We start from the raw sequence: 72,089 nt of genomic DNA, 5'->3' as shown, positions 1-72,089 counted from the left end.
ATTATGGTTCCACTCTTATTGTCTTTATGATGGTGTTTGAGTTATATCCTTTCTGACTGATATATAGTTGCATCTATTGGATTTTATGCTTGTGTTTGTATCATTCTTTGCATGTGCAGGTGTCTGCGCACGAGGATCGTGGGGATTGTGACCAGCCGGGGCAAAGGAACGGGAGCATCGACTCTTCTACAAGTACTAGCGTTGGAATCCAGGTAGGCCTTCATCATTGGTCTTTAATTTGCAATTAGGAACCTGCGTGTTAGCGTTGTTTGATTGTTGCTAGACCCTATTTGGACTAGTAGGGATCGCCTCTGTCCGCAGAGGGGATTTACCTCCACAATAGAAGGTAAGCTTTGTGATCAAGTTGTTTCTATTTTGATTGATCCTAGATTGAATTATAACTATATTAGTCCCAACTTGGTGGATCTATGTTGGTTGAGTAAAGAAGTGCATGCAAAATCTTGGTTCGTGTAGTTGGCTATAGGAACCAAGGGAAGAGTTCATCATTGGGTGAGATCTTGTGCATTTGAGCTTAAGGGTATGCCTATATCAACACATCTAAATGTGCTTCCTTTAGAGTCATATAGCATGCTTATGGGCATGTATTGGTTTTTCATTCACATGACCAAGGTAGACTACTATGACAAGGCCATTGAGTGCTTAGATGATGATAGAGAAAAAAGAATCTTGCAGGGAAAGAAGAATCATACATCAGTGAGAATGGTTACAACTATGCAGGTAAAGCACAGTCATAGGAGGGGATGTGTATTGTTTGCAATTCATACATCCAATGACAAAGGGAAGGTTGATGAGGATGATGAAATCTTGAGGAGGTATCCTATATTGCAACAGTTTTAGGATGTGTTTTCTACAGAGATTCCAGAGTTGCCTAGTCATAAAGAGGTGGAATTTTCTATTGAGTTGTTGTTGGTTACATCACCAAAATCTAAGGAACCATACAAGATGAGTACTCTAGAATTGGTGGAACTAAATTTGCATCTAAAGAAGATGCTTGATAAGGGGTACATTAGGCCAAGCATATCTCCTTAGGGTGCAACAATGTTGTTTGTAAAGAAGAAGGACGATACTCTCAGATTGTGCATTGATTACAAGAAGATGAACAAGTATCCATTGCCATAGATTGGTGACTTGTTTGATCAACTGAAGGGAGATGCAGTATTTTAAAAGATTATTCTGAGATCAAGATATCATTAGGTGCGCATAAAAGAAGAATACTTCTATAAGACTGCATTTCACATAAGGTATGGGCATTATGAGTTTGTGTTGGTTCCTTTTGGTCTTACCAATGCTCCAACCACCTTGATGCGTTTGATGAACAATGTGTTATGCCCTTACCTAGATAAGCTTGTGATAGTCTTTGTTGATGACATATTGGTATATTCAAATAATGAGGAAGAGCATGCAAAGAACGTGGAAGCAGTGTTGAAGTTTTTGAGAGAGCATAAGTTGTATTCCAAACTCAACAAGTTTAGTTTCATTCAAAATCATATTCATTACTTGGGACATGTTGTTTCCAAGGAAGGGATAGCAGTGGATTTATAAAATATTAAAGCTATCATGGACTAGCCAACTCTTAGGAATGTGGATGAGGTCAGATCATTCATGGCAAGTTATTACAGGCGATTCATCAAGAAATTCTCTAAAATTGGCTATCCTATCACATCTTTGCAGAGGAAAGGGAAGAAGATTGAACGGACTGCTGAGTGTGTAGCTATTTTTGACCAGTTGAAACATTGGCTTACAATTTCTCCAGTTTTTAAGATTGAGGATCTTGATAAGGATTTTGTGGTTTCTATCGATGCTTGCAAGGAAGGAATTGGTGGAGTCTTGATGCAGGAAGGACATGTAGTTTTCTATGAATTAAGGAAGTTGAATGAGAATGAGTAGAACTACGTGACTCATGATCTTAAGTTGGAAGTTGCCATTCATGCATTGAAGATGTGGAGACATTATCTCCTTGATAGGAGGTTTGTTTTGATGAGTGGTCATAGTGGGTTGAAGTACTTGTTTGACCAACCCAATCTAAATGTAAGGCAAGCTAGATGGTTGGCTACCCTTAGTGAGTTTGACTTTGAGATCAAATACATTAAGGGAAAGGAGAATAGAGTTGCAGATTCTCTCAGTAGGAGAGTGTAAGTGAACCATATTTTAGCTATGAGCTCTTATTGGGCAAATTTACTGGAGCGGATCTTGCATGCAAGGTAGAATGATGAGAAGTACCCGTAGTTGAAGTAGAGATTGCAACAATAGGGTGAAGGTGATATGGATGAGGAGTATCACCTCATGGCAGATGGCTTGGTTAGATTTAAGAGTAGGATCTATGTGCCTAACAATGGCGAGTTGAAGAAGCTTATCTTGAGAGAGTTTCATGTCAAGCCATATTCAGGCCACCCAGGATACCAGAAGACTTTAACCATTGTTAAGAAGTTCTACTAGTGGATGATTTGAAGAAATAGGTGGTTGAGTTTGTTGCAAGGTGCTTGGACTATTAGCATGTGAAAGGTTAATGCAAGCATCCAGGTGGTCTATTGCAACCTATTCCAATTCCAGAATGGAAATGGGAGGTCATTTCCATGGAATTCATTACAGGATTGTCATGGACATCAAGGCATCATGATTCCATCATGGTTGTGGTTGATAGGCTGAGCAAGGTAGCTCACTTCATTGTAGTGAATTTTACTAATTCAGCTAGTGTTGGGCAACGGATCCCCCGCGTAACGGTTTTGGGGCTTGAAGCCCACATTTTTTGGTATTGTATTGTAAAAGCTCTGTGAAGTGCGTAGAGTGCGAATTGTAATGGGTCAAGTCTAAGGGTAGTCCGCCCTAAAATATTATAAATTAATCTAGAATGTGTCGGCCTGCCCATGGTTCGCAGACCATGGGAATGTATAAATAAGAGCAAGGCTCTAAGTGTAAAAGGCAGCTTTTTGGTAATAGAAGTAATATGGGTGTCTGAAAGTGATAGTAGATCTGAGTCTGTAAGTGCAAGTTTGGGTTGTAATAGGAGATAGAGGCTTCACAGCTGTGTGCGCAAAGGCTTGGTAGAGTCTGCAGCTGTGTGCACAGGGTGGGAAGTGGATTGTAACCGGATAAAGGCATTAATAAAGATAAGCTGATTTTGGAATATTGTGTATCTATTCTAGATTCTGGTTTATGCATCTATTCCTGATTTACGATTACACGCATGTCTGTTTATGTTAAATAATAACTGAAAGAACTGTACTTTCATAAGTAACAAAAGATCTATAATAATACTAAGCACAGAAAAGGGTAAATCGTGTTCGCGCTTGACTAAGGTAGTTGCTCCGAAGAAGACAGTTGTGCGGAAGCAATTCTTCGCATAAGATCGCTCTGCGCCAACCTAGACCACATCAAGACATCCCTAGGGTGTGGAAACCTGGTTCCAGCACCCTCCCATACTACCTTGGGTGAGACTTCAGTCCGCGCTCCGCGGACTGTTGCCGAAAGGGCCGGTAGTGTCGGGATTTGTTTGGCTAAACATTTATGAACCTGGGTCAGGCCCCATTAAGCCAACAAATGGTTCCGTTGCTGGGACCAGGATCTGCCTAAGGGATGTCTGATGTCAGGACACTGGAACCCTACGAAGAAAGAACTTGAAGATTGGTTGGATCAGAAGCTGCAAAAGTTTGTGATATAGGAAAACAAAACTCTGCAGATATCTAAGAGAAGGTGGTTGGATCGCTTTATATATACAGAAATCCACAAGGTCTTTTTCGCGACATTCTTGTTGGAGAGGCAAATCCCCTCTACGGGTAGAGGCGATCCCTACTAGCCCAGAATGGGTCTAGCAACAATCAGTCAATGCTACTACGCAAGTTCCTAATTGCAATTAAAAGGTAGGAAGAGAACACCTACTTGGATTCCAACGCTATTGTTTGATGAAGAGATGCCACCTTCGCTCCTTCGCTCTGGCTGGTCACGATCCTCCGCGATCTTCGCGAATAGATACCTACACACATGAAGAGAAAACAAACACAAGCGTGAAATCTAATAAAAGCAACCATACATCAGTCAGAAAGGATGTAATTCACATTAACCATTACGGAGACAAATGAGAATGGAACCATAATAGTAGTCATCTATTATTAATCAATAACAGAGAAGAGTACAACCAAGTGTTCTGACGTCGATATCCTTCTCAGGAGGGGCCAGTCAGCAAGTCTCTTAAGCATTCACCTTTGGAAATGATTCTCCCAAGACAAGAAACTCTCTCTCTTACACAAGCAACACAACACAACCTTCCCTAAGCTATCAAGCACTTCCACACTTATCACACCAACTACCTATAGTAGCAGCAATCTGAGCACTATAAGCTCCACACAATCCAAGCCATTCCAAACTAGCTGCTCATGGTAATGGTAGAGGTTTATATAGGAGAAGGAGTCTCCTTGAATGGTGGAAGGATGAGCTTATCTTCAAGGGAAGTGGTTGCAAAGGGTCGAACAGACATGCCATAGAAGGGAGGCGATACTCACAAAGCCAACAACCAAGTCTGGAGTTATTTGGAAGGCTGGCTGTTGGAACAAATTCGCCTAAACTGGATCAGCGCGGGTGCATAACTGGTTTGGCGCGCTGACGTCGCAAGGCAATAACGGTCAAGCTGTTGTCAGCGCGGGTTAATACAAACAGAGGCTGCGCTGGTCATGAAATTCGATCAGCGCGGAAAAGCCGTGTTCTTCCGCGCTGGCAGCGCACGCGATCTGTTATGGAGCGCCAGTCAGCGCGGGTATTTTAGAAACAGACACGCTGATGAGGAAAACTTTAGAAAAGTGGGGTTTTGGCCAGTTCAGAAGGCATGAACTTGATTATTGTGAACTCCTGACACAGTGGGGTGACTGACAGGGAGACAGTGACAAATTACTGTGTAACAATTCTCTTCTGAACTATATGCTTGGATCGCGAGGCTAGCGGACACCCATGGGAGGTGCAAGCTTGATCAGCCGATAATGTGGACTCCGGAATTAGTGCGCAAGCTAGAGGCATCTGAAGATAAGATCACGTGGGCCGTAGATCATTGGCTGGATCGGATACTAGGAGGGTTTATCACTGAATTCGCGATAGACACGACTGTCAGCTACAACGAAGCCGAAAGATGCTTTCTCAAAGGAAGGTGAGGTAAGTACATCAAGTCTTTGAATACTTGGATTAAGATGTTGTTATGTGAAAAACAGGTGATGCACATACATTAATGAGTGGAACGACGTGAAATGAAAGGATCTTCAAAGGGATCGAAGGGTTAGGAAACAATCCTTTAATTTCACCACCACGAGCAAGTGGGGAAGAGCAAGCTTGGTTTTCTCTGAGGAATGCAGTCAGTTTGATCGGGCAACATATTTCGCAGTCATCATCTCCGCTAATGCCACCACTCCCCTCACCTTCTTCACCTCCAACCTCGCCCACTCCGCCTCCACCAAACCAGCAGTTTAGCATGGCGAGCACGATCAAGGTGCCTGTATTCAGAGGAGTAGGAAATGAAGATTCCGATCAATTTTGGTTCGTAGTAAGAGCAGTGCGGGAAGCGCATGGGGTTACAGATGATAACATTAAGAAGGCCACATTGGTAAGTGCGCTGCAGGATCTCGCATTGACTTGGTATATCAAGCACTCGAATGATCATCCGAATGTCGGAATAGCAGAAATTTAGACTGCAATGAACAAAGAATTTAGCTGACCAAAATCGAAGACACAGTCAATCATCGGATTCAAGGAGATTGCAATGCTTCCAGGTGAAACCCCCTGGGATCTAGACCAAAGGCTAAAAAATACGATCTGCGAGGCTAATATGACACTGACGGATGCACAGCACATCGTGTGGTTTGTGGCGTCTTTGACACCACACCTGAGGATGGCACTATCGCAACAGAAGCTCTCAACCCAGGCAGAGGCATTGGAAATGGCGATGAGGTTGCACGAAACACCAATACAGGATCGAAGGTTGGGAGTCCAACAAATCCACACGCAACTACAAAACCTATGGTTAGAGATGCAGAGTTTGAAGCAGGATAGGGTTCCCTAGCCAGAGGCGTGCTAAGAAGTATGGTGTATAAAATGTAAAGGCCAGGGTCACGATAAGGACCACTATCTTGTATTCGCAAACTATTTGGTAGGAGGGGTGTTACACAGTAATTTGTCGCTATCTCCCTGTCAGCCTCCCTACTGTGTCGTAAATTCCAATTAACCATGCTCCTGCTCTTTAATCTGGCCAAATGACCCACTTTGCCAAAGTTTATTTGATCAGCGCGACTGTTATTAAAATAACCGCGCTTACTGGCGGCTGATAGTGTAACTGATGCGCTGCCAGCGCGAAAGCACACGGGTTTTCCGCGCTGGTCGAATTTTATGAGCCAGCACATCCTATGCTTGTATTAAGTCGCGCTGACATAGCCTGCTCCGTTATTAAGACACGTTGTCAGCGCTCCAGTTCAGTTATACACCCGCGCTGATCCAGTTTGGGTGAATTCGTTCTAACAGCCAGCCTTCCAGATAACTCCAGACCTGGTTGTTAGCCTTGTGAGTATCGCCCTCCCTTCTATGGCATGTCTGTTCGTCATTTGGAACCACCTTCCTTGAAGATAAGCTCATCCTCCCACCATTCATGGAGACTCCTTCTCCTATTTAAACCTCTACCATTGCCATGAGCAGCTAGTTTTTAGTTTGGATTGTGTGGAGTTTATAGTGCTCAGAGTGCTGCTGCTAGTAGGTAGTTGGTGTGATAAGTGTGGATTTGCTAGATAGCTTAAGGAAGGTTGTGAAGTGTTGCTTGTGTGAGAGAGAGTTCTTGTCTTGGGAGATCTATCTCTAAGGGTGAATGCTTAAGAGACTTGCTGGCTGGACCCTCTTGAGAAGGATTCGACGTCAGAACATTTGGTTGTACTCTTCTCTGTTATTGATTAATAATAGATGACTACTATTATGGTTCCATTCTCATTTGTCTCTGTAATGGTTAATGTGAATTACGTCCTTTCTGACTGATGTATCATTGCTTTTATTAGATTTCACGCTTGTGTTTGTCTTTCTCTTCGTGTGTGCAGGTATCTATTCACGGAGATCGTGGAAGATCGTGACCGGTCAGAGCGAAGGAGCGAGAGCGACATCTCTTCATCAAACAATAGCGTTGGAATCCAAGTAGGTGTTCATTGCCTACCTTTTATTTGCAATTAGGAACTTGCATAGTAGCATTGACTGATTGTTGCTAGACCCGTTCTGGGCTAGTAGGGATCACCTCTATCCATAGAGGGGATTTACCTCTCCAACAATTTGGCGACTCCGCTGGGGAGCTGGCCCTTGTCCCTTTTTGTTCATTCTTGCTTTGAGTTTTGTTTTGGTCTCTTTTGAAGTTTTGGGGATTAATTATCAGTCTTTTGCATTTCCTGGGTTGATCTGGGAAATGCCCCTGTTTGATTGAAAGATTGGCTGTTTTGATTTGGGAGTTTTGATTTGCCTATCACTATTTTTGAGCTCCATCGCGGATTTAATTTTAACAGTCGCGCTGTCATCGCGCTCACCCTTTTGCAACATCCTGTTCATCGCGTAATTACGCCTAACAGTCGCGACGATCCTGGAAATCGGATCATCGCGGAAAAGACGTGTACAGTCGCGATGTCAGCACCACTTGCTAGCTTTTTACCCGCGCTGACCTTGGGTTGCTAGCTTAATTCCCGCGACGACTGTGTTTTTCTGCGATCAGCGCGGGTTGTCTGTGTAAAAATTGCGCTGACATCTCGGGTTGTCTGTGTAAAAATTGCGCTGACATTGTGATCATCGCGGGTTCTCAGTGTGTAACTTGCGCTGATTCCTGAAAAGTTGTTTTTATAACTTTATCTCCTGAATTCATCAATCTTTCTTATCCCCTGTTGTTTCTTGTCTCCCACTAGCTTGTTTTGATTACTTTTGGTTAGGGGCACTCTCTCTTTGATTTCATTCGAGTGAGTCTTGTGTTTTTTAGACCATGTGACCTAGCCCTTTAGAAGTTTCATCGAGAAACCATTTGCTTGGGTTACTTGTCTATTCAAGGTTCATCCACAACCCTCTTATTGATTTGCTTGAGGCTTTCTCACTGCTTGTTGCTGGTTGATTTTTAGTGTCGATTATTGAACCAATTTTTTATGTTGATTCGATTTCTTCACTACCAAGCATAGATCACAATTGTTTGGATCGATCAGTTCACACTTGCTTGTTTATCTTCTTGAATTCACGAAAAAAATTGCATTCATTTAGCATACGAAAGTGAAAGTGCATTTGCATTACGAATTTTCATGTTTGAGAAATTGAAAAGCAAAATTTAAATCTTTCATTAGTAGTATCGATGCATCGTGAGATTAGCGTATTGATGCATTGTGTTTCTTAGTGTTTGCATTCGCTTGTCTTGGTTTGAGAATGATATTTCTACCTTCCCATAGGTAGGTGTTCATCGAAGAAAAGGATACTTCATTCATTATAGCTTGCATCTAGGCAATTTTGAGAGTTTTCATACGGTAGGACCTGAAACCAGAACTTAATTCAAGATCAACCATAAAATAAACTGAATAAACCTAAAAACGCATTGGAACTTAACGCAAATATCTAGAGGTCTAGGTTAGAGACGTGTTCCGGTGTCTTTAAACATAGTCACTATTGTTTCACATTACGGTTGGGTGATTCCTCCTTCTGTGACTCGATAGTGGTCTAACACGGATTGAGCTCCCACGTACCGTCGCGTATATAGGGAGACCCCACTAGGCTTTTATCCTTGATCCATAGGAAGCCGAGTCTGCCGCCTTGCGAGCCGTAACGCACCGAACACAACATTCGGGAAGATTGACTGCAGTACGGAAAGTCCTTGGTTCTCATACGATTGCCAAGGTGTATAAGCAGTTTTACGGATTGCTTGGTAAACTGCCTAGAGTCTCCAGAGTAGTCACTTTTGATCCTTTTCGGACTCCTTAAAAGAAAAGGTGCTAGTGAGCATCTTGTCACTTCGTGCTCATTAAACATTCGAAGGAGACTAGAGTCATCTTTTCATCCTTTTCTCGACTCTTAAAACATGAAAAGGTCAAGTTTAGTTCCTGTGTCTTAAAAATTTATTTGGCCACGATTAACGTTACCTGGTTAGATCTTGTGTGCGTTAGCTTGAGTAGGTTTCTTTTTGTTTGCCATGGCAACTTTTCCAGGGTTCACCAACCCAAGTTCCCCTCCTGACGGGAATCCTGGTCATTTCCCTCCTCTCGGGAATGTTGGTGCTCCTTATATGGCAACGTTATCCCTTCCGGGGTTAACTGTCGGGTTGCCTGTTTGGTTTTTTTCAGCCTCTTTGGTCCCTGCCGTATCGGCTGCTAGTCCATCAGTCCCTCCACCTGCACAACATCATGTTGATCCTAAGGTGGATCTCTCCCCTTCGACGCCTACTTCTACGTCTTCCTCTTGTACTTCGCCTGGTGAAAGTCTCGATTCGAATAACCAGGTGGCTAAGAAGAAGAAGAAGAAGACCAAGAAGAAGAAGTCTCCTAAGGGAGAGGCTACAAGTATAACTGTTACTCCCTCGAGTACACCTGAAGTTGGGCCCCCTTCCACTCCTCCGTGAAAGGTTAAGTTTCCTTGTCGATTATGCAAGGAGGACCATCTTCTTCGCGATTGTCCTGGCATTCCCAGGGTACTAGAAGTATGGTCTCGTGATCCGGCCCACCCCTCATCGTCCTTTGAAGCTCACAACGATGCTACCTTATCAGTTGGGAATGGTAAGGGAAAAGGGAAGGTTCGAATCCCCTGTAGACTTTGTGAAGGCAATCATCCCCTTCACCTTTGTCCACTCATGGATAAAGCCTCCAGTGTCTTGGAAAGTCTCCCAGCTCCCTCGCCCCAACTCCCCGTTGGATATCAACGTCTTTCTGCAGCTGCAGATCATCCACCTCCCGACAATGAGATTGATTCAAATTCTTCTCTTTTCCAGGCCCCTCTTCCCGAACTCGGCTGTCCCCAGCCTGTTCCAAACCAACCATTGGTCGGAAAGAGTGTCGACTCAAGTTCACCACCCGTCGATCACTCTGTTTCGGATGAGCATCATGCCCATGTTCTTCTTGTCTCTTCAGATTCTCCTGAGTCCCGAAATGACTCTCCTAACCCAGCTGCTCCCGAAGGTTCTCCTTCGGTTCCTTTAGCACATGGGGGCAATCATACGATTCCCCCACCAAGTAGTCTGGTCGCTTCCTTTGATTGGAATCGCCTGATCGCCGGTCGCCTTCCATCCCATATGCCTTTCCAGATCACAGTACATGCCTGTGCTACGACAGTACCAGGCACTGTTTTGGATGACGGGGCATCTGTCAGTCTTATGCCGTACACTACTTGGCAAGCCTTAGGTTCCCCGCAGCTTGGGCCAGTCACTCAGAATCTGTTGGCCTTCAACGGAGGAGCCTGTCCATCTCTAGGAGTTCTCCCGAAGTTCCCTATTACTTTGGGAGGCAAAACCGTCTATATAGATGTCTTGGTTACCCAAGGTGTTTTAGAATTTAATCTTCTCCTTGGTCGCGACTATGTTTACGCCATGGGGGCCCTCATTTGTTCACTTTTCCGTGTGGTTTTCTTTCCACACGATGGAAGAATTGTGACTATCGATCAATTGTCGTTCGTTAGTCCCCCAATGCCTCCTGCATCGTTGTCGTCCCCTCCTAGTTTTCATCCACCAGTTGCATCTATCCCACCACAGATCAACTACGTGGCCACCTATCCCATGCCTGGATCCAGTGATGCCGCCATCGTGCATAGTGTCCTGGGGGCATTGGGCCCCGACTTCCAAGATGTTTCCCTTCCACCGGGAGTGGCAATCTTGGAAGCCCCGACTTTCTATTCATTATGATGAAGTTCGGGTGGAGCATAGTTCCTTTCCAGTGTCAAGCTCCTTAAAAAATGAAACTAGGTGTTCGAGCATAGTTCCTGATCTTGTGTCAAGCTCGTTAAAAAATGAAACAAGGGTTATGAGGATAGTTCTTTTACAGTGTCAACCTCATTAAAAAATGAAACAACTCCCTTTCCAAATCGAGTCTTTTGATTAAGATCTCGTAAAATACAAGTCGAGTCTTTCATCGATCTCGAGAGTGAACCTTCATTCCATCCACTTTGTTGAATGCAATGAAGCTTGGGGGGCATGTACCTTGATTTGCGTCATTATGTTGGGGGCATGCGGACTTATAACAAGCATAGTTTGTCGTTTCAATCTTGTGTAAACATGAAACTGAATCCAAGCAAAGTTATCCATGGTTCAAGCTTGTGTAAAAATGAACCCATACCCGATTTACATCTCGTGATTGCCATTTTTATCCGCTGAATTCTGCTAGATGAGCCTTGGTTGTTTCATTACATTGCTACCATCTATTTGGCCGATCATATGCTCTCACTTGGTTGTTTATCCTTTCCTGAGGAACCGCAGCGATGAGTGGTTTTATTAGCCAGCCTCTTGACCTGTTTTGAGCAGTTCCACCATTGCCGGAACTAGTTGCTACCCTTTATACCACTCATTCATCTAGGACGAGTCTCCTTTAAGCTCTTTTCTGACTCGTAAAAGATATGAAAAGATTGCCGAATTTTTCCTCTTGACTCGTTAAACGTAAATAAGTGGCGGTCGCCTTTAAAGCTCTTTTTTTGACCGTTTAAACTAAAAAGATTACTGAGTGTTTGTTGTTTCGCGCTCGTTATTGGCTCCAAAATGACGTACTTCTGACCGCTTTTTTACTTTTTCGGGTCGAAGTCACTACTTACGAAAAGTACTCCTCGATCGTACTGGTCGGGCGGTTCTTTCGAGCATCGTTTTATACTTTTTCGGGCTCGCGAGACACAACTTTACGAAAAAGGACCCCCCTGGAGTTTTCTTTTCCGCTGTCTTTTCAGACTCTCTAAACAGGAAAAGGCGCCGAGCTCTTCCTTTGTCAGGCTCGTTAAAACCTCCATGACATCGGACACCGTCGAAATGACGCTTTCCAAGCATATGCTATCCCCGTCAAGCTTGTCATCCAAAAATAATCGGGGTACTTGCCAGAAATGGTGGGGAAAATGGAACTGCAATAATAGTCGTGTCGGCAGTATGTCGCTCTTGAACATGGCACTAGTCTGCATTCGTGTCTGGGTGGGGATTACTCATCTTGTTTCACATTAGCCTCCGTGGGTTTGGGTTACCCTATTTCGACCTCTCATTTGCTCATTGCCTTGTCACTATGACCTCTGCTCATTTGATGTCAAATACTGCCAAATCCGCTATCGTGCTGTCAATATGTTCAAGAGAAGTTGACCTCTGCAAGCTTACAACCTTCCTCTGATGTCTAACACAAAATCTTTTATCTCTCTCTCTCGTGTCGATGATGTGGGAAACCTTATGGCCCACCTTCGATCAAGGTTACTTCCTGTCGACTTTAGCTCATTATCCAGGAAAGTGACCTAGAGACTCCCTTCAAGTGCCTTAGAGCCTGCATGCCTCAATGGCAGGTTCTTCGTGTTCGATGCGAGGTTTTCATCATTGGCCTCCGATCGAATGATTCTGCGGGTGTTCGACACTAGCTCATTGAGTCACACGCCGCGGATTGTACCTATAAGTACCTTGAGGACCATTGTCATTATTGGTGGTACCTCTCGCGTCTGTTAACAATTTTCATCACTGACTGGTAATCAGACGATGTTCATGCATGTTCGACTTCAGCTCATGTATTCACATGCTTGAACTTGTACTTTGTTCGGATTGGGATGGAGCGCAAGACCCTGGTTTTTGTCTGCTACAAACCAGGTTGCGATTTTGTGGATTATTATTACATGACTCATTGATGGATGGCTGCGCCCATACCTGAGTCTTTTAGGATGGCTGCGACCATACCTTATTATCATCATGGTCTCTTCAGCTGGGTGGCTGCGTCCATACCACAGACCTTCTTCATATGTCTTTTGGATGGCTGCGCCCATGCCTAGACTACATGTAATCGAGATATCAGTTGTACATGCGGGTCCTTCCTGGTGGTGTTCCAGTTCAGCGAGTTTGTAAAGCATTTCACCCCTCCCACTCTCTCGGGCTTCATGCTTTAGGGGGCATCTGTTACACAGTAATTTGTCGCTGTCTCCCTGTCAGCCTCCCTACTGTGTCATAAATTCCAATTAACCATGCTCCTGCTCTTTAATCTGGCCAAATGACCCACTTTGCCAAAGTTTATTTGATCAGCGCGACTGTTATTAAAATAACCACGCTGACTGGCGGCTGATAGTGTAACTGATGCGCTGCCAGCGCGGAAGCACACGGGTTTTCCGCGCTGGTCGAATTTTATGAGCCAGCGCATCCTATGCTTGTATTAAGTCGTGCTGACACAGCCTGCTCCGTTATTAAGACACGCTGTCAGCGCTCCAGTTCAGTTATACACCCGCGCTGATCCAGTTTGGGCGAATTCGTTCTAACAGCCAGCCTTCCAGATAACTCCAGACCTCGTTGTTAGCCTTGTGAGTATCGCCCTCCCTTCTATGGCATGTCTGTTCGTCATTTGGAACCACCTTCCTTGAAGATAAGCTCATCCTCCCACCATTCATGGAGACTCCTTCTCCTATTTAAACCTCTACCATTGCCATGAGCAGCTAGTTTTTAGTTTGGATTGTGTGGAGTTTATAGTGCTCATAGTGCTGCTGCTAGTAGGTAGTTGGTGTGATAAGTGTGGATTTGCTAGATAGCTTAAGGAAGGTTGTGAAGTGTTGCTTGTGTGAGAGAGAGTTCTTGTCTTGGGAGATCTATCTCTAAGGGTGAATGCTTAAGAGACTTGCCGGCTGGACCCTCTTGAGAAGGATTCGACGTCAGAACATTTGGTTGTACTCTTCTTTGTTATTGATTAATAATAGATGACTACTATTATGGTTCCATTCTCATTTGTCTCTGTAATGGTTAATGTGAATTACGTCCTTTCTGACTGATGTATCATTGCTTTTATTAGATTTCACGCTTGTGTTTGTCTTTCTCTTCGTGTGTGCAGGTATCTATTCACGGAGATCGTGGAAGATCGTGACCGGCCAGAGCGAAGGAGCGAGAGCGGCATCTCTTCATCAAACAATAGCGTTGGAATCCAAGTAGGTGTTCATTGCCTACCTTTTATTTGCAATTAGGAACTTGCATAGTAGCATTGACTGATTGTTGCTAGACCCGTTCTGGGCTAGTAGGGATCGCCTCTATCCGTAGAGGGGATTTACCTCTCCAACAAGGGGGACCAATGCCGTTGAGACCGGAGGCACAAGCAGGACCGAGTGCGTCCGCTGCTCTCTGGTGCACAATTTGTCAGGTGGGAGGAAAAACACAATGGACAACTGTCACCTATTGCAGAAATATACCCAGACTCCGCAGCAACTGTACTATAATTTCTGTAGATCAGTGGGTCATGATGAGTGAACATGTCGGAGCTATGAACTAATGATGGATAGGACCCTAGCTTATCGAATGTAGACTGAAACGCGAGGCCTTGATCCAGCTACAGCAATAGTGCAGGGTGGCTTCCAAGGGTGAGGTCGAGGTCGCGGGGGAATGGGGCCCGGGAGGGGTCGCGGACAGCTAATTTGTTACAATTGCGGAGGACTTGGGCACTACGCTTGTGATTGTACCAACCCGACGAGACTATCTTGCCGTACTGTGAATAGTTCGATCATGAAATGATAGATTGTCCGACGCTGTTCACATAAATGCGCGAAAAAGGGGTGCTGTAGCCCACTCCGATGCAAAATATCCAAATGATGAGGTCCAAACCGCACGAAGAGGACCCCATCGTAAACATGATGCTCAGAAGTGGCGCGACCACGGGGGAAGATAAGGGGAAGCAACCTAAAGAAGATAACTGGGTATGTAAGGCTCCTGCAAAGGAACCTGAGTTTGACTTGGACCGCGCAAAAGAAACATTTATGGAAGCTAAGAAGAACTTCACAGAGGTCTCTACTTCAGGTAGTAGGGATCAACTAGAGATGAGCCTTGATCCTTCTATTCTAACTACCTTTTTAGAGACATGTATGAAATTGCTCCGTGAAAATAAGGTAGTTAAAGGACTACAAAAGCTGATCGCTAGATGCGCAGGGTTAGGGGAGCTGCGCGTAGTTTGAAAAATGGGGAAGCATGCTCTGCGCAGCAGACAGGAAATGCGGTTGATAGCGAAAATTGGCAAATTTGAGATGGATCAAGTAATCTTGGACCTGGGTTCGGACGTGAACGTATTACCAAAGCATACTTGGGAACGCATGGGCAGGCCCACATTACAATGGTCTCCTATTCAATTACGGATGGTGAACCAACAAAAGATCTTGCCCATGGGAAGATTGATAGGAATATCGAAGGTGCGGGTGCGCAGACAGATTTTGAGGTAATAGAGATTGTAGATGACGGTAACCCTTACCCTGCATTACTAGGAATAGACTAGGCGACGGATATGAATGGAGCCATCAACTTAAGGAAGCAGAAAATGATTTTTGAGAAAAAGTCCTTACGTGTGATCCTGTTGAAGGAAAGCACTACACTAAACCTGTGTGCGAAGATGACAACGACGATGAGTTGGACTGCATTTACTAGATAACAGCACAAGATCAGGATAAGGTAAACCCGACTGAAGATGGGAGAATCTCATGGGAGCACGACAGTTCCTGTATGTCAGATTCTGATGAAGAAATAGAACGTTGGCAGAATAGGTTGCATGAAGTAACCACACTGAATTGCAACCTGATGATTCACTCACTACGACACGTGACAACCGAAGCAAGGGAAATGCTAACAGATGAGGGGATAATGAGATTGGATGAAGCCTTAGACAAAATCAAAAGTACCATGCCAGAACGGACCGTTCAGACGTGCACAATATTACAAGTGCAGGATCTAACAGGATGCAATGGCGGCTCACAGTACCAAGTGCGAAGGGGGGAGTGTTCGCCAAAATACACAAAGTCATGAATAAGGGTTAGCGGATACAATATAAAAAGGGGGCTCTGCACGTCCCATGAGTTAGATGGGCATGTTCAGCGCCTTGCACAAACGTGGCCGTGAAGTTGAAGCTACAAAATGGTACCAGAACTGAGGTCCCTAAAGCACCTCCGCAGAAGACCATGGATGTAGTAATATCAAAAAAGAGAATAGCGTGTGAAGCCTGGACTGAAGGTCTCATACAACCAGGAGAAGAGGAGTATGAATGGATTCAGGAAGCCATTCGGTAAGGAAATGAGCAACTTCACGAATTGGAAAAAAACAGGGTACTTCTCAGAAGGCAGAATATGCTGATGGAGGTAGAGATTAAACATTGGGAAAAAGAACTATAAGAGGAATTTCTGAACGACAAACTTGGAAAGTTGCAGCTGGATACGCGCAAACCTAAGGACAAAACGAAGGAATGTGACTGCAAGGTAAATGGTCGAATATTGGGGTTAAGGACGCGCCTCACTCTCAAGAGAAATCAAGAGAACGTGCCGCATCCAACAATGCGCATAGCGGTGATGAAAGAAACTGTGCCGAGGGATGTTCGCCAGGACACGCTAATAGTGCACCAAGAAGGTGCGATCGCCTAACTAACCGAAGAGGGGATAGTCTCAACACTCCAAACAGTTGAAAGAGAGTGTGGGACTGTAAAATAGTTTATTAGGAAGCTGCACAACAATAAGAATATGCGCAGGATCGGTAAGTCCCATGAATCGCGGTCGAGCAGAATGGGCTACGCTACTACGCGGATAAACAAGGAACTGACCATTGGTGCCACTGTTCATGACAAGATGTACAAGTTAAGACAAAATGAAGTGGGCGGTGGACAGTTAAGACATAAATTCAGAAATCGATTCAAAATGATCTGTTGCTAGTATACATTAATGAGCCAGAAAATGAGGGGAGGAGTGAGTTGGAATTACAACGAGCCTATAAATCACAGATGACCCCATGTCAAGAAACCCTTGGCATACAATTATTGCGTTATCAAGCGAGCAGGCATCTGATGAATGAGGAGGTTGTAAGAGCGAGTCCGTGGTTTGAAGCCTTACCGAAGGATACACAGGAGTACCTGATCAGAATCATGACAGAACGAACAAGGCCTCGGAAGAAGACCAAGGCGTCCAAGTTGGAGGGGGAGCCTATCACACTGACTGAGGGTGACCTATGCGACATTGGTGATACAATTCATGAAGTCACCTGGGAGGTGCTCCAAGAGGCAATGACGGAGCAACAGACTGTGTTGGGGGCACTCAGAATGCAATTGCAGGAACTTCAGGTACGACCTCCACAGCAGGGAAGGGTAGCCACTTATGGGGCTACAGGTACATCAGCAACCGAGCAGTTGTTGTGGGCCAAAATGGCTAACATTGTCGCGCTACCGGAAGGAGCACTGACAGCAGACAATGCAGAGGACAGAGCCACAATAGGTCAGCTCAAGGGACTTGGATTAAACTTGGCTACCCTCCCACGAGAAATACTATATCAGTTGCAGGATGGAGTGACGACAGAGCTCCACGCTAGGGAAGGACATGCAGTACAGATGCTCAGTGAATAGTGAATCAACATCGAGCAACTGAGCCTTCAATGCGACGAAGCAGTAGCACAGAGCCAGTAGTTGGAACAAACCGTCGAGGAAGCATGTCGACATGCTCCCAAGCTCGAGATTGCACCGGACTTACCTGTAGGCATCCAGATCCATAAATTGGCTAGTAGATTCTGTGAGGCAAAGGAGGAAGCCACGAGGATCCAGTTGGACCTCGACTTACAGATCGCAGAACTAAAGTTGAAGGCACAATCCTCTACATCGCCAGAGGTCCGCGAGCAGCGACACTAGGCCATTCAAGCAGGGTTGGAAACAATAGAGCGCACCTTACAGGAATGCACTGGCTTGCTAGACTAGTCACTTGTCACTCTTAGTTCACTACAGGAAGACCCGACGCTCCAACGGATAGAGACAGAAGCGCGGGAGTTGCAACAGGCTTATGACAACATCAAGGGGACAGTGCAGATGGTCGCCCTTACTCAGCGGTTGGCTAAGATGAAGGAGGCCCAGGCTCTAAAAGCCCAGGTGGACGCCGCGCGCCAGAAGGAAGTAGTGCTTAAAGAACGCATCCAACCTTGGCTCGAGGAAGCATTCACGGTCACTGCCAAGATTGAGGGAAAGCTGGCACACATGCATGTTGTCTATGCACTCAGGCAAGGATTTGCACCTGCTGATGAAATGTCGGAGGTACGTGTGCAATGAATACAATACATAGCAGAGGAATGTACTGTGGACATAAGCAAAGCGCACAGATTACTAGATGAACTTCGCGCGAAGATTACTGCACCAACTAGGTGACTCGGGACGAGTCACGATGATTGTGTTGGGGGCCTATTGGGTAGTGGATCCCCCGCGTAACGGTTTTGGGGCTTGAAGCCCACATTTTTGGGTATTGTATTGTAAAAGCTCTGCGAAGTGCACAGAGCGCGAATTGTAATGGGTCAAGTCTAAGGGTAGTCCGCCATAAAATATTATAAATTAATCTAGAATGTGTTGGCTTGCCCATGGTCCGTGGACCATGGGAATGTATAAATAAGAGCAAGGCTCTAATTGTAAAAGGAAGCTTTTTGGTAATAGAAGTAATATGGGCGTCTGAAAGTGATAGTAGATCTGAGTCTGTAAGTGCAAGTTTGGGTTGTAACAGGAGATAGAGGCTCCGCAGCTGTGTGCGTGGAGGCCTGGTAGAGTCCGCAGTTGTGTGTGCAGGGCAGGAAGTGGATTGTAACCAGATAAAGGCATTAATAAAGATAAGTTGATTTTGGAATATCATGTATATGTTCCTATTTTACGATTACGCGCACGTTTGTTTATGTTAAATAATAACTAAAATAACTGTACTTTCGTAAGTAACAGAAGATCTATAATAATACTAAGCACAGAAAAGGGTAAATCATGTTCGCGCTTGACTAAGGTAGTTGCTCCGAAGAAGACAGTTGCACGGAAGCAACGCTTGACGTAAGATCGCTCCGTGCCAACCCAGACCACATCAAGACATCCCTAGGGTGCCGAAACCTAGTTCTAGGGTGTCGGGATTTGTTTGGCTAAAAATTTCTGAACCTGGGTCAGGCCCCATTAAGCCAACAGCTAGTGAGGTAGCTCAAATCTTCATCAGGGAGATAGTGAGGTTGCATGGAGTTCCCAAGAAGATTATATCAGATAGAGATGCCAAGTTCACTTCCAAGTTTTGGAAGGAGTTGTTTGTAGGCTTGGGGACAAAGTTAGCCTTCAATACAACTTATCATCCACATACAAATGGATAGATAGAGAGGATTAACATGATTCTTGAGGATATGTTAAGGATGTATGTCATGCATCATCAGAGGAGGTGGGAAGAGTATCTTCCACTACCATAGTTTGCTTCTAATAATTTGTATCATGAATTCTTAAATATGAGTGTATTTGACACTCTCTATGGGCAGAGTTATAATACTCTTATCAGCTGGAGTGATCCAATGAACAGGGTGTTAATTGAACTAGATATGTTAGCTGAGATGGAGTAGGAGATGCATGTTATTAGAAGGAATTTGAAAGAAGCACAGGACAAACAAAATATTTATGTAGATCAACATAGAGTATTGAAGGAGTTTTAGGTTGGGGAGCATGTGTATTTGTCTATCAAGCCCAAGAGGAGCTCCTTGAGGATTGGGTCATGTACCAAGTTGGCACTTCGGTATTGTGGGCCTTTTGAGAGGATTGGACTAGTGGCCTATAGAATTGCACTGTCGCCAACAATGAAAGTCCATGATATTTTCCATGCTTCATTGCTTAAGAGATATGTGCAAGATGTTGATCATGTGATTGGTTGGTCTATGTTGCAGGTAAAACTAGAGGGATATTTCCATCTAGAGCCATAATGCATATTGCAGCCGAAACAACTCATGCTATGGAATAAAGAAATAGAACAGGTTGAAGTGCAGTGGAAGCAATTTGGGCCCAATGAAGCTACATGGGAGATGGCTAATCACATGCGGGGTTTGTATCCTTGCTTGCTTGCTGGTTGAGAAGATGTGTTTGGTATATGTGTTTTGTTTATATATGTCTATGTGTGTGTGTGTATTGTAAATATTGTAATGAGTTGTGTTATAAAGCTCCAGTAAGCAGTATGGCGATCATGTTTTCAACATTTTGGTATATTGTAAATACTTCAACAAGTTGTGTTATAAAGATCCATAGACAGTATGTTTTGTTGGTCATAAGCATCATAGAACACTAAAGATGGTGTTCCCCCAAGGGGGGAGCATTTGTAACAACCCCTGGTTGATTTTTGATGTAAATAACATAAAACCAAAGTCATGGGACGTGTATTCCAAGTTGAGTCGTGGGTAAACATTATAGTGGGAATCACTTATGGTTTATTAATGGCTATGGAAATTAGAAAAGGCATTGGCAAAGGCAAAGAGGGCAATAAATGACATTTAATTAAGGAAATAAAGGAAAATAGGAGAAAAGGGAGATGAAGAGACACAAATATACATGCAAGGGAAAATAGAGAGAATTTAGAGGAAAATGAAAGAAAAAGGAAAAGGAAAGGAAGAGACTAGACATCAATGATACAAAGGCATCAAAGAAATAGTTCATAGTTTTTTATTAGTTCACAACTTTTGATAGTTTTTGGCTCAACTCTTGTTCATTCTATCTCTCTTACATTCTTCCACACTTAGAGAATTCTTAGAGAATCCTAGAATTCACTTGGATTTGGGGAGAAACAAGCAAAGGACAAGTAAAGGAATTGTGGGTAGCGAAAAATAAGGTTGGATCAACAACTATAATTGGAGTTCATTGTAGGTAACAGGTTGCATGTGTGATTTCATTGCTGAGATTTGGATGCATGGTGCATGCATGTGGTTCTTTGGTTATTTTTTTGTCATTGGCATGGGATTTGCCTCGAAGTACAGTGGTTTCAACCTTACCTTTCCATTTCCTGGATAGCCATGATGTAGTGGGTTCTCTATTTGATTAAGCTTTGGGTGGTCAAATAGATTTTGATCCTAGTTGAGGTGGTCTTAGGAAAATTCCCAAGGGTCAAGGGTGGAGATGGGATTTCTCCTGGAACTCTTAATGGATGGGTGGAGATAGGAAAATTCCTCTAGAGCTAGTAAAGGAAGTCAGAGGCATCCAAGCTTGTTTGAGGTTAGTGATTTCTAGACCAGTTTAGGTGAAATCACTATGGTTGAGGGTTGAGGTGGTTTGGCATATGGAAGCCTTTGTTGGTTCTATTTTGGTTTAAACCATATGATCTCACATTCATGCTTGGAATATGGCACAGGGGTGGTTGGAGGAAAGAGAGAATTTATTCAACCCAATCTATTGTCAAGTGGTACATGGAAGTTCCCGACTTGGTTGGCTTTTGCAAATGATTAAAATGATTTATTTTCCTATCATGATCTATGAGCACATGTAATGGTTATTGTGTTTCTCTTATGGCCAGTTGTCATGGATTTTATTCTAGTTATATTTCAGTTGCACACATGGTTGAATGATGTGCTCTTACTATGGATATTGTTCATGATTTGATTAGTTACGGAATGGTTAATGTATGCATGGGCTAAAAAGTGTTGTTGCAGCTAGCTTAAGTCAGAATTGATTCTTCTTGATGATTCTCTGATGAAGGTAAGAAGATCATGATCAGATTTTCATTCATGACCTATAGCTACTATGTTTACTACATGTTTGCCAAAATGTTTTTCATGTTATTAGATGTTTGAGCAAGTTATAGCCTTAGTATTCATTATAAATACTTGTTGTCATTCTAGAATGAGTTCTAAAGAGTTATGGGTGGTACCAGGTAGTGGCATGTAGGATATCCCTAAAAAAGTGGCAAAAATCTTGCAACCGCACCCTCTGAACTAGAGAATTTTGGTTATAACCACATGGAGGAAAGCTCATGCATGCGGTTGGAGCCTTCCAACGACATGTATAGTGTGTCAAGCATGTGGTTGAGGTGTAAAGTATGAGAAGTGAAAGTTTCAGCTTAGGGATTGATCACTAGTGGTTGTTGTCAGTCACCTGGGTGATCTAGTGTCCCAGAGTGATGGAAATATGTTTCCGGTTAGTAGACTCCACTTCCATAACTAGAACTTGGAGGTCAGGTCATGTCATAGTAACACTCAGCTCATGTTTACATTGAAGATCTCGGAAAAGCGAGTAAATGTGGGATGGGGTGGTTAAAAACAAGATTTTGAGGGAGAAAGCAAGGAGCATGCTTAGCGATGTTGAGTTAGGATAGGAATTTTGGGTAGAGGTAGTGAAAATTACTTGTTGTATGGTAAATAGATCATCCTCATTAGCATTGGATGACAAGAATCTACATGAGGTATGGACTAGTAAGAAACCCTCTCTTTAACATCTTAGAGGATTTGGTTGTGATTCTTATGTACACATTCCAAAGGAGAATAAAAGTAAGTTGGATAAGAAAGCTAAAAAGTGTATCTTTAATGGATTTAAAGATGGTCTGCAAGGTTGTAAACTTTGGAACCTAGAAACTAAGAAGGCTATGTACAATCGAGATGTGCTATTTAGAGAAGTTGAAGCTAATATTAAACATAAAGTCCTACCAAGGGAGAAAGAAGCAGAAAATATAGAGTTTGAATTGAAGGATGATGAATTAGACTCTATAGAATAATAATAATAATAATAATAATAATAAACACAAACTTCGGCACTCAGGAGATTGGTTCAAGAAAGAAGGTAGCTAGAAATGTATACTCCACCTGATTTCCATTCAAATTTTGCTTTATTTATTACTGATGATGCTACTAGAACTATTGAAAAGGTAATGGATTCAGAGGATGGAAAACTCTAGAAAAAATCCATGGTTGAAGAAATGGAAACCTTGGGACAAGAATAAGGCTTGAGATCTAGTGGAATTGTCAGCTGGAAGAAATCCCACTAGTAGCAAATGGGTGTTCAAGAAGAAGTTGAATGTAGAAGTAAGAGAGGTGAAATACAAAACTTAGTTAGTAGTAAAGGGCTATTCCTAAGGATAGGGAATTAGCTTTGGTGATATTTTTTCTCCTGTTTCCAAGTTAACTTCTATTTGATTTCTTTAATATGATGTTGTTGCTACTTTTGACCTTGAAGTAGAACAAATGGACATGAAGAAAGCATTCCCACATGGGGATCTAGAAGAAGAAATCTACATGAAGCAAATAGAAGGATTTGTTGTGAAAGGAAAGAAAGAGCTAGTATGCAGGTTGAAAAAGTGCTTGTATGGATTAAAGAAATCACCAAGGACGTGTTATAAACAATTTGATACCTATATATTGGGACTTGGCTTCACAAGTGATCCAGGTGGATATGGGTGGCCACCTGCCAAATCCACTTGGACCCCCACCATTGTTTCTCTTAGCTTTTTTAGTTTCCTTAATTGTAGCACAACTTACTATTTTTAGCAGTTTTTCAGGTCCTAAACTTCCGGAGCCGTTTTGAGGCCCTAAACGACATTTTTTGGGAAAACTGGGAGCAACATGGGTACATGGACCAATGTTGTTTTTCCCAAAGTTGTAGTTCTCAAATAGATCTTTCTAACGAGATATTGTGCACATCAAACGGAGATCATATGCCAAAGTTACGACCCCAGGAAGTTGATGTACCAATTTACCCAAACGGGGCCCACAGTTTGGCGTTTCATCTTCTAGGGTTAGGTTTTTGGATGTTTAGGGTTTTCCATTGTTTCTCAACAATAAATAGGCCTTCGAGCCTCATTGTAAGACAGTTCAGAGGCATGTAGCCACCACATCTCTTCTCAGAGATAAGCTACCATCACCCTAGCTGGTTTATTTCCATTTCTGTTTGTAAGCATATTTCAGTATTTTACATTAATGAAATGAAGTATTATTTCCGCTACATCTCTGTGTTTATGGTTATCTCTATATTTTGTTGCATTCCTGTTTAAATCTAGATCAGTGGTATCAGAGCGGTCTGCTTTTCTTCTCTGTTTTTCTTTGCATGTCCCCAATGAGGTCAAGATATAAGGAGTTAGGGATTGAACTGGTCGACCCTTTGCAAGACTAGCCCCGCAAATCCTAATGGCCTCCCATGGTGGATGAAAAGAAAGATGAGGGGGCAAGAGATCCTATCAAAATCTTGCTCGAAGAAGCCCTCGAGAGACAAAGGAACGCGATGATGGACAATTTTGCCCAGATCCTTCAGCGGCTACCCAGAGGCGACGCATCGGCTTCCAGCAGCTCCTCTAGAAACGCCACACCCTTTAAGGTACAAGTTAATTTGGAAATCCCCATCTTCGAGGGTCAAATAGATGCAGATGCCATAGATAAATGGTTAAATCTACTAGAGGGTTATTTTTCTGTTCATGATTTTTCCAGTCAGGAAAAGATTATTTTCGCTCTTCTCAAAGCAGCCCCCCACGTCAAGGACTGGTGGGAAACCTACTGCGAGCTGAAGGATGAAAGTATAGGCTCACTATTTTCAGCCGCACCCACTTGGGATTCATTCCAGGATGCCATCAAGGAGCAGTACTACCTTGTCGGAAGCTATGAGGATCAATACATAAAGTGGACCACGCTGCGGCAAGGAAGGGACCAAGACGTACTGAAGTTTACCAATATTTTCCATACCCTTCGCACAAAGTTGGGTATCAAAGATTCAGAGCAGCATTTGGTACTCAAATATCGCGGCTGCCTGCACAAGTACATCCAGGAAGAAATAGAATTCCTGAACATCCCCTCGCTCGGCACGGCATACTGATATGCTGTCAAGGTCGAGCAAAAGTTTAAACAGAAGAAGCGAGACTTTGGATCTGCGAATTCGAAGCAAGGGAAAGGTGCCCCCAAACCGCAGAACAAAGGACAAAACCAAGGCAGGATGGCCCAAGACAACCCGCCAAATCTGCAAGTAAAGAACAATGCCATGAAGATGAAAAAGAACATAGGAAAGTGGTGTGAGCTCCATAAGAGCTCCACTCACAACACAAGTGAGTGTCAGGCCAAGCAATCACTGGTGGCCGAGGTAAAGGTTTCAGAATCAGATGCATGTTCCGACTGTGAGTCAGAACTCAACAAGGGGATTGACAAAGGGAAGTAGATTATTGATGCGGAGCCCAACGCCACCGTTGCCACCACGAAGATACAGAAGGAGGAGCCCGAAGATCCAGAGGAGGAGGAGCGTCTCTTCCACTCCCAGACGTGGATAAAGGGCTCCTCGCTACAGTTCATTGTCAATAGCGGGAGCCAAAATAACCTCATTTCAGCAGAGGTCGTGAAGCGGTTGGGCTTACCAACCACAGCACATCCACAACCGTACACCATCGAGTTGCTTCACCAAGGACGAGATCTTTGCGTGAGCCAGCAGTGTCGCCTTCCATACAACATCAAGCCCTTCACGGATGAGGTATTGTGTGACATTGCTCCCCTTGAAGTTTGTGATGTATTATTAGGACAACCATACTTGTGGAAGCGACATGCTGTGTATGAGTCAAGGCCCCGTGCTGTTATTGTTACATTGGGAAATAAGTTTTATAGGATACTGGAGGTAGCACCGCCTACCGCCATCTCTTTGGTTAATGCAAAACAATGCAGTAAGCTCATTTCCAAAACTGGGAAATTTGTTTCCCTGATGATACGCCCTCAAGGAAAGAAGAAGACGATGGCCACAACCTCCAGACAGGGCCCCTTTGCACGACAACTACAGATGGACAAGGTCATGGAGGAGTATGAGGACATCTTCACCTCCCCCGCAGGGGTTCCTCTACACTATCAGGTCAAGCACTCCATCGATCTGACCCCAGGTGCGCTGCTGCCCAATGGACCAATCTATCGGCGCTCCGTTCTGGAGAACGATGAAATCAAGAGGCAGATTTAGGAGCTGCTGCAGAAAGGTCACATCCGTCTGAGTTCATCACCCTGTGGGAGCCCGATCGTGTTGGTACAGAAGAAGGATGGGACTTGGAGACTTTGTATTGACTATCGGGCATTGAACAAGATCACTGTCCGTAATAGGTACCCGATCCCACAGATTGATGACATCCTGGACCAACTAAAGGGGGAAAAATATTTCAGCAAGATCGATCTGAAGTCAGGGTATCACCAGGTAACAATCGAACCCTCTGATGTGTGGAAGACTACCTTCAAAGCCAAGGAGGGCCTTTTCGAATGGTTGGTTATGCCTTCCGGATTGACGAATGCTCTTGCAACCTTCATGAGGCTAATGGATGACATCTTGCAACCATTCACCAACTCATTCATAGTGGTATACTTGGATGACATCCTAATCTTCAGCCAGAGTTGGGAAGAGCACCTCCACCACATCCGACAGGTTCTCCAAACACTACGGCAACACAAGCTATGTGCCAATTTGGAGAAATGCACTTTTGGCATGACCCAGGTTCAGTATCTGGGATACATTATTGATGAACAGGGGGTGCATGTGGATCCAGCCAAGATCCAAGTCATTCGGGATTGGCCATCTCCAACTACTCTGATAGAGCTCTGCAACTTTCTAGGTCTTGCTAACTTCTACCGTAGGTTCGTGTTGGGGTTTTCTCATATCACTTGGCCCTTGAGTCAAGTCACCAAGGGAGGAGCAAAAGCAAAATTCTTTTGGTCTGAATCTCAATAGAAGGCATTCACAGAGTTGAAATATCACCTATGCACGACACTAGTGCTCGTGTTACCAGATTTGCAACAACCATTTGAGGTTGAGACAGATGCCTCTGACTATGCTATTGGGGCAGTCCTTACTCAACACGGGCATCCAGTGGCATATCACAGTGAGACACTTTCAGACACAGTCTGAAAGTATCCCACTTATGACAAAGAAATGTATTCCATTGTGCAGGCTTGCCGACAATGGAAGCATTACATTTTGGGGAAGGAAACGGTCATCCACATAGACCACCAACCCCTGCAGTTCATACAAACCCAAGGGAGATTGCAGAATGATTGCCATCAGAAGTGGTCTACATACTTGCAACAGCTCCATTTGAATATCAATTATAAGAAGGGCAACACCAATAATGTTGCAGATTGCCTCAGTCGACCACCGATCATGGCGTTAACCACTGTGCTCAACTCTTGTGGGCACGAGACTTCTGATTGGACAGTTCACTACAAAAGCGACCTAGAATTTAGCCACACATACTAGACACTCTTGGAGGGTCGACATGTTCAAGATTTTCACCTCCAAGATGCCCTGTTATGCCACCTGGGTCACCTTTGTGTTCCTTCAAGCGAGCGTGCCAAGATGATTTGCGAAGCACACTACAGTTGGGTTGCTGGGCGTTTCGGGGTCAAGAAAATGGTGGCAGTACTGCAAAAGTATTTCTATTGGCCGAATCTTCGACATTATGTCAGGAAGTACATCAGATCATGCACTGCTTGCACCATTGCCAAACCGACCATCAAGAAGCAAGGTCTCTATACCCCGCTGCCTACCCCTAGTCGACCTTGGGAATCCATCTCCATGGATTACATGTCAGGCCTTCCTTCCACTAAGCATGGAAACGACTGTGTTTTTGTGGTCATCGACAGGTTCTCGAAGATGGCCATTATGGCGGCTTGCAAGAAGAATATCACAGCAGAAGCCACTGCTAAAATATTTTTTGAACGAGTGTAGGTGCACTTTGGGATCCCACAGTCTATCATCTCAGATTGGGATAGTCGGTTCCTCAATACATTTTGGTCCAGTCTCTGGTCAATGCTGGACAACAAACTCATTAAGTCCATAGCCTTCCATCCTCAAACTGATGGCCAGACAGAGGTTGTCAACAAGATGATTGTACACATTCAGCGCATGTACAACTTAAAGCATCCACGCACATGGGATGAGAGCCTCCCCTATGTTCAACACAGCTACAACTGAGCTCTTCACAGCTCCACTGGCCACAACCTTTTTCAGGTGGGCTTGGGATTCCAACCACTATGTCCCATTGATGTGGCCATGCCATTTGCAGCTACTCACACAGATTCGGCTCGTCCAATCCGAAACAGATAAGGCAACCAGCTTCATTGAGCACATCCAACATATTTGCCAGTAGGTCCATGACATTCTGGAGAAATCAAATGCCAAGTACAAGCAGCGACATGATCAGCATCAGGTGCCACACAAGTTTTAGGTGGGCGACAAAGTCTGGTTGCATTTGCAAAAGGAACGCCTTACTGGAGCCTATCAGAAATTGAGACCACTCTGATATGGTCCTTACACCATTACTAGGGCTGTGGGAGACAATGCATTTGAGCTCAACATTCCCCCATTCCTTGGCCTGCACCCAGTGTTCAATGTGGACCGCCTTTGGCCATACTTTCCACCATTACTAGACACAACTGACATTGCAGAACAACTCACACCCACAAAATTAAATCCAGATTGCATGGAACAAGCTGCAACTGATCGGATCATGGACACATAGATCAAGCACACTCGCCAACAGAATATCCAACTGTATCGAGTTGTCAAAGCAGGCCAACTCCTTCAACAGGGCAAGTGGCTCACCAGGGACCAAGTTTAGTAGAAGTTTCCTCATCTCATGGAGGAACTCAACGCAATGGGGACTATTGCTTCCTAAGGGGGGAGGAATGATCCAGGTGGATATTGGTGGCCACCTACCAAATCCACTCGGACCCCCACCATTGTTTCTCTCAGCTTCTTCAGTTTCCTTAATTGTAGCACAAGTTACTATTTTTAGCAGTTTTTCGGGTCCTGAACTTCCAGAGCCATTTTGAGGCCCTAAACAACGTTTTTTGGAAAAACTGAGAGCAACATGGGTCATGTTATCACCCCAAGAAACTCTCCTAGGTTGTAGCTCGGAGATGCTTGGGAAATCACAAACTCAACTTAATGTTGGAAATGGATGAATGGAAGGAATGATGCATATTCAAGCCAAATAACCACTCCTACTTTGCTTGACTCCAGACATGCGTGAACACCCCCAGACTACAAGGATTTATACCACCAATTACTCACAGTTTAAGGATTGGGTGAATATGGAGAATACTGACCACATCAGCAGATGCACAAGACCCTGTGATGGTTGGCTGCAACTAGTAAAAAGGTCTGCAAATCTAATTCCCTAGTGCACAGACAGGATGACAGCTCTCTGTCACTAAGTGAAAAGAAACCTGATCAATACATTCACTGATACATGAAAGATTATAACACAGAGGTAGGATGACAGCTCCTCTAATGCTACACATCAAGAGTTCAAGAAAAAAATGCAAATCAAGCACAACCTAGAACAGAAAAGAGGTGGAAAGTGAGCAATTAACAGCAAAAGAAGCTTGTATTAGCTGAAAATGCCGATGAGACGCTGCAAGTATCAAAGCAGTTACAGTCTCCAGAAGTTGAACCTTACATCAAAACAACAACCATCAACCCTGATTACATCTGTTTTCTGGGTATATATAGAGTTTGATTACAAAAATGTTCTGCTATTCTATGCATGGAGGGGTCATAATGGACCACCAACCGCTTTAACTGCTTGGCAGAACTTCTGAGTGCAATTGCTTGTTATAGTGAAAAAAATTGATCTTCTGTGGATGCTCTGTTGTACTTCTTGAGCAAGTGGAGTGTCGTAGAGGATAGAACTCCATAACTGTTGAATGTGTCTACCTGCTCAGCTTTGTACCTTTCCTTCTCGGCCATGCAGTTTGTTGAAGACGGTGGTTGAGGAGTAACTGCGCAGAGTATTGGATGTTGACCACCTTTGTCCTTCAGATGCATGGAATGGCTATGGACGTGGACAATATGGACGAATGGAGGGGGGAAGATTGGTCGTTGGATCGTGCAGATTGATGGCGAGAATCGGTCGGCGAAGGGTATCGGGAGATACGGAGGCGGAGAAACGCGGGCCGTTGGATCTTGGGCGGGCAGATCCAATGGTCATCGAGTGTCGAAGGTGTGCGGAGGTTAATTGGCAGGGAGGATGGTTTTGGCAGTGAGCGGTATTTATCGCACCACTTTTGGGGGGAAAGCGGTAATCGTACAAGGGCTCGCGATCACAATCATTGAGCGACACGTGGCAGCAGAAACCGCTTTGATCGCGAGTTAAAGCGTGGGCAGCTTGCGGGTGCGGGAGGAGCGAATGCCATTGGATCGCGCGGTAGGCGATCGGACAGCGGGGTTTAGTTGCACATGTTTTCATCGGATGTGATGGGGAAAGGGCTTGTGAAAGCGCGCGGTCATGTGATCACGGTCTTATGGGTTTAAACTTCGCGCCTGGGGACCTGAGGGAATATGGGTTTATACAGAGTTTTGGAGGAAAACAGAGATAGCGGGGGTTATGAGAGTATAAGCAGAGTGAAGGAGAATATGAAAGATGACTAGTGTGAACCTTCCTTAAGCACAAACCGCACGGCCAGACCTGTATTTGACCCTCAAAGTGCCCAAATATGTAGCAGAGCTAACACTGGCTCCTTCTAGGGATGAGATCCTCCCTGTGAGGTCTCAAGAACTTGCAGATCAATGCCTTCCTGTGAAAACAAAATTGCAAAATTTCCTAGTGTTCCATTGGGCATGGAGTCTAACTGACCTTACACTAAAACTGATAAATCAACATATTTACAACTTTAAGGCCAAAAACCTTAAATCACATAAATTTTCAAAAAACGCCCATTAACTGGGCCATCAAAAACCGCTTCTCCTTCCATACTTTTCAGCATGAAGGTATTGTTCCCTTGGATCTGGGAGATAACAAAAGGCCCTGTCCAAAAAGCATCAAACTTCCCATGGTTGCCTTTCTTTTCTTTCAATGCATCCCACTTCAGAACCAAGTCTCCAACCTGAAAATTATCTGTTTTTGCCCTCCTGTCAAAGACTTCCTTGATCTTCTTCTGATGTGCTGCAGACCTCTCATCCAACTGTTCTCTGATTTGATGTACCTCTGCTAAATCAGTGATCCTTTTGGCCATGTATTCTTCCTCATTCTATTCTTTTTGCAGAAATTTTGCCACAGGGAGAGTTAACTGAATTGGAAACACAGCCTCAGTGCCATATACCAACCTGAACAAAGAATTCCCTGTGGATTTCTTAATGGTCACTCTGTCAGCCCACAGTGCATATTTGAGCTTAGAATCCCAGTTCTTTTTATTGTCTTCCAGTAGCTTTTTAATTATCCTTATTAAGCTTTTGTTGGAAGATTTTGCTAGACCATTGCCTTGAGGATAATATGAGGTGGAATGAACCAGCTTAATGCCCATCGAGTCACACATGTCCACCAACTCTTTTGCTCTGAAGGCTGCTGCATTATCTGTGATTATTTTATGTGGACAACCAAACCTGGTGAAGATATGTTCTGTTAAAAACTTCATGACCACATTATGATCAACCTTGTTGTGGAGGTAAATCCCCTCTGCGGACAGAGGCGATCCCTACTAGTCCAAGCAAGGTCTAGCAACAATCAAACAACGCTAACACGCAGGTTCCTAATTACAAATAAAATACCAATGATGAAGGCCTACCTGGATTCCAACGCTAGTACTTGTAGAAGAGTTGATGCTCCCATTCCTTTGCCCCTGCTGGTCACAATCCTCACGATCTTCGTGCACGGACACCTGCACATGCAAAGAACGATACAAACACAAGCATAAAATCCAATAGATGCAACTATATATTAGTCAGAAAGGATATAACTCAAACACCATCATAAAGACAATAAGAGTGGAACCATAATGATAGTAGTCTATTATTGATAAACAAAGAAGAATACAACCATAGTTCTGACATCAAATCCTTCTCAAGAGGGTCCAGCCAGCAAGTCCCTCAAGCATTCACCCTTGAAGGTAGATCTCCCAAGACAAAATTCTCTCTCACACAAGTTTACACAAGATCAAAACACTTCACAACCTTCCTTAAGCTCCCTAGCAATCCCACACTTGTCACACCAGCTACCTATCAAGCTCACACACTATCAGCAACACTCTAAACACTATGAATTCCAAAAACTAGCAGCTCATGGCAATGGTGGAGGCTTAAATAGGAGAAGGAGTCTCCATGAATGGTGGAAGGATGAGCTTATCTCCAAGGAAGGTGGCTCAAATGACGAAACAGACATGCCAGAGAAGGGAGGGCGACATTTACAAGGCCAACAACCAGGTCTGGAGTCATCTGGAAGGCCGGCTGTTAGAACAAACTCGCCCAGACTGGATCATCGCGGGTGCATAACTGCACTGGAGCGCTGACATCGCTACTGAATAACAAAGAAAGTCATATCAGTGCGATCAAATATAAATAATAGACGCGCTGTCTCATGAAATTCGACCAGCACGGGAATAACGTGTACTTCCGCACTGGCAGCGCAATGGGTCTGTTTTGGAGCACTCATCAGCGCATTTATTTTTACAACAGTCGCGATGATAGCAAAACTTTGGCAAAGTGGGTCATTTGGCAGCATTAGAGAGCATGAGCATAATTAATGTGGTCTCATGACACAGTAGGAAGACTGACAGGGAGACAGTGACAAATTACTGTGTAACAAGCCTTCCTGGTAGGGATTGCTTCAATCCACTTGGTGAAGTAATTAGTGGCAATTAATATCCATCTGTGCTGGCCACTAGAATGTGGATTGATTTCTCCAATGAAATCCAAGCCCCACTGCTGAAAAGGTCCATTAGCATGTATTGGTTTTAGGGGCAAGGACTTCAATTGCTGCTTCCCTTCAAATCTTTGGCACCTGTCACAAGATTTAACAAATGAAAAGATATTAGAAAATAAGGTGGGCCAATAGTACCCAGCTCTGAGGATCTTGTGGGCTGTAGTTTTCCAATAATGGTGCCCTCCACACATGCTGGAATGAAATTGCTGCATGACTTCAATGGATTGTTCTTTATCCAGGCACCTCAAAAGAATTCCAGAGGGGTCCCTCCAGTAGAGCAGATTTTCATGAATGCAATATTTTGCTGCCCTGAGCTTAACAGTTCTGGCTTGACTTGAACTAAGGCCTGGAGGGACTTCTACCTTCAGTAGGAATTTGGCTATTGCAGAGTACCAATCACAAGAAGCTAGATTTTCTGCCAATGACTGTTCTTTCCCTGGTTCAGCTGCTTCCTCTTCTTCTGTTTGACCATTTTCTGCAATTGTGCCCATGAAATCTATGTCCAATGTTCTGCAATTTTCTTCAGCCAATAACTTGGTAAGGCCCTGACCCCTGACAAGCTTGGTGGGCTTCAATTCTATATTAAAGTCAGTTAACTTTGCAATCCATTTAACCCTTCTTCCATCAGCATCGGGCTGTGTTAAGACATATTTTATTGAAGCAGAGGGCACATATGTAATTATCTTGGAACGCAGGATATAAACTCTGAAAGCTTTCAAATACTTTATAAGAGCATATGCTTGTTTCTCCATAATATCATACCTCAGCTCAGCATCTCTTAATGTTTTGCTTAAAAATGCCACTGGATGCTCTGAGCCTTCTTCATCTGCTTGCAATAAAACTACTGTAAGGGTGTCTTCAGAGCCAAATGAAAATATGTGGAACTCCTTGCTGTAATCTGGACTTGTGAAAGTGGGAGCTTCCATGATAGCCTTCTTAATGGACTCAAAGGATTTTCTTGCTGAATCAGTCCACTTAATCTCTGACCCTTTTTCAGCATGGAGGTAATATGCTTTACAAGTTCTGCAAAATTCAGGATAAACCTCCTTACAAAATTTATCTTGCCCAGAAAGGACTGGATGTATTTCTTTGATCTCGAGATAGACAAGGTCTATATTTCTCTTACTCTTTCTGGGTCAATTCGGACACCTGCAGCAGAAACAACATGTCCTAACAGCTTGCCCTCCTCTAAAGCAAACTGTGACTTTTTAGGATTGACTGAAATCCCAAACCTCCTCCACTTCAGAAATACTTTCTTCAAATGTTGCAAATGGTCAAAATGGCTGCTGGAGTACACTGTTATATCATCAAGGTAGATAAGGACAAACTTGTCCTTCTCCCCCACAAATGCTATATCCATAGCTCTCTGAAAGGTGGCTCTAGCATTCATTAATCCAAAAGGCATCTTGGAATACATAAAAGTGCCCCAAGGAGTGGTGAATGCAGTCTTCTCTTGGTCATCTGGATGTACAACAACCTGGTTATAGCCTGAAAATCCGTCCGGGAAAGACATCACTTTGGCTCCTGAGACCTTCTGCAGCAAATGCTCCATCTTGGGCAGAGGATAGTTGTCTTTTTTAGAGCACTTGTTCAAATTTCTGAAATCAACACAGATTCTGATTTCTCCACTTTTCTTCCTCACTACCACTAAGTTGGCTACCCATTTTGAGTATCTGAGAGGGACTATGATTTTGGCAGCCAATAACTTTTTTATTTCTTTTTTAATCAAAGGAAGGAGCAAAGGATTTATTTGTCTCATCTTCTATTTGAAAGGGATGGTGTCTTTCTCTAAAGGGATTTTATGTTGGATAATCTTTTTGTCATACGTTTTCAGGTCACTGTATTCCCAGGCAAAGAAATTAGTGACCTGCTTCATTAAATTGCAGTATTCAGCACTTTGGTCAGCAGATAGGCGGGTGGACAGATGTATGTATCTTGGCTGACCTGGACTCCCTATATTGTGCTTACAGACTGCAGACTGGTCTTCTTTTTGGGCAGCCTTATAAGGCACATCATTCTGGTCAAACAATCTTTCTAGCGGAATTAGACCCCTAGGTATATGATTGCTGGGCAGTTGGAAAATGCTTTCTTTACCAATTTTGTTTCTAAGCTGGGACTGGGGATTTTCCTCCAAGGCTTCATTCTCTTGGTCAATTTGCATTTCGAAAAACTCATCAATGACTTGCAGGAATCTATTCACTTCATCCTCATCCTCAAAAACTTTTCAATGCTGGACATTATCAGGCAGGGATGGTCTATATTTCATTTGGACTTCATAAACTAGTCTAGGAGGCATGGGAGGGATAAACATGCTAGCAGACACAACAAGGGAATCAGCAAGCTGATTTTTGGCTCTAGGGATATATGAGATACAAAAATTATCAAAAGAATCTCTGAGTCTCCATACCTCATCTCTGTATGCTTTCAGCCTTGGGTGTTTTGCTTGAAATGTTCTGTTCACTTGCTGAATGATAAGATCAACATCTCCAAACACCTTTATGTTCCTGATTCCTCTGTCTTTAGCTGTGTTAAGGCCCAATAGCAGAGCCTCATACTTTGCTATGTTGTTTGTGACTTGAAAAGCCAGCTTAAAGGACAGATGTGTGCTTTCTTGTTTTGGAGATATCAGCACCACCCTCTTATCGGGAATAGTGTCTATGCAGAGCTGCTAATCCCTCTAAGGCTGGTAGCTACCTTAGAAACGAAAAAACTAAAACCACTTTCGTTTTCCTTTATGAGAAATAGATGAGAGAAGAATAAAGGATACAAACCTCTGTCTTGTGCTTGGTTCCTTACTCGATTCCTCTCCCTTCTGATAGTCCTTTGCTACTTGCTTTCTTGTATACCCAGCTTCAAAGAGCACCTGTAGAATCAAAGCAGCATAATACTATACGAGAACATAGATCTATCATCATAAGCAATATAGGATCAGATGTATATTAACCACACAAATGCATAAAACATCAATCACACAAGTATGTGGAGTAAAACTTGAATAGCTTTATTGATAATCAAGAAAGAGCAAAGAGGATTACAGCCAGTTGTTCTGACCCAGCATCATCCTCTCAACAAGTAAGCCCTTCTTCACCTCATGAAAAGCTTAGATCACCCAACACTATGATATTGCACCAAGAAACCAGCAGCACTTCCTTACAAGATACAAAATTCCAGCCTCTGGATCTCTGGGATGAGGGATCCATATATAGATGTTTGCAAAGGGGTGTGAGTCAGCTTTTGAGATTTGACTAGTGTCCTCTCTCTGATAGTTTTTGAATCCACTTGGAGATTGATGATCTCTTACTCATCCCTGGTCGAATGTAGAGAGGCAAGTGTCACAGGAGAAGTTTCTGGAAGATTCCATGCTCCTCCACCTTGCGATTGACCCTGCCATTTGTCCATTCTCGCCCATCGCACCCCATAGAAGGGATTTTTGACATGCATCACACCTACTGTGTGTATTCAGGTGGGATGCAATGCACTTTGCCTATGGAGCAGGTGAAATGGTCCAGTTTTGACCAGTTCTGAGTAGTTTTTCATGGAGAACTTCTGGGAGAAGATGTAATCAGTTGACCTTGTTCTTTTAGGGGTCGGAACAACACTTTAGGGACTTAAGAGCCCTTGGTTTATTGACATTTATCATTGGGGTTGCAGTGCCCAAAAATGTCTATAACAATTGCCCCCTAAAGCATGAGGTCGTTAATTTGTCAATGTTGGGTGAAATGCTTTATCGTGAGGATCTGAAGTTCTTTCAAGCTGGAAGGAGACCTGTAATGAGATACAATACAATACATTATCTTCATAATATTTTCATGATCTAGCTGAGGTGGGCATTCCCATGCTCAACTTTATAAAGTCATTTTTCATGTACATGAGACAGACAATCGTCTGAGTGTAGACTGATGATTATGGTAGAGCCATCATCCCTTAGATTGGATGATTATCTGTGCAGCAATGATGTACATTTGATGTCTTTATTTTCCTGAATATATATTGCAGCCCGAATGGATGAAACTAGATCTAGGGTCTTCAATCTCGTTCGATCTTCACTCAAAGTACAAGTCGATCCATGTGAGAGATTTTCTGGAGTCGAACATGGAAAGACATCGCCTGATTACCAGCCAATGATGTAAGCCGTTAACAGGCGTGAGAGGAATCACCGATAATGATGATGACCCTCAAGGTACTACAGTACAATTCACGTGGTGTGAATAAAGGACTTGGCGTCGAACACCACACAAAATCTTTCGGTCGAAGGCCATTGATGTAAACCTGTTGCTGGAAGTGAGAAACTTGCCATTGAGGCATGCAAGCTTCAAAGTACTGAAAGGGTTGTTCCTAGATTGAATTCTTGGATAATGAGTTGATGTCGACAAGAAGCGATCCGTCATAGGAGGGCCTTAGTAAATCCCACATCAATGACACGGAACAGAGCAAATGATTTTAATGGAGGTGAAAACGATATGGTGATATAAGGTTCAGGGTGGCAGTCATGAAAGAATGGAGCGTAAATGTATTGCAGTGGGTGAGACACAGGTGAATTCTCTGAGAGACTTCTCTTGAACATATCGGCGACACTGACATGATGGATTGGTAGCATTACCCCAAATGTGGATGGTGTGACGGAACCATGGTGATGTGACCAGTGAATGGAACAACCCAACCCGACTCGGATGCGGAGTGAAAGTGTCATGTTCAAGAGCGACTTGCTACCAACAAAGTTTCTTCAAGTTTTCTTCCCAATTTTTCCCTAGTCATTGCTGACCAGTACCTCTTTATTTTTGTCAATCTTGAGGAGGATAACATATGCTTGTTCTATAATTCGCCCTTCGGGCAAACCCATCGCTATGTTTTAACGAGCCTAGCGATAGTGAAACTCGTTCTTGTCTGTTATGGACAAGTTTGTCGCTATTAGGTTTTAACGAGTTTAATGACAAAGATAACTCGGTCCTTTTCAATTTTAGAGAGTCTGAAAAGGGACGTAAAGAAAACTCCAAAAAATCATTTTTCATCATCTAATCCCTTAAGTCTGAAAAAGTATAAAACAATACAAAAGGGATGAATTTTCGGTACTTTTAATGAGCTGAACAAAACAAGCGCTCGATCTTTTTGTGTAATAATCCCTTAGGTCCAAAAAGATTAAAATCTAAAGGAGGGATAGCACTTCCGGTCACTTTAATGAGCTGGAGAGGCCAATGGCTCGACAATCTTTTCATATTTTACGAGTCAGTTGAAAAGAGCTTAAAGGAGACTCGTTTTTGAGGAACAAGTGATAGATTCGGGTAGCAGCTGATTCCAGGTAAGGTTTGGAATTTTCCAATCACGGCAGTGTTACAAGGATGGCTAACAGGATCACTCTTCGCAGCTGTTCCTCAAAAGGGGTAAACAATCAAATGGAGGTGAATGATCGGCCAATACAGAGTGGAGGTGATGATGAGAACACAACCAAGGCTTTAAAGGCTGAAGTACTACATTCACGATGGTTATTTACCGGAAATTGGTTCATTTTTTATTTTAAAATGAGCTTAAACACTGGTGAAACATTTGCTCATTGCTTATGTTTATTTTTTAACGAGCTTGAAGTCCGCGTTAAAACTGCTCGATATAACGGTCATTTCTTGACTTTACCATAAATTACTTTGTTCCTTCAAAGATTATACTGCATGATCAATTGCTTCATCAAACTAGTTAGAAATGAACAATATATGTTTGAAAAATGAGTTAAGACACTAATATTTTACTTGAATTACGTAAAAAGTAATTTAAAAGTGCTTTTACCCCTCATTTTACCATTTCATTTGAACTTTGGCTTGTTGGAGCTTTGGAGGTGCTTTCCCCCTTGATTTTCACCAGCTGATTCCGGGAGATTCTGTGGACGATTTTCGGCGCCGTTTGGACCAGGTAGGAGCTAAACCTGAGCTCTTTCATTTCATCTTTTCCATTTTGCATTCTGAGCCCGATTTCTGGTTTTTCTGAGCCTCTGGGGTTTGAAAAACTCGCCTTGGCCCCATCGCACCCTTTCTATATTGAAAGGTGCGTTGCATGTTGGCCTACCCACTGGACAGTTAGCATGCAATGCACCCAGAACATTGCTGGGGGTGCGATGGGTGCAAGGAGGGAAATTTGTGCACAAATTTCAATGGAAATTTTTTCCTGTTTTTCACCAAATCAGGATCTAACTCTTCTCTTGTTTGTTTTCAGAGATTCATTGAAGAAAAATGCCTGTTACATGGTGAGAACGTGAGCATGAAGAAGAGGACATGCTTGCTTTACATGATCTGGTTACGGTAAATGCACTGTCGAACTGCATCTTGCTCAAGTTTTTCCGCATTTCTAGCATGAGGCAACAAATCAACTTGTTGCAATATTTGCTCGATGCATGGGATCCTACCAGCCAGGTGTTCCAGATTAGGGGCAAATCCATCCCCTTGACTGTCGTGGACATCTATTTTTTGACCGACTTATCGAGGCGGGGTGCCCCTATCTCCTTATCAGGTTCGGCCCGTGGGGGTAAATCTGTGAGAGATTACATTCACAGGTATTGCAGAGAGGGATCTCAGCCGAGTAAAGACGACAAGATCAACATCCAAGATGTCACTGATAGGTCCCTGAGGACCATTCTGTACACTTTTGGTAGGATGGCTGGTAGTGCGGCTCTTCATGTGGCCAACCGGTCTTATATGCAGTATGCCTTAGAATGCCTTGAACCGAAGGTGTTCAACTGGTGTGATGCAGTACTCTTTGTGATGAAAGAACAATTGACCAAGGTGAAAAATGGGAGATTGAAGAACTTTGGATATGGTTCTATTTTGACTGCTTTTGCCTTGGAAAAGATCCCGCTGATGCAGCCGCAATATATTTCACTTGGTTTACCTCCACCGACTGAGCCACGGATGCAAAGATGGGTTGACCATATGTCCAGACATGCTGGTCAATCTCAGATTTCCTTTTCTGATACCTTCTTCGGGTGGTTCGATCATCAGGAGATGGTTTATTTCGAGTATCTATATGCTGGTATGGATTTCCGGGATGACCCGGATTTGGTACTGCCGGCTGGCGAGCAGTGGGGCGCCATTGGTATGTTCTTTGACCATATTTCTGTTTATCGTTTCTCTTCATAATGTCCTTGTGCTTTATTCTGTCAAGACTAATCTGAACTCATGTGCTCATGCAGATGTTGGTCCCGTTCGGCCAGTAGTACGCCTGAGAGTGCCAGTTGCCGCTCCAGTAGGAGAGGCTGTGGGAAGGGCTATCCTTCGCGACCTTGATGTGGTCGAGACTCTTTCAGCATTACAGGATCAAGTCGAGGGCCTCACCCTCGGTATTCCAGATGTGAGGACTGACAAGCTGCCTATGAGGTTGCAGCGACATACTACTGCAGTGCCAAGTCGATGGACTAGGATTTTACGCATGATTGCACAGGCGGTGACTTGTTATCACCGGCATCATTAGACTAGGGTGCCCCCTAGCGTTTTGAGTTTTGGGTCATTTGACCAATTTTTGTCTTGGTTACAGAACATTATGTGTAAACCATAAACAATTATATATATATTTTTGATTTTCAGAGTTTTATTTTGGTTAAGTTACATGATCCTGATGCAAATATTGATGAAATGCTTCTTTTTATAAATGTTGCAAATGTCTATCTAACACATAATTTTCCAATGAGTCAGTTAATGTGTTTAAGCTTCTGGAAATATGCTGATATTGAATAAAATCAAATTTCCTTTCCAAAATCTTGACCCTTAGGAACATGCGATAGATAGCTGGATTTCGGACGGAGTAGATACCAGTGAGCTGTAGTATGACAAGCTGTGAGTCTAGCCTGACGACCAGTCAGCGTATGCCATGTGTGATGGCATCAGAGAGAAGTTCTATCAATGCGCTATATTCAGCGATGTTATTCGTTGATCGACCAATACATACCCCTCTGAAACTTACTAACTCGCCGCTTGGATAAAAAATGGCCCAGGCCATAGAAGATAGGTTCCGCGAACTACGACTTGCTCCGTCGGCATATCCAACAAAAGATTCCAATAGGTTCGACATCTGTGACAAATGTAAAAAGTGGATTTACTTGACCAAAACAAATACTTTTAGCGAAAACAAAAATGTAACAAAAGCATATGGGTTACCACACTGAATCATGCGTAGTAACGCTTAAGGTACAACCCGTTACGAGTTTGTGCGAGTGGAATCCTGTCATAATCCATTAACCCGTAGGCTCCTTTTGCTAACACTCGCTTAACAATATAGGGGCCCATCCATAAAGACTTGAATTTACCTGCTCCCAATTTATCGGATTCCTGGTCATAAAGCAAGACCAAGTCACCTTCCGAGAAGACACGGGGTTTGACATTCTTGTCGAACTGCGCCTTGACTTGTTTCTTATGGGCTTCGTTAGCCAAAGCGACATCACGACAGGTTTCATCCAATTGGATTAGTTCCAAGAAACGAGCCTCCTCTTTTGAAGTTCCGGGGAGAAGGTCGATTGCGAGTTTGAGGGACGAGATTTCACACTGAACTGGTAAGATTGCTTCTAGGCCATACACCAGTTGGAAAGGTGTAAACCCAGTTGCATTCCTTATCGATGTTCGGTATGCCCACAAGGCCGAGTACAGGATCAGGTGCCAACTCCTTTTGTGGACTCCAATCATCCTTTGCAGCATGCGCTTCAGGACCTTGTTGATTTCTTCAACTTGTCTGTTGGCCTGCGGGTAATATGGAGTAGAGCTGTCGTGAGACAACCCTAATTTGGCAGCTAATTCGGCCATCATGTGATTGCGAAAATGCAATCCATGATCTGTGACTATAACCTATGGAACGTCGAATCTGGCGACTACATGATTGAAAAAGAAAAGGGCAGTTGTTTCACCAGTGTTATCTAATGTAGGCATCGCCTCGGCCCATTTGGTAAAATAGTCCACTGCGACTATGATATACCCATGCCCCCCGGTCGAGGTGGGGTTACATGTCATGAAATCAATGCCCCATTTGGCGAATGGCCCAACAACAACTATCGGCTTCAGAGGTGCGGGTGGTCGTCTAGTTTTGCTATCAAAAATTTGACATGCATGGCAACTTCTGACTGCGGTTATGCAATCTTTGAACATTGTTGGCCAGAAGTATCCTGCTCGTAAATTTTTTTGCACCGTAGCGTAACCGGATTGATGCCCCCCACACGCGCCTAAATGGCAATCATTCAGGACTTTTTCAGCTTCCTCATGGGTGAGGCACCTCCTCAAAACTGTATCGACACCACGACGGTAAAGTGTGTCACCGACGATCATGTAGTCTTTTGATTGGTACCGAATACGTTTTTGTTCGGAGCGGGAGGTATTAGGCCTATATTTTTGGGTTTGGAGATAGATGATTATATCTCCATACCACGGATTGCTTGAAGATATCAGAAACAAAGATTCATCCACGATTGTTTCTTCAGATGTTTCATCGTTGGACGATGATGGGAGATCGCATAATAATTCTGCAAAAACCAGGTCTTTCTTTGACTTGGATTTTACAAATTCCAGATCAAACTCTTATAGAATTGCTATCCATTTTGAATATTTGCCCCCCAGCAACTATCGTGACAATATATAAGTCATGGGGTTGCAATCTGACAGAATGGTAGTTTTTCGAAAGAGGACATAGTGTCGAAATCTCTGTATTGCTTGAACAGCTGTGAGCGCTAGCTTTTCAACATAAGAATATTTGCTTTCTGTATCATTTAAGTTCCTACTTAAATAATATATAGGATGTTCAATTCCGTTGTCTTCTTGATCTAAAACCATTGCGATGGTTGTATCCGCTGCAGCCAGATACAGGTTAAAGTCTTTTTGATAATCAGGAGCGTACATTAATGATGCTTTCATTAGGGATTATTTTAAAGCATCAAAGGAAGCTTGCGTGACCTGATCCCAGACGAAGGGCACTTCCTTTTTCAATAGACGTTCAATTTTTAAGAGTCAAGAAAAAACAAAAGATGACTCTAGTCGCCTTCGATTTTTAATGAGCCTGAAGTGACAAGTGCTCAGATGGACCTTTTCCGTTAAGGAGTCTGAAAAGGAACGAAAGGGACTGCTCTAGAAATCTAGATAGAGGGATTACCAAACCAATCGCAAAACTGCAGAATACTTTTTACGGTACGACAGTCAATCTTCCTGAATGCTGTGTTCAATGCATTGCGATCGATAGGGCGGCATACACGACTTCCTATGGATAAAGGATTAAGCCTATTGTGGTCTCCCAAAATATACTCGACGGTACGTGGGAGCACAAGTCCGTACTAGCACTTGTCGTCTCAAAGTGGAGGAATCACCCAACCAACAGTGAAAACAACAGTTACCAGGCTTTACGACGCTCGAATACGTCTCTAGCCTAGACTTCTAGATGTTGTGTGTTAGGCTCCAAAGCGTTTTTAGATTCATTAAATTTATTTTATAGTTGATCTTGCTTAAGCAATTTTCCTTTCAGGTTCACCGCATGATGTAGATGTACAATTCCTAAAATGCAATCTAAGATGATAAACAGTTGTTTAGTCTTCTTTTTGCAAATGAAAATCCTAGCTACTAAGGAAAGAGAGATGGCGTTCTTTCAACAAAGAGCAAAGAGCACACACTATATGCACTGTCCTAAATCAAACCGACAAACAGTCTAAATGAAAATGCACATGCATGTATTTGTTTTCAGCCTTCTTACTGTGTAAATGATAAAAAGAAAGCTAAGCACAAATCTGAATTATTTTTCAAAGCGACAATTACTAACAAGTTTCTTTTCAAGAAAAAATGAGGACAATGACAACACTTTGCGATTTGAAATTGAAAACTTGCTTTCGACACTAGAAAAACTACTAATTCAGATCAAATACAAGAGTAACAGGGTAATCGACTATCAAGAACAATCAGATTCTCTTCTATGACTGAAAACGACACTTGCGACACTTTCAAATCAAGAAACGACAGTACAATTACGCTACTTCTTTGTAAAGGAGAACTGAAAATGACTCAAAAAATACATAAAAACATTTACAGTTCTTTGCACAATGGAGGCGGAATAACAGCAAGGAAAGGGGTTTCAAATAGAGGTGTACTGACTACAGGCAGCAAAACTCCTGAATAGAGCTGAAAAGAATGAACACAGAAACCAAAATTTAGGAACAAGGCCTTGTCTGATCAGCGCACCTGTAACACAGTGAAACTGAAATGCAACGCACCTACTACACTCAAGAAGTGCGATGTATTTGAAGTTCACAGAACAGACAGTGCGCTAGACCAGGGACGAGACTTGGATTGGGTTCCGGGTCACAGTTTGCAGTTCAGTTCAGGGATTTAGGCTGAGCAAGTGGTAATCAGTAAATCAATCGCAGGGGTAGATCTAAAGAGGTTACTAGAGCCACCACAAGGGAAATTAGAGAGCTTGTAAATCAATTGTTTAATTCATAAAAAAAACCCGGAGATAGACTGAAGCAGCGTTGATCTACTTTGCACTTGCATAACAAATGCAGTTCGAAGGCTAGCTGGCTTGAGTTCAGGCTCCGTCTGTAAGTTTATAAATTAAACAGACGTAGATGAACAAACAATCTACTCGCTCCCCAGCGGAGTCGCCATTTTGTTATCGGGAATAGTGTCTATGCAGAGCTGCTAATCCCACTAAGGCTGGTAGCTACCTTAGAAACAAACAAACTAAAACCACTTTCGTTTTCCTTTATGAGAAATAGAAGAGAGAAGAATAAAGGAGACCAACCTCTGTCTTGCGCTTGGTTCCTTGCTCGATTCCTCTCCCTTATGATAGTCCTTTGCTACTTGCTTTCTTGTATACCTAGCTTCAAAGAGCACTTGTAGAATCAAAGCAGCATAATACCATACGAGAACATAGATCTATTATCATAAGCAATATAGGATCAGATGTATATTAACCACACAAATGCATAAAATATCAATCACACAAGTATGTGGAGGAAAACTTGAATAGCTTTATTGATAATCAAGAAAGAGCAAAGAGGATTACAACCAGTTGTTCTGACCCAGCATCATCCTCTCAGCAACTAAGCCCTTCTTCACCTCATGAAAAGCTTAGATCACCCAACACTATGATATTGCACCAAGAAACCAGCAGCACTTCCTTACAAGATACAAAATTCCAGCCTCTGGATCTCTGGGATGAGGGATCCATATATAGATGTTTGCAAAGGGGGGTGAGTCAGCTTTTGAGATTTGACTAGTGTCCTCTCTCTGATAGTTCTTGAATCCACTTGGAGATTGATGAACTCTTACTCATCCCTGGTCGAATGTAGAGAGGCAGTGTCATAGGAGAAGTTTCTGGAAGATTCCATGCTCCTCCACCTTGCGGATTGACCCTGCCATTTGTCCATTTTCGCCCATCGCACCCCATAGAAGGGCTTTTTGACATGCATCGCACCTACTGTGTGTATTCAGGTGGGATGCAATGCACTTTGCCTATGGAGCAGGTGAAATGGTCCAGTTTTGACTAGTTCTGAGTAGTTTTTCATGGAGAACTTCTGGGAGAAGATGTAATCAGTTGACCTTGTTCTTTTAGGGGTCGGAACAACACTTTTAGGGACTTAAGAGCCCTTGGTTTATTGACATTTATGATTGGGGTTGCAGTGCCCAAAAATTTCTATAACACACCCCTGCTCCTGCGGTCTCCTTAGAACATGCTCCATCAAAGAACATCTCCCAAACCAGACTTCCATGCTCTCCCTTAGCCTGATTGACTGGTTTCTTGATCTGCATTGAGGCCTTCTGGGATTCTTCTACTTGGAGGATACATGCTCCAAAATCAGTGTCCACCGCATAAATAGGATGATTAGAAGGATTCTTCTCATCACTGATGATGTAGGCCAGTTGTGCTTCTTTGTACAATCTCTTGCTTTCTCCTCCAAAAACTGGGATAGTGGCATAACATAGGTCATTCTGTAGTGTCCCACCTAGTCCCTTAATCCACCCTCTAGACAACAGCATGCCAAACTTAGGAGGGACATCTGCTACCACAATATCCATCATCATACTCTTCATGGGCAGCTGAGGCAGGGTAATGGCCAGGTCTTTGATCAGTCCTAATCATTTTACCTTTCTTGAATCAAATTAGAATAAATCATGATAGGGTCTGGTGATATCGAGGCCTAACTCTTCCATGACAGCTTTAGGCATCAAATTGTGGCTAGCCCCTATGTCTAGCAGGCAATTGTGGAGGATTTTGTCATGAATGGTAAAGGAGACATAAAATGATGGAGAATTATTGTCAGCAGGTTCGATCATAGGGCTAAGCACAACTGCAGGCTTGTCATCTTGGAAATTGACATAGTCGGTGGGGGTTTGTGTGGCTTTCAGCTCAAGGGCCTCAAGGATAGGCTTTCTAAAAACTTCAGTCCTTACAAGTTCTAACAGAGGCACAGATATTTTTAACTTCTGGACTTTTGATTCAAAGCTGAAAGGGGAAGGGGACTTATCAAGACCTCTTGCCTCTTGAGCTGTTGCTTTGAGGATGACTGGATCAGCTGTTGGTCTTTTCTGTCTGATATTCTGTGACTCTGTTTGGACAACAGCTCTTTGGGCATGATTCTCCTTGACATTGTTTGCTTTTGACCTCAGATTATATCTTTGCTATTCACCAGTCTGCAAAACAACCTCTCTGTCCCACTCTTGACTATTTTGGTCCAGTAGTAATGATTCTTCATATGCAACCAATGTCAAAAAGGTAGCACTACCTTTATCTTCCATGCAATGAATTTCATCCTCTTCTTCAAATTTCTCCTCCTCCATGACTACATTCTGGAAAGGAGCCTTAACTTTTTGTTCTTCATTTGTTTCTTTACCCCTTTGAATGAGTTGTAATTGTTCATTTGCTCTTCTAAGTGGATTTGGATTTCTTGAAGCAAATGTGTTTTGAAACCTTGGTTTCCCAGAACTCTGCTCAACTTTCAGCTTTGATATCTCAGCAGCCAATGACTCTATCATTTTATTCATTTTATCCAATTTAGGATCTGCAGATGAAGCAGAGGAATAAGAAGCCTCACCTCTCTGCCTTCTTCTATCAGCATGTGTTTTAAGCTTTTCTGCGGCCATGATATTTGATTCCACCTCCAATGTTGCATCTTGCATATCAGCTAGAGTGGCACATCTTCTTTCTCTCAACAATAGGCAGAAATTAGAGTTAAAAGCATTGGCATAAGTGAGTTTGGTAGAGGTGGGGGTAGGCTTTACTTCGGCTGGTATCTTACTATACATACGGTTAAATGTTTTATTAAAATCAGGCAAAGAATCCCCATTCTCCCTCTTTAGGTTTCCAAACTCTGTATGGTAGTAGAGCAGGTCTTTTCTATCTTCCCATTGCTTCAGGAATGCATCATCCAATGCCTCAATATCTGTTATGGACCTATGGGGCAATTCTCTGAACCATTTTCTAGCCTCTCCATCAAGGCTCTGGACAAATACTCTCATCCACACATCATTCTCATTGATATCTAAGTTATCATCATAACTATAAAAAGACTAAAGGTGTTCTTCAGCTGTTACCCCCTTTGTACCAGTGAATTTGGGCATATATTTCTAATATTCTCCTGCAGGCATGGCATTCAACGGAACAGGAAAGACCAGGGGTCCATACGTAGCAGCTATGATTCTTTCCATCTTCGTGGGAGCTTGCTGACCTGCCATGACTGGGATATGTGAAAAGACACTGGCAGATTGAACGATAGGGAGTAATGAAACAGATGACAGGCACAAAGGGATATGATGGACTGTGTGGGAGGCCTTCTTTGGACTGGGATCCAAAGGGGAACTGACTAAAAAAGGAGCTTGATGAATCTCTGAAGGTATTTCTTTACTAACAATGCTGGGCTCTAAATCTTCAAATTGTATATCCTCAACTATAACCTTCTCCTTCAAAGATACATAATATTTCTTATTCTTACCTGATCTTGATGCTCCTTTCTGTGATGTTTTTCCTTGCTTAGCAATCTTCTCAGGGTCAGCTGGTGATTTCTGAGGATTTCTCAGAGTATGCCTCACAAACTGAGCCAGAACTAAAATGTGGAGTCGCCACCAGGTAGGTTCTCCAGTAGAGTCGCCATATACATGATTACAACCAAAAATGTGTCCAGACTTTATCTATCATCAAAGCATGGAACTGTGTCGTTCTCCCAGGGAAGCTGAGCTTCAATCTCCTCTCCCCGACAATGGCGCCAATCGATGTTATCACCCCAAGAAACTCTCCTAGGTTGTAGCTCAGAGATGCTTGGGACATCACAGACTCAACTTAATGTTGGAAATGGATGAATGGAAGGAATAATGCATATTCAAGCCAGATAACCACTCCTACTTTGCTTGACTCCAGACATGCGTGAACACCCCCAGGCTAGAAGGCTTTAGACCAACAATTACTCACAGTTTAAGGATTGGGTGAATATGGAGAATACTGACCACACCAGCAGATGCACAGGACCCTGTGATGGCCAGCTGCAACCAGTAAAAAGGTCTGCAAATCTAATTCCCTAGTGCACAGACAGGATGACAGCTCTCTGTCACTAAGTGAAAAGAAACTTGATCAATACATTCACTGATACATGCAATATTATAACACAGAGGTAGGATGACAACTCCTCTAATGCTACACATCAAGAGTTCAAGAAAAAATGCAAATCAAGCACAGCCTAGAACAGAAAAGAGGTGGAAAGTGAGCAATTAATAGCAAAAGAAGCTTGTATTAGCTGAAAATGCTGACGAGATGTTGGAAGTATCAAAGGAGTTACAGTCTCCAGAAGTTAAACCTTACATCAAAACAACAACCATCAACCCTGATTACATCTATTTTCTGGGTATATATAGATTTTGATTACAAAAATGTTCTGCTATTCTATGCATGGAGGGGTCATAATGGACCACCAACCGCTTTAACTGCTTGGCAGAACTTCTGAGTGCAATTACTTGTTGTAGTGAACAAAATTGATCTTCTGTGGATGCTCTGTTGTACTTCTCGAGCAGGTGGAGTGTCGTAGAGGATGGAACTCCATAACTGTTGAATGTGTCTACCTGCTCAGCTCTGTACCTTTCCTTCTCAGCCATGCAGTTTGTTGAAGACGGTGGTTGAGGAGTAACTGTTCAGAGTACTGGATGCTGACCACCTTTTTCCTTCAGATGCATGGAATGGATATGGATGTGGATAGTATGGACGAACGAAGGGGGGAAGATCGGCCGTTGGATCGCGCAGATCGACGGTGGGAATCGGTCGGCCGAGGGTATCGGGAGATACGAAGGTGGAGAAATGCAGGCCGTTGGATCTTGGGCGGGCAGATCCAACAGTCATCGGGCGGCGAAGGTGTGTGGAGGTTAACGAGTGGGGAGGATGGTTTTTGCGGTGAGCGGTATCTATCGCATTGCCTTCGGGGGGAAAGGGGTAATCATACGAGGGCTCGCGATCACAATCATCGTGCGACGCGTGGCAGCGGAAACCGCTTTGATCACGAGTTAAAGCGCGGGCAGCTTGCAGGTGGGGGAGGAGCGAATGCCATTGGATCGCGTGGTAGGCGATCGGACGGCGGGGTTTAGTTGCACATGTTTTCATCGGATGTGATGGCGAAAGGGCTTATGAAAGCGTGCGGTCATGTGATCACAGTCTTATGGATTTAAACTTCGCGCTTGGGGACTTGAGGGAATATGGGTTTATACGGAGTTTTGGAGGAAAACAGAGATAGTGGGGGTTATGAGAGTATAAGCAGAGTGAAGGAGAATATGAAAGATGACTGATGTGAACCTTCCTTAAGCACAAACCGCACGGCCAGACCTGTATTTGACCCTCAAAGTGCCCAAATATGTAGCAGAGCTAACAGGTCCATGGACTGATGTTTCTCTTCCCAAAGTTGTAGTTCTTAGATATATCTTTCTAACAAGATATTGTGCATGTCAAACGGAGATCATATGCCAAAGTTACGACCCGGAGAAGTTGATGTACCAATTTACCCAAACAGGGCCCATAGTGTGGCGTTTCATCTTCTAGGGTTAGGTTTTTGGATGTTTAGGGTTTTCCATTGTTTTTCAACAATAAATAGGCCTTCGAGCCTCATTGTAAGACAGTTCAGAGGCATGTAGCCCCCACATCTCTTCTCAGAGATAAACTACCATCGCCCTAGTTGGTTTATTTCCATTTATGTTTGTAAGCATATTCCAATATTTTACATTAATGAAATGAAGTATTATTTCCGCTACATCTCTGTGTTTATGGTTATCTTTTTAATTTGTTGTGTTCCTGTTTAAATCCGGATCAACAAGGAGCAAAGAAATTTGTTGTGTATATTTAAAATTAGTTGGTGATTGTGTTATATATTTGATATTATATGTGGATGATATGTGTCTAATTGGAAATGACAGGGAAATCATCGAAGAAGTGAAAACTCACTTGTCTAATAAATTTGACATGAAGGATATCAATGCTACAAATTTTATCTTGAGCATGGAAATTAAAATAAATTAGGAAAACAGGAAACTTTGGTTAAGTAAGAGGTACTATGTAGAGACAATATTGCAGAGGTTTAATATGCAAGAATGTAAACTGATAAAATTTCCTATTCTTATAGGTGTAAAGTTATCTGCAAATCAGTGTCCTAAGACACAAGAAGAGGAAGAGGACGTCTTACGTTCCATATGCTAATGCAGTTGGAAACTTGATGTATGCAACGGTCTATACTCGATTGGACATTACACATGCAATGGGAGTATTGAGAAAGTATATTTCAAAACCAAGGAGCATTGGACAACAATAAAGAGGGTTTTGATGCATTTTCATAACAATACTAGCTATGTATTGTGATACCAAGGAATGCCATGATTGGATAGAGTGTTGGACATACATGGCTTTGTTGAGGCACATTGAGATGGAGATTTGGATAGTAGAAGATCTATAAATGGGTATGTGTTTAACCTATTTGGAGGAGCAAACAATTGGATGAGCAAAATATAATCTATCGTGGCACTCTCAACTATAGAAGCTTAATACATGGCAGCCACTCATGCAAGAAAGGAAGAAATATGGTTATAGAGATTATGTTTAGATATTGGTTTGGTACAAGCTACAAGGATAGATTGTGACAGTCAGAGTGCAATCTTCTCGAAAAAGAACCCATCTTATCATTCAAAGACAAAGCATATTGATTTTAAGTATCCCTTCATAAAGAGATATGATTGAAGACAAGAAGGTGTTGCTATGAAAAGTTGACACTTTAATTAATGTTGCAGATTCATTAACAAAATATTTGAGCATTGTGAAGTTCTCTTGGTGTAGAGAAATAATGGGTATTATTTCCCTAGATTATTAATCATGTACTCTTGTGATCATGTGTAAGGAAAACAACAAGTGGGAGGATGTTGGGCATGTGTTATATTCATTGCATGACTATTCCTACATGTTTTACAATGCATCATGCATAGTTAGGAGGTCACAAGGGTGGTGGAAGCCCCTGCTAGTTGGGGGGTTCGAGAGCAGTGCCCTTGAAAAAATTTGGATGGTTTTTTGTGTCTATTTTTGGTGGTTTTTGGCACATGATTTTGCTAAAAGAATTTTTCTGGTACATGCTTGTTTTTCACGTATTTTTGTGGTTTCAGTTAAGGAAATAGGGTTGTATTCTAATCTACGGTAAATGGATTTCTATAGGGATTAATGCACGGGTGTTTGGTGATGTATAAACCCTTAAGGATCTTCCTAGGATCCTTGGTAGACTGTCAGATTAGCTGCAACTGTCACAAAGATGCATGCATATCTATGTTAAACAAATGAGAATCAAAGTAGGAAGAAGGACTTATTACCTCAAGTCTTGGTGTGGTGTTGCTGTAGAGCGCAAAGTAGCATGCGGAAGACCCCTTAGCTAGTTCCAGATCAAACCCTGCACATAGATAAGACAAGCATAATATCACAGCATATAACTTTGATAAACAATGCATTAACATATAAATATATCTAATTACATGTATCTAAGCCACTCATAATAATGACATTGCATAAATATGTAAACAGATTACACTACCAACATCGCGGAGTGGACAACACAATTGCATTTCTATATTGATGGAGAAAAGAGTGATTACAACCATCGGTTGTATCAGCCTTCCCTTACTCCTCTAGCTTCTCTCTATCTCTCCCCCTTCTTAATCTCTTGCTATGCCTTAGTCAGAGACTATGCTTGACAGTCAAATAGGCAATCCTTTCAAATGTTTCGACTTTTTCCATAATGGCCCTAGCCTCTCATATATAGCATGAGAGGATAAGTCTTGCCAAATCCCTCATGAGTTCCAGTAGGCAAAAGAAGTGATGTTTCCTTGCCTTTTTGCTCTTTCCCATTTGTAGACTCCATTAGGAATTAGTAATTCCTCCAAACATGTCGAGTTTTGATGTTTCCCTGCTTTTGTGAGCTGACATAGGAGAGAATCTTGGGATATTTCTCAGTCAACTCATTCCTTTGATCCATAGAAGCTCAATTAGGTTGACTAATGCCCTTCTCAACATAACAAACAGAGTTACCCTAGGCACTAACACACCCTTAGCCTTGCTAGGAGTATTTATAAAGCAGGTTGCTAGTTCCTAGAAAGTGTTAGCTTGGCAAATGAGCCAGTGAACTTGGTCAGTCCTTCAATCATCTTGCTTTTCTCCTCTAAGTTGATGAGGAGATATTTTTCTTGTGTAACAGATGCCCCCTAAAGTGTGAGATCAAAGGCAGTGACGAGGACCGAAATACTTTATATATAACTATCCTTTTATTTGGAAAAAAGCGAGAGAGGATCGGAGCTTCGGGAATACAAGAAACTTGATACAACACATATATAAAAAATCTAAAATCATGTCTTGAGTTGGGCATTCCCATGCTCAGTGGCTATGTCAGAGTGATTTCTTAACAAAGAGATATGACGATCGTGGCCGCTAATAAGCACAATGCAGAACTTGTGTCATAATAAGATCATTCTGATGAGTTGTCTCCAAATAACAATAAACACAACTTGGGAGAGGAAACAAGGTTGACTGATGTAAGCCTCTACCCAAGGTCTTGATTTCCGTTTCACCGTAACAACATAGTTCGATACATGTGAATAAAGGCGTTGAAGTCGAACATGTACGAAATCATCTGATTACTAGTCAATAATGGAGACTGTTAACAGACGCGAGGATGGCCATCGATAATGGTGATGGTCTCAAAGATGCACAGTACAATATAGCAAGTGTGAGCAATGTTTTTGTCATCGAACACTCGTAGAATCGTTTAACCAAGAGCCAATAATGAAAACCCCTGAACAAACACAAAGTAACCTGCCACTGATGTCTGCAAGTTCCAAGGCACTGAAGTGTTTCTGGGTCTGCTTCCTGGATGGAGTGTTGAAGTCGATGGAAAGAGACCTGTCGAAAGGTGGGCAATAATGTGTCCTACATAAGTCAACACGAAACATGACAAGAATGATTTTTTTTGAAGAATCTTTTTGAGCATTGGGTCAAAACGACGGAGGGCATGATGGAAGAATATGCTTGATGGTTTGATGGAGGAAACAAAAGATAAAGATTTTCCCTTGAACAATAGAAGGCACGACACAATGGTTTTAACCATGCAGCACTAGACTCATGAACACCAAAGATTGTTGGGATACAGAGATGCAAGAACATAGGGGTATATAGGCTAAACTCATAGGATGGTAAGGTTCATATTGAGAGGCCATCACAAGCTAGGTTTATCTGAGGGAGTGTCGTGTTCAAGGGAGCAACTGCTGCTAAAAAACTCTTTTCAAAATACTGACACAAAGAAATTGTATTGTCCACTTTCCCCATCTGATTAATTTAGTGAGTTCAGATGGGTAAACTCATTGGTCTTTTCATATTTTAAGAGTTCTGAAAAGATCGTAAAGAGCGACTCTATTCCCTATCTGATTAGTTTAATGAGTCCACACAGGCAAAATCATTGGTATTTTCATGTTCCAATAGTCTAAAAAGATCGTAAAGAGCAACTCCATTCCTCATCTGTTTAATTTAATGAGTCCAGATGGGACAACTTGGTGGTCTTTTCATATTTCGAGAGTCTGAAAAGATCGTAAAGAACGACTCCAGGGTGGTCCATTTGTCATAGATTTTAACCGGGTGCGACAAAGGTTTAATAGTATACCCTAAAAGGTTCCTTTTCTATAAGTTAATCTACTGAGTCCAGATAAAGAGATAAACCTACTCTCAATAGATGTTTGCCTCATTTTGTTACAAGTATGAGGAGATAGTCTAAACTCGATATTTCGTCGTGAATTTTTAATGATTCATGCGACGACAAACTCAATAGATATTCATCAAATTTTAACGAGTCAAATGAAGAAAACTTGAGGTATCTTTTTCAGTTTAATGAGCAAGGAAGAGAGGTAAAAGAACTACTCATTCCTTCTTCGTATATTTCACGAGCCCGAAGAAGGGAAAAACTTGGGGATTTTTCAATTTAAGAGCAAGAAAGAGTCCCAAGAAAGAAAGCGCTCATACCATCGTCGTAGGAGTTTAACGAGCCCGATGACGAAAACTCAAGGTTTTTTCAATTTTGCGAGTGAGAAAGAGTTTCTAAAAAGAATGCTCGGAGCTTCTTCATAAGTTTTTACCAAGCCTAAAGAAGTATCTCAGGGTTTTTTCGATTTTATGAACAAGAAAAAGTCCCTAAAAAGAATGCTCAGACTATCTTTTTCAGTTTAATGAGCTAGAAAAAGAGAGAAAAAGAGTTGCTCAGATCTTCTTCATAATATTTTAACAAGCCTGAAGCAGGAACTCGAGGATTTTTTGTTTTAAGAGCGAGAAAAAGGTCCCAAAAAAGATCATGCTCATATCTTCTTTGTAGTAGTTTAACGAGCCCAAAGAAGGAGACTTGAGGTTTTTCGGATTAACGAGCAAGAAAAATACCATAAAAAGAACACTCGATCTTCTTCGTGGTAGTTTAACAAGCCTAAAGAAGGAGACTCGAGGTTTTTTCAAATTAATGAGCAAGAAAAATACCATAAAAAGAATGCTCTATACTTCTTGATCTCATGCTTGACAATAGAAGGGTCTATGCCATGCATTTTCTCATAAGACCAAGGGAAAACATTGCGGAAATCTTTAAAATGGTAGGTGAAGCTTACAATTTCGCCAGGATTGTAGTTGGCTCCAATTTGGATGTTTTCCATGATGCCTGTCTTGACAGAAATATCGATGAGCAATGTCTTTGAAATATTTCCTATTTTCCCTTCCAAATCCAAGGTTTTGATAGTCTTATAAGGTGAGGGAACAATTTTAGGTGCGTCAAAAGATAGGATTTGCATGGGCATCGTGTCCGAATCAGATATCGAAACACAATGGTGAGAGTCCTCCCAAGGTCACTCTTCTAAACACATGATCTCTCGAATAGCTTTGTTCGAAGGTAGGACTTGATTGAGGAGATCGTTAGAAGGAGCATTTATGGGAGAGGAGGTGGTACCATTGGTTGTGACCAAAGTGATCAGAGATTTAGATGCAGATTGAATAGCTTGGTAGGCCAATTTAGCTGGTGACAACGACATTTGTTCTCCGTAAGCATTAATGTTTGAGGGGCTGGGAGGATCCAAGGATTGGTCGGTTCATGAGGAATAAATGAGACCATGAGACTGTATGTGGAACCGCGAGTGGTAGGAGAGGAAAACAACCCATCGGGGAAGATCCCTTCAATAGACTGGTACTGATACTGGCGTAAGAGTCAGGTACACCACCCATTAAGGGTACAAAGCCACTAGGTAATGGGAAGTAATCTGGGGTGCAAAAGGATAGCTGGTCCACTGTGACTATCCTTCCATCCAATGGAAATAGGATGATGCGAAAGATAGTAGACACAATGGTAGTCATGGTGTAAGTCCGCGACCCAACAATAGATTATAGTGGAGTTTTCGATCCACGACTTTGATATCCACCATTACTATTTTCCCACTCAAAGTGATGGGGTAGATGGCTAGGTAACCTTTTCGAATGAAAGTGTGGCCGTCAAAAGCTTTAAGCGAATTTGACGGTGGGGATAGGGTTGGGGAACCCAAAGCAAGCCAACATGAAGCCGACATGACACAAGTTGAGGCACCTTCGTCAATGACAGTTCTATGTACTCCTCACCCTTTCAAAAATATTTGCACCTAAAATGCAAGCTAGTGTGAAAGGGGAGGTTTACATTTGTCCATGTCGAAAATTGCAAGCATGGAATCCTGAGGGTTGACCCCACCAATTGCTGAAAACAGAGCTTTCCTTTGTGCTGGATAAGTTTGTAATACTTCAAGCGTCGACATTGCTGGCACTGCTTGCACCAAATCTTCTACAATACTGTAGTTCTGGGCAACACATGCAGATTCATTATGCGTTGTGCAATGAATTTCCCCTTTTGGGGAGCGAATTACAAGATCAGAAACTGGCCTTTCGATATGAAGATCATTAGGCGGCGGTGGGTTTTGACTTGAGGAGGCTTCCTCAACATTAGCGACTGGAGCTCCATAAGTTTTGGCTCTTGTTTGAAGATCTACCATTTCAAAGGTGTAAACGGTAGATGGTCCTTCACCAGCTGAAGGATGATGCGAACCATCGTTTCCCCCTTGCGGGGGTTGGGGTTGGTTTGCAATAAGGTGTTGTTGTTGCTGAGCAGGGAAAGGGTTGTTTAGACCGCTGGGGTCTGGCCAGTGTCCTTTTTAGCAATGAAATTTGTGCATTCTTGGAGACATGGACAACGATATGTCATATGTTCTTCCGCACAGATTTTGCAAGGGAATTTGGTGGGTTTTTCCTTTCCATCGTCAGGAGGTGCAACAACGTTCTGCTTTGGGTTGTACTACTTGGTTGACTTCTCTTCAGAAGGGGCGGTATTTTTCTTATTCTTCTTGTTCTTACCGCCAGGTTTTTGTGTAGACTGCACAGAGTTGATTGCTATGGTAAGACGAGAAGTTGATTTGGTAGAGGGGTCAACTGATAATTGGGCAATGTGACCGCTAAGTTGTTTTACAGCCCGGAGGTAGCGTCGGTAATACCATCGACGTGCGCACTGGGTTGCTGAGTAGCGGGAGCATTGGAGTTTCTAGGGGCATTGGGAATGACGTTTTATAATGTGCCAGACTGTGAATAAATCAAATCTAAGTGCTGGGCATGACGAATGGATTGATCTTTCGTGACCACATCACTTAAGGTGACATCTTTAGCACTTTGGGGGAGAAGAGATTTGCATAACCAATCCGCTAATAGATAGTCTAGGAGGGGATCTTTGACTAGCCTTTGCCTATGTCTCCATTCATGGGTGTGATCAGAGATGTGGGTGGCAGTGTCCTGATGTAAAGAAGTAAGGAGTTCGATCTCAGTTTCATAGCGGATGGGTAGCTGAAAGTGCTTTAAGAATTCCATTGCTAAAGTGCCAAAGGTATTGAATCACGCGCGTGGTAACTCAATGTACCACTTGGTTGCATTGACAGTAAGGGTGTGGGGAAAGAGTCATAGCTGGATACTATCATCCACCATGGAGTTAGAAACACACCATAAATGATAGGTAGTGGTGTTTGTACCCAGATCCTCCCCTTGTTTCCCTTCGAACTTTGGGATGTTTGTCAAAATTTTGTGCGGGATTGGAGGCCAAAGTAAGTTTTGACAGATGAGGTCATTAGTTGATTTCTACAAGTCGGGGATATCAAGCATTGCCAAAAAAGGCAAGGCGTTTGATGCCCCCGAATTGGACCAAGGTGATGACACATGACTTGAGGATCATTGTGGTCCTCCCATCACGTTGTTCCCAATATTATACACAGGATGCGTGGAATAGTAATTTCCTTGGGGTACAGTCGTGTACTATGGTTGTCCATAGGGATTGTTAGACTAGGGGATGTAAGTGCCCCCAGGATAAGGAATTCCCCCTTGATTCATTTGAGGTTGAGATTAGGATGCCCATATGGATTGAGTGGGACCTTGTTGAGGGATCCCACTCGCCACGTAATTAACTATCGGTCCTTGACTGACACAAGGATGGTTCATGTCAATCAATGACTGTTCCTGTTGTCCTGTAAATGGAGGGGGACTATAACGTTCTCGTCCGGTATGTGCATATTAGGAACAATGTCCCCAGGCATCTGAACCTAGGGTTTGGAACTAAATAATGGATTCCAACCAAAGGGGTTGTTGAAGGGACCCATGCTAACTGTGCTATATGCAGCGTTATAAGGAGCGCTATATGTGACACTTGTCGAAGGTTTAGGCGCTGACACAAAAGGGGCAGAAACAGGTATGTAGTGGGTTCCACTCGCATTGGGTGTCATGATAGGGTTTGAACCTGGGACAGGTGGGATAGCATGGTTTTCCATCAGAGGTGTGGTACTGACTGTCGATTGGGGAGGTTGTGGTGGACCAAAAGCGTCCACAAAAGCCCACGAACTATTAGTCATCGATGAAATGGGAGGTGTAGGTCCAACAGAATACATAGGAGGTACAAATGCAACTAGAACCAAGAGTGGTCCCAACGATTCATGATCGGAGGATTGTATGGAGGAATGAAATCTTCAGTAAAGAAATATTCCGGTAAGCTTGAATTGTGGAATGTCCAAACTGATTTAGTGTTAGATCTTGGAGAAAGATTGCCCGAAGACGGGTAATTCGGTTTACTGGGGCTCGACGGATCCTCCACAATGAGTGGGGGAAGACCTAATAACCATCTAAATTGATGACGAGGGTCGGATATAGCCACGGTGGCCGATAAATTTTATCAATAGATTTTACAGTGATATTTACTAAAGTCTCGGTGATAACAATTTGGCACTTAAAAAATAAAAAATACACTAAAGAAATCTGATCCGGATAGAAAATGGCATCAACCCATGGTATTCATCGACCCATGAAATTTACCCATAGTATTGTAAGTGGCATCCACCTATGGTATTTATCCACCCATGGTATTGTAAGTGACATCCACCCATGGTATTTATTCACCCATGGAATTGACCTGTAGTATTGTAACTGAAAAATACTATAAGTAACAAGTCGCATTTTGTAAAAGGATAGTTTGTCTGCCACAATGTAGCTTTTTTGAAATTGAGCGATTTTTTGAGAGGAGCTCAGATCTACAATCACTTTTCTAAAATTCTGCACCAAAATTGCAAAAAAAAAGAAAGATAGGAGAGCTGCCGCCCACGAATTGTCGTTAGAAACATTTCTGCAACATAGCTGATTTTAAATCAGTGATATCTCCCTTTACAAACTGTCCTTTTACAAAATGCGACTTGTTACTTATAATATTTTTCAGTTACAATACCACAGGTCAATTCCATGGGTGAATAAATACCAGTGGTGGATGTCACAATACCACGGGTCAATTCCATGGGTGGATATCACAATACCATGGGCAAATACCATGGGTGGATGTCACTTACAATACCATGGGTGGATGCCACTTACATACCATGGGTAAATTCCATGTGTGGATGAATAACATGGGTGGATGAATACCATGGGTTGATGCCATTTTCTATTCGGATCAAAATCAATCAACAAGCAGAGGGTATGACCCTGTCTGATAACCACCGTTTGCTGGAATGAAACCCAGTATCACAATGAATAAAAGAGAGAGTTGGCCAAATGTACACTTATGATTACTCTTGAGCTTTGACCGAACCTCAGATTAAGGGGACAAGTACTCTTGTGAAGGCGAGCACCCTCCCAAAAACTGAAGACAGAGTAGGTTCATCTGTGTTAGGTACCAAAGCAGCCTACCCCAGTCACCTTGTGTTTGTCCATAAAAGTATGGCCACTATGGTTACCTCAAATCACAGACACTACCGGGGGGGGACATAGTCACAGACAGTACACTGTGTGGGCAGGATACCTGAGTCCCTGACTCAACTCTAATATCCCCGAAGGGATCTGTAATCGGGAAATCTAGTGTCCACTCGGATCTACTAGTCCCACTAAGACAGGTAGCTATCTTAGAAACAAACAAACTAAAACCACTTTCGTTTTCCTTTATGAGAAGTAGATAAGAGTGGAAAGAAGGACACCAACCTCAGTCTTGCGCTTGGTTCCTTGCTTGATTCCTCTCCTTTCTGACAGATCCTTGCCACTTCTCCTTCGACTACCCAGCTTCAAAGAGCACCTGTGGAATCAAAGTAACATAATACTATCGAAGAACAGTGATCTACAATCATAAACAATATAGGACCAGATATATATTGACCACACAAATGCATATATCATCAAACATACAAGAATGTGGAGGAAAACTTGAATAGATTTATTAATAATCAAGAATAGCAAAGAGGATTACAACCAATTGTTCTAACCCAGCGTCATCCTCCAGCATGAAAGCCCTTCTTTCACCTCATGAAAATCTTAGATCACCCAACACTATGATATTCCAACAAGAAACCAACAATACTTCCTTACAAGATACAAAATTCCAGCGTCTGAATCTCTGGGATGAGGGATCCATATATAGATGATTGTTGGGGGGTGAGTCAGCTTTTGGGATTTGATTAGTGTCCTCTCTCTGATAGTTCTTGATTCCACTTGGAGATTGATGATCTCTTACTCATCCTTGGGCGAATTCAGAGAGGCAAGTGTCACAGGAGAAGTTTCTGGAAGATTCCATGATCATCCACCTCGCAAACTGTCTCTGCCATTTGTCCACTCTCGCCCATCGCACCCCATAGAAGGGATTTTCAGTATGCATCGCACCTCCCATGTGCATTTAGGTGGGATGCATTGCACTTTGACCATGGAGCAGGTGAGATGGTCCAGTTTTGACCAGTTCTGAGTAATTTTTCATGGAGAACTTCTGGGAGATGATGTAATCAGCTGACCTTGTTCTTTTAGGGGATGGAACAACACTTTTAGGGACTTAGGAGCCCTTGGTTTATGGACATGTCTGATTGGGGTTGCAGTGCCCAAAAATGTCTATAACAGTTGCCCCCTAAAGCATGAGGTCGTTAATCTTTTGATGTTGGGTGAAATGCCTTATCATGAGGATCTGAAGTTTTTCGAGCTGGAAGGCGACCTGTAATAAGATACAATACAATACATTATCTTCATAATATTTTTCATGATCTAGCTGATATGGGCATTCCCATGCTCAGCTTTATAAATTCATTTCCATGTACATAATACAGAAAACCGTCTATGCGGGAGACTGATGATTTTGATAGAATCATCATCCTTCAATTCAGATGATCATCCGTGCAGCAACAATGTACATTTGATGTCTTTATTTTCCTGAATATATCGCAGCCCGGATGGATGAAACTAGATCCTAGGTCTTCAAACTCGTTCAATTTTCACTTAGAGTACAAGTCGATCCATGTGAAAGATGTTCTGGAGTCGAACACGGATAGACATCTCCTGATTACCATCCAATGATGTAAGCTGTTAACAGGCGCGAGAGGAATCACTTGTAATGATGATGACCCTCAAGGTACTATAGTACAATTCGCGGGGTGTGAATAAGGGACTTGGCGTCGAACACCACGCAAAATCTTTCGGTCAAAGGCCATTGATGTAAACCTGTCGCCGGAAGTGAGAAACTTGCCATTGAGGCATGCAAGCTTCAAAGTACTGAAAGGGTTGTTCCTAAGTCGACTTCTTGGATAATGAGCTGATGTCGACAAGAAGCGACCCGCCGTAGGAGGGCCTTAATTAATCCCACATCTACGACACGGAACAGAGTAAATGATTTTGGAGGTGAAAACGATCTGATGATACAGGGTTCAGGGTGGCAGTCATGAAAGAATGAAGCGTGAATGTATTGCAGCGAATGAGACATAGGTGAATTCTCTGAGTGACTTCTCTTGAAAATACCGACGACACTGACATGATGGATTGGTAGCGTTAACCCCAAATGTGGATGGTGTGATGGACCAATGGTGATATGACTAGTGAACGGAACAACCCAACCCGACTTGGATGCGGAGTGAAAGTGTCATGTTCAAGAGCGACTTGCTACCAATAAAGTTTCTTCATGTTTTCTTCCCAATTTTTCCCCAGTCATTGCTGACCAGTACCTCTTTATTTTTGTCAAGCTTGAGGAGGATAACATATGCTTGTTATATATTTTGCCCTTCGGGCAAACCCGTCACTATATTTTAACGAGCCTAGCGACAGTGAAACTCGTTCTTGTCCGTATGGAAAAGTTTGTCGCTATTCGGTTTTAACGAGTTTAACGACAAAGATAAATCTGTCCTTTTCAATTTTAGAGAGTCTGAAAAGGGACGTAAAGGAAACTCTAATGATTCTTTTTCGTCATATAATCCCTTAAGTTCAAAAAAGTATAAAATAATACAAAAGGGATAAATTTTCGGTGATTTTAACGAGCCGAACAAGACAAGCACTCGATCTTTTTGTGTAATAATCCCTCAGGTCCAAAAAGATTAAAATATAGAGGAGGGATAGCACTTCCAGTCACTTTAACGAGCTGGAGAGGCCAATCAAGCAGCAATCTTTTCATATTTTACGAGTAAGGTGAAAAGAGCTTAAAGGAGACTCGTTTTTGAGGAACGAGTGATAATTTTGGGTAGTAGCTGATTCCAGGTAAGGTTTGGAATTTTCCAGTCACGACAGTGTCACGAGGATGGCTAACAAGATCACTCTTTGCAGCTGTTCCTCAAAAGGGGTAAACAACCAAATGGAGGTGAATGATCGGCTAAAACAGAGTGGAGCTGATGATGAGAACACGACAAAGGCTCAAAAGCTGATGATAATGCATTCACAATGGTTATTTATCGGGAATTGGTTCATTTTTTAATGAGCTTAAACTATGGTGGAACGTTTGCTCATTGCTTATGTTTAATTTTTAACGATCTTGAACTCCGCGTTAAAACTACTCGTGCCAGTCGTATAATAAAGATGTCTCATCTAAGATGCCATTTTTTATGGAGCTTGCACCTTACAAAGCTTTGCCCCGGATCCTTTCTTTATGCAAGTTAGGAACGACTAATCCTACAAGTTTAAAGGGTTGAGAAACTACAAACTAAGAAAATAAATGGTCGCTCTTCGCTTGCATGCCAAAAGGTTTGCATGCCCCCAGGTATAGTGAAAAATTCCCAGGTTACCATATGAAAGCTCTCCATCCGCGTTGTAGAAAAAATGCTTCCTTGGCGATGTCTACTGAAATAGACAAAGGCGAGTGGTGCAGTCGCCTCCACTCACATAACTTTGACGAGGGAATCTTATTCCAGTCTAATCCCATTTTCCTAAATCGATGGGTGTGTCAGACTAGTCATATATCCTTCGCGGAAACCTACACTATACCCAAGGTTTTCCTGCTAAAACAGACCATGGTGCATGCCCCCTAGGTTTCAGTCACGTCCTCCTGAATCACTCGCGCTCATCAGGTGGACGAACTAGAGATTGATGAGACATTCCTTGCATGAAAAGACCATTTAGGGATGGTATTTGACTATTTGCTATGTGTGATCCGGGAAAAGACAGCTGGTCTACGAGCTTGACCCCTCTGCCTTCGTGCGGAAAACACATTACTCTAAAGAGTGAGGAGACAATGGCTCCCATGCAATAAATATAGTCACGCCCAAGGAGTAGATTATAATCCAGAGGTCCTTGGACAACCATTACGTTCATGTCAACGGTTTTCCTTCTCAATGTTATGGACACATTGGGAAGGATCCCTAATGGTCGACTGGTTCCTTTGTCAAAGCCTATCAGATTTCTCATCTCAGGCAGAAGCGATGGCGAACCAAGCGCTTTCCAAGCAGTTGAGGAAAGGATACTCACAGAAGCCCCTTCATCTATGATGGTACCGGCCATGACCATTCTGTATATTTGTGCAATGATTCGGAATGGTACACTAGCCGGTAAACGGGGTCTGCCTAGTAGGTTCCAATCGAAGGAAACAACTAGGTTGCTTGGAGGTGGGACCGAATAGATGGCCGGATATGACTTTGACGAACTTCCTTCCTGCGGTAAAGGAACGGGTAGACTGCCCCCATGTTCATCAGAGTCGGTGTTTATGAAAAGAATTTGAACGGTGTTGTTCTCATTCTCTTCGGTAATTGTGTCATCTGAAGATGGACCTTCCGAAGACAAGACCGGGTTGACTGCCACCTCAACCTTTTGACTTTCGTCTGGTATGGGTTTGGCGGGTTTATCTTCAATGAAAGATGTTTCGACCGGACACATTGGCGTGTCAGTCAGATTTTCAACCAGTGATGGACTTGGCAATAGTTTCTCATATCCAGGAGGAAGCTGTAACGGTGAAACCGGACGGTCATCCAAAACTCTTTTAGCTTCATCCAGGAAGGGACAATGGTGGTTGGCATGATCACCTTCACACAGTCTACAAGGAAATTTACATTTTCCTTTTTGTCTAGGTGCTTCGCTTTCACTAGTTGATGGTGTACTCTCAACATGATCTTCAGAGGTCGATGACACCGGGTTGTGCAAACGAGGAGACCAGTCCCTTAAGATCCGAGGGATGCAGGGACAATCTCGGTGGTAGTGGTCTCCTTTGCAAATGACACATGGTGATTTAGGCATGGATGGTGCAGTGTGTGGATTTTCCCTAGACGATGCATGGTTGCCCCCTTTCGTCTTTGGCTCCTTCTTCTTCTTCTCTTTCTTCTTCTTCTCCTTCTTCTTCTTAGTTACTTGGTTTTGGGCCTTACCGTCTTTATCAAGCAAAGAGGAAGGAGGAGAGGGAGAATCGGATGAAGTAGAAGGTTGGGGGGTAACTTTAGTATCATCTAGTTGCTGACTTGATTATTCAGGAATCACGGTGTTCTGAATGACTGTTATAGACATTTTTGTGCCTTACAGCATTGAGCATGAAATGTCCATAATCTAAGGGATCCAAAGTCCCTAAACATGTTGTTCCTACCCCTAGAGGAACAAGGCTAACAAACCACAGCAATTCACAGAAGTTCTCCACCTGAAACTGCTAAAAAAAAAGTCAATTCAGGATCATTTCAGTGGCTACACTAGCTGTTTGCGCTGAATGTCAAAGCCAACACTGGCTACCTGCGTTGAATGTCAACTGGAACAAAGGCTACCTGCGCTGAACGAGAGTGGACAAGTGGCAGGCTCATTTCTCAAGGTGTCAAAACCCAGGAAGCTTCCAAAATGACACTTGCCTCAGGGAATTCGACTGGTGATGAGTAAGAGGTTCCATTTCTCCAAGTGGAAGCAAGAACCTCCAAGTGGACTCAAGAACTGACAGAGGGAGAGGACACTAGTCAGATCTCAAGCTGACTCATCCTCTCTCCAAACATCTATATATGGATCTCTCCTCCATGAGATCTAGAGGCTGGAATTTTGTTATTGCAAAGAATTGCTGTTGGTTTGAGACTGGAATCATTGGGTGCTTAATGCTTTGAAGGGGCTGAAGATAGGAATTCCATTTGCTGGGAAGGAGATGCTGGATTGGAGCCCTCTGGGTTGTATCTCTTCCTGAACCTTGTTATTCATCAATAAAGCTATCTTGGTTTCTCCTATATGCTGATGTATTTTGATGTATGAATGTATTAGTGTATTTGGTTTATTTCTAATCCTAAACTAGTTATGAATGTGAATATCTGTCTTTGTGTAGTGTTCTTCTCTTGTCGCAAGTAGCTGTTCTCTTGTGATCTTGTAGGAAGTTGAAGCTGGATAAGCAAGAAGGCAAGTAGCTGTGAACACCCAAAGAGAAGAGAGACCGGATCGAGGGACAAACGGAAGACACCGGTAAGTCTATTGATCTCTCTTCTTTCACATTTCATAAAGGAAGAAACCAGAATAGCTGTACTCATTTGTTGCTAAGGCGCTGTCACACCTTAGGTGGATAGGATCGTCCTGCATAGGCATTTTTCCCCACAACAAATTGGCGACTCCACTGGGGAAAATTTGTTTAGTCATTTTATTTGTGTTTTTATCATTGTTTGCATCATAGACTTGACAGCAACAATCGAACTGCATCTTTCCCGGATGCAAAGGAGAAAGTTGCTGCTTTGATCCAATTGCTGGACTTGTCTATGATCTGAACGATGGATTCACAAATGATTTGATGATCCTTGTGATAGATCTTAGTAGCCTTTCAAAGCATCCCTTTGATTACACCTTGCTTGTTGCTTTTATTTGGCCTAAAACAGTGAATTAAATAGCAATCTGTGACCCAGAACCTGAGGGAAACGAGAGTTTCTCCTTCAGCGCAGACCCAGTGAAGGGATTCTGCATTTCAACGCAGGTCCCATGAAGGCTACCTGCGCTGAATGTCAAAACCCCTGTGTTGAGGTTGCGCTGAACCAGTTTTGCCTTGTGCAGCTGGGGTTCTCTGCTCTGTTTTGCCTTGTTTTGATCTCTGATTTTTGTAGCCTGTAACCAGCATAGGTACCAGTCTAATAACCCCTTTTCTCTACTTACATTCCACCTCCTTTTGTACAAAAAGACTGTGAGTGTTTTTATGTGTTTGTGGCGTCATTTACAGTTTTCCTTTGCATGAGTGGAATAGTCATCCTGTAGCCCTTGATTCAGATCTGTTGATTGTGATCTTAGAAGAGAGTTCATTGGCTGTTTGCAGATTGATTATACATTTGCTTTTGCTTATTGGTTTGAGTTTGTCTCTTTTAAGTGTCAAAACAAGTCTTTATTTCGAAAATCGTTAAGTGTTGTAATCTATTCTATCTTTTCTGATTTCGAAAAAGTAAACTTGTTTGTGTTTATCATTTAAAAGCAAATTCAAAGTTGTACAAAAAGATTTCTTTGTAGGCATCAATACTAAGAAAGCGGAAAACAAACACCTGCATTGTGCATTTGCATTTGGTAGTTTGCATGTTGGATTTAGGAAAAGTGCATTAGAGTGTGCTGATTGCTCTTTGAGAAAAGATGGTGTCTTTCTTTTCCCTTAGTAGCTAGGATTTTCAAAGTTGAAAAGATATAAAGCTTGCTTATCATCTTTAGACTGCATTTAGGAATTTGTATCATACATCTCGTGGTGAACCGTGAAAGGCAAACTTTAAAAAGATCAACCTAAAATAAATTGAATGAACTTAACAACGCTTTGCAACATAACGCACAACATAGAGGTCTAGGCTAGAGACGTGTTCCGGCGTCGTTAAGCCTGGTGACTGTCGATCTCGTGGATGGTGGGTGATTCCTCCTGAGGGACGATAGCGCCAGTACAGATTGTGCTCCCACGTACCGTCGCGTATATATTGGGAGACCCCTATAGGCATAAAACCTTTATCCTTAGGAAGCCGTGTCGGCCGCCCTACTGATCGCAATGCACTGAACACAGCATTCAGGAAGATCGACCGCCCGTACCCTAAAAAGTATTCTGCGGTTTTGCGAAAAGTTTGGCACACCCTCTGCCTAGAACTCCAGAGCAGTTCCTTTTGGCCTTTTTCAGACTCTATAACGGAAAAAGTCCATCTGAGCATTTGTCACTTCGGGCTCGTTAAAACATCGAAGGAGACTAGAGTCATCTTTAGTTTTTTCTCGACTCTTTAAAAGTGAAAAAGCAAGTTGTGTCTAAAGCGTCGTTAAAATTTATTTTAAATGGAACAATCACCCTTTAATTCCTGCGTTGATCTTTAGGTTGAAAGATGGAGCACACCAACCAAGGAATTCCTCTTGGTGGAAATCCTAGTCCCTTCTCCTCTTGGGGAGATGTTGGTGCGCCCCACATGGCCACATTGTCGCTTCCAGGACTGACAATTGGCCTGCCGGCCTGGCTCTTTTCAACCAATGTCGTTCAGAACACCACCATTCCTGAACAGTCGAGTCAACAGTTAGACCAGACCAGAGTTGCCCACCAGCCTTCTACTTCATCTTCCTCTCCTCCTTCCTCTTCGTTTGACGGAACTGGTAAAACAAAAAACCAGGTTCCTAAGGAGAAGAAGGAAAAGAAGAAGAAAGAGAAGAAGAAGAAGGAGCCAAAGGCGACTGGGGGTAAACAAGTGTCGTCTGACAAAAATCCACACACAGCACTGACCAGGCCTAAATCGCCATGTGTCATATGCAAGGGAGACCATTTCCACAGAGATTGTCCCTGTATCCCTCGAATACTAAGGGACTGGTCTCCCTGTTTGCACAATTCGGTAGCATCAACCTCTGATAGCCATGCTGACTGCTCACCGTCGACTAGTGAAAGTGAAGTACCAGGACAGAGAGGGAAAGCTAGATTTCCCTGCAAACTGTGTGAAGGCGATCACGCCATCCACCGTTGTCCCTTCTTAGACGAGGCTAAAAGAGTTCTGGAAGATCGCCCGATTTTACGAGCGCAACTTCCTCCTGGATATCAAAAACTCCTGCCAAGTCCTTCACTAGTTGAGAACCCGGCTGGCCCGCCCAGGTGGTTAGCCGAAGCACCTATCATTGAAGATGAACCGTCTGGATCCATGCCTGACGAAAGTCAAAAGGTTGATACGGCAGTTGACCCGGTTTTGCCTTCAGAGGCTCTATCTTCGAATGATACCATCACAGAGGAGAATAAAGACGACACCGTCCAAATTCTCTTCATCAACACTGACTCTGATGAACAAGGGGGCAATGCCCCCATTCCTTTATCGCAGGAAGGAAGTTCGTCAGAGCAATATCCGGTCCCACCACCAAGAAACCTGGTTGTGTCCTTTGACTGGAACCAACTAGGCAGACCCCGGTTGCCAGCAAGCATACCGTTCAGAATTATCGTTCAAATATACAGAATGGTAATGGTTGGCACTATCATTGATGAGGGGGCATCTGTGAGTATCCTTTTCTCTATTGCTTGGAAAGCGCTTGGTTCGCCAGCACTTTTGCCTGAAATGAGAAATCTATCGGGCTTTGATAAAGGAACCAGTCGACCTTTAGGGATCCTCCCCAATGTGCCTATAACATTGAAAGGGAAGACCGTTCAAATGAACGTGATGGTCATTCAAGGACCCTTGGATTATAACCTACTCCTTGGACGAGACTATATATATTGCATGAGAGCTATAGTCTCCTCACTCTTTAGAGTAATGTGTTTTCCGCATGAAGGAAGAGTGGTCAAGCTCGTGGACCAACTTTCATTTCCCGGATCACGCATCGCAAATAGTCACATACCATCCCTAAATGGTCTATTCACGCAAGAAGTGTCTCAACCCACTGTCTGTCCTCCTGATGAGCGCGAGTAATCCGGGAGGATATGACTGGAACCCAGGGGGCATGCGTCCTGGTCTGCTTCGGCAGGGAAACTTTGGGTATAGAGTAGGTTTCCGCGGGAGAATATGACTAGTCTGTACCCCGTCCATAGAGGAAGAGGGGTTATTCTAGAATAAGATTCTCTTGTCAAAGTTATGTAAGTTGACAAGAATCGTCACTCACCTTTGTCTATTTCGGTAGACATTGCCGAGGAAGTGTTTTGTTTGAAAGAATAACGAGACAATCTTTGGGTAACCTGAAAGAGGTGAAGTCTCTCTCTTTAAAACAATTGTTTTGAAGGAAGAGAAGTAGAGGTAACCTTGAAATCGTATTTTATACCTGGGGGCATGCAAACCTTTCGGAGTGCAAGCAAAGAGCGGTTATTTATCTGTTTTTGGGTTAGCCGTTTCCTAACTTGCATAAAGAAAGGATGCGGAGCAAAGCTTAGTGAGATGAAGCTCCATAAAAAATAGAATCTTGATGAGACACTCTTATCATATGACTGGGTAATCGAGCAGTTTTAGCATAAATTTCATGCTCGTTAAAAAATAAACGCAAGATCCGAGCAGTTTTAGCACATAGTTCATGCTCGTTAAAAAATAAACATAAGATCGAGAAAATGTTTCCACCCGCGTTTAAGCTCGTTAAAAAATGAATTATCCCGGTAAATAACCACTGTGAATGTAATATCATCAGCCGTTAAAGCCTTGGTCGTGTTTGCACCGTCACCTCCACTTTTCCATTGGCTGATCGTTCACCTCCATATGATTGTTTACCCATTTTGAGGAACAGCTGCGAAGAGTGATTTCACCCAGCCATCCTTGTGACACTGCCGTGATTGGAAAATTCCAACATGTACCTGGAATCAGCTGCTATCCCTGTTTATCACTCGTTCCTCAAAAGACGAGTCTTCTTTAAGCTCTTTTCAACTGACTCGTAAAAAATGAAAAGATTGCCGAGTTTTGGCCTTCCAGCTCGTTAAAGCGAACGGAAGAGCTATCCCTCCTCTAGATTTTAATCTTTTTGGACTTGAGGGATTATTGCACAAAAAGATCGAGCGCTTGTTTTATTCGGCTCGTTAAAACTATCGAAAACTCATCCCTTCTGTATTGTTTTATAATTTTTCGGACTTAAGGGATTAGATGACGAAAAAGGAATTTTGGAGTTGACTTTATGTACCTTTTCAGACTCTCTAAAAAAGAAAAGGACCGAGTTATCCTTGTCGTTAGACTCGTTAAAATCATTAAATAGCGACAAACTTGTCTTTAGACGAGAACGAGTTTCACTATCGCTAGGCTCGTTAAAACATAGCGAAGGGCTTGCCCGAAGGGCAGGTTATAGAACAAGCACATGTTATCCTCCTCAAGCTTGACAAAAATAAAGAGGTACTGGTCAGCAATGACTGGGGAAAAATTGGGAGAAACTAAAGAAAACTTTGATGGTAGCAAGTCGCTCTTGAACATGACACTTTTCCTCCGTACCACAATCGGGTTGGGTTGTTTCATTCACTGGTCACATCCATGGTCTCGCCATACCATCCATATTTGGGGTAATGCTACCAATCCATCGCATCAGTGTCGCCATATGTTCAAGAGAAGTCGTTCAGAAAAGTCAACCGTGTCCCATCCACTGCCATACATTATCCTTCATCCTTTCATGACCGCCACCCTGAATCATATGTCACAGATCGTTTTTCACCTCCATTAAAATCATTAGCTCCGTTCCGTGTCACTGATGTGGGATTCATTAAGGCCCTCCTTTGACGGATCGCTTCTTGTCGACATCAGCTCATTATCCAAGAAGTTGATCTAGGAACACCCCCTTCAGTACTTTGAAGCTTGCATGCCACAATGGCAAGTTTCTCACTTCCGGCGACAGGTATACATCAATGACCTTCGACTGAAAGATTTTGCGTGGTGTTCGACGCCAAGTCCTTTATTCACACCACATGAATTGTACTGCAGTACCTTGAGGGTCATTATCATTATCGGTGATTCCTCTCGCGCTTGTTAACTGTTTACATCATTGACCGGTAATCAAGCGATGTCTTTCCATGTTCGACTTCAGAACATTTCTCACATGGATCGACTTGTACTTAGAGTGAAGATCGAACGAGTTTGAAGACCCCGGATCTAGTTTCATCCATCCGGGCTGCGATATATATTCAGGAAAGATAAAGACATTGACATGTACATCATTGCAGCAGATAATCATCCTACTCAAAGGATGATAATTTCATCAAAATTATCAGTCTACCATCAGACGATTGTCTGTTCTATGCACAGAAAAATGAATTTATAAAGCTGAGCATGGGAATGCCCACCTCAGCTAGATCATGAAAGCAGTATGAAAAATAATGTATTGTATTGTATCTTATTACAAGTCTCCTCCCAGCATTGGATGAACTTCGGATCCCCCTGATAAAGCATTTCGCCCGATAAACAGCCTCATACTTTAGGGGGCAACTGTTATAGACATTTTTGTGCCTTACAACATTGAGCATGAAATTTCCATAATCTAAGGGATCCAAAGTCCCTAAACATGTTGTTCCTACCCCTAGAGGAACAAGGCTAACAAACCACAGCAATTCACAGAAGTTCTCCACCTGAAACTACTCAAAAACAAGTCAATTCAGGATCATTTCAGTGGCTTCACTAGCTGTTTGCACTGAATGTCAAAGCCAACACTGGCTACCTGCGTTGAATGTCAACTGGAACAAAGGCTACCTGCGCTGAACGAGAGTGGACAAGTGGCAGGCTCATTTCTCAAGGTGTCAAAACCCAGGAAGCTTCCAAAATGACACTTGCCTCAGGGAATTCGACTGGTGATGAGTAAGAGGTTCCATTTCTCCAAGTGGAAGCAAGAACCTCCAAGTGGACTCAAGAACTGACAGAGGGAGAGGACACTAGTCAGATCTCAAGCTGACTCATCCTCTCTCCAAACATCTATATATGGATCTCTCCTCCATGAGATCTAGAGGCTGGAATTTTGTTATTGCAAAGAATTGCTGTTGGTTTGAGACTGGAATCATTGGGTGCTTAATGCTTTGAAGGGGCTGAAGATAGGAATTCCATTTGCTGGGAAGGAGATGCTGGATTGGAGCCCTCTGGGTTGTATCTCTTCCTGAACCTTGTTATTCATCAATAAAGCTATCTTGGTTTCTCCTATATGCTGATGTATTTTGATGTATGAATGTATTAGTGTATTTGGTTTATTTCTAATCCTAAACTAGTTATGAATGTGAATATCTGTCTTTGTGTAGTGTTCTTCTCTTGTCGCAAGTAGCTGTTCTCTTGTGATCTTGCAGGAAGTTGAAGCTGGATAAGCAAGAAGGCAAGTAGTTGTGAACACCCAAAGAGAAGAGAGACCGGATCGAGGGACAAACAGAAGACACCGGTAAGTCTATTGATCTCTCTTCTTTCACATTTCAT

This window comes from Pinus tabuliformis, chromosome 9 (assembly GCF_031772625.1).
Source record: "Pinus tabuliformis cultivar Carrire ecotype Pingquan chromosome 9, CPIR1, whole genome shotgun sequence".
Lineage (NCBI taxonomy): Eukaryota > Viridiplantae > Streptophyta > Pinopsida > Pinales > Pinaceae > Pinus > Pinus tabuliformis.
This window is presented reverse-complemented; position numbering follows the sequence as displayed.